This window comes from Puma concolor, chromosome A2 (genome assembly GCF_028749965.1).
Source record: "Puma concolor isolate L17-30 chromosome A2, mPumCon1.1.hap2, whole genome shotgun sequence".
In the NCBI taxonomy this organism is placed as follows: Eukaryota; Metazoa; Chordata; class Mammalia; order Carnivora; family Felidae; genus Puma; species Puma concolor.
The window spans coordinates 80,257,464-80,329,552 of NC_141668.1; the positions used below are offsets into that span (position 1 = coordinate 80,257,464).

The window sequence follows — 72,089 nt, forward strand, 5'->3', positions numbered from 1 at the left end:
GTCCAATATATCAAATTCTCTTCTATGGAATATGCTTTTGTTGCAATATCTAAGAAATATTTGCCTAACCAAGTGTCACAAAGATTTTCTCTTAAGATCTCTTGAGAAACTTTCATAATTTTAGGATTTTCATTTTTATATATGATCCAATTTGGATTAATTTTTGCATATAGCATAAAACATTTATCAAAGTATTTTAAATATAGGGATATGGTAATTTCAGTAACATCCATCAAAAAGATGATTCATTTTCTCCTGAGTATACTTTGCACATTTGCTAAAATCAGTTGTCAATATACATGTAAGTCGAATCCTGCAGTCTCTATTTTATTCTATAGATCATTTACCTTGACTTCACCTCCATACTTTTTGATAAGTATAGTTTTATAATGATCTTGAAAGTAGGTTGTGGTTATCATTGCTTTTCAGACTTTTGGTTAATCTAGTACTTTGCATTTCTATTTGATTTTTATACTCATTTGTTAATTTTAGAGGGGAAAAACACCTGTTTGATCTTTGATTGGGAATGCATTATATCTACACTTCGAGAAATTTTACATCTTACATATATTGATAGTCAACCCACAAAGTATATTCCTGATTTTATTGAGATCTTTAGTGACTTTCAACAATGTTTGTAATTTTTAGTGTACAAATCTGACCATTTTTGTCAGATTTTGTGTACTTTTGATGCTATTATAAATTGCTTTTATTGCTTCAATTTCTTGAGAGTATATAGAAATATAGCAAATTTTTGTCAGTTGTCTTCTAAAACCTTACTCACCACAATAATTCTAGCATGTTATTTTAGTTTTCATTACATTGTCTACATAGCCAATCATGTCAACATCTCATGTTAAACAAGAGTTTTATGTCTTTGTTACCAATCTGAATTCTATTTTTCTTTGTCTTATTGCACTGGCTATAATCTACTACAGTGTTGAAGTAAAAGTAGTAAGATATTCTTGTATTGTTCTGATAATGACCATTTAACATTAAGTATGATGTCAGCTGTAGGTTTTACATAAATGACCTTTATCAGGTTGAGAAAGTTTCTTTCAGTTCTTGGTTTGTTGAAAGTTTTTCTCAGGAATGAACACTGAATTTTGTAAAATACCTTTTCTATTGAGATAATCACAGGATTTGTCTTCTTATACCTGTTAAGATGGAAAATTATACTGATCCTTCTTGAAGTTAAACCAACATATATTGAATGATTTGTTCATAACAACAATAACAAAAATAATGTAGTTTCTTCACTGATAAGTATGATCTCCTCTGCATAAGATTGGGAGTTAGACAGGGTTTTAGCGTTAGAGAAGATTATAGGACCCAAAATGTCAATGCTCACTAACCTATGGTTTATTTTAGGAAAAAGATACAGGATAGGAACAGTGTTAAGAATAAGTATTTTGACCGATGATTATAACACATACTCAAGTTTTCATTTTTCTTGCTTTATAAGAGCTATGATGGTCATTGTGATTATTCTGACCTGATCAGAAACTGCCACGGTGGTCTTATAACACAGAGGAACCAGGAAGCTTAAATTAGAGTCTCAGCTGGGGGTTCTTATACCTTACTAGGAGTGTAGGCATATTTCTTGCTATGTAAAGAGCGCCACGGAAGAGTCCTCTGGGATTCTCAGAAGGTATAAATCATCAATCTAACTGATATTAATAATCACCACTGCCAAGCTTAAACAACCCATCCCCAAATTTGTATTAACTCTTTGTATTAACCAGTGCATTTCATAATTTAAGCAGGAGCCAGTGCCCTTTAGATACTTAAGTCGCTCAGGTCAATTCCAGGCCAACACAATTAACTCCTCATAAACCTCCCTACCCCTCAGAAAAATCCACAAAAGTTTCTCTGTTGTTAATACCCTTTTCTTTATTAGTCATCAAAATTAATGTGACTTATAATTAGACATTCATTTGCTGAACTGAAAGGATATTCTAATTTTTGTGATCCTCTAACAGCAGAACTTGAAACAAGGACTTGAGTGCAGATATATTGGGGGAGGATGAAGCCCAGAATGGAGATATAATAGAACAAAGTAAGCAATTCAGAGAATAAAGAAAATTCTGTATCAGGATGTATTATATATGTCACATTAGTAAAAAACAGATGCACAGTTCTACTAGCAGCCCTTGATAACTGTTTAAAAAGCCTGCTTGAATTGACTTCCTAACAGATGAAAGGCTAGAGCATTTATCTATCAGCTGCTTTCTTCTACTGGCAGAAGATGGACTCCAAGGTCTTCAACTCTATTCTGACCTTCTTTTGTTAAATTTTTTTTTCAACGTTTTTATTTATTTTTGGGACAGAGAGAGACAGAGCATGAACGGGGGAGGGGCGGAGAGAGAGGGAGACACAGAATCAGAAACAGGCTCCAGGCTCCGAGCCATCAGCCCAGAGCCCGACGCGGGGCTCGAACTCACGGACCGCGAGATCGTGACCTGGCTGAAGTCGGACGCTTAACCGACTGCGCCACCCAGGCGCCCCTCTATTCTGACCTTCTTAACAGCATGTGCTCAAAGGCCAAGATATAGTGGTATTGGAAAAGTCATTGGGGAACAAAAGTGGCAAGATGTAGGAATGGGGAGTGTCAGCACCAGGTAAGTCTGTTCTCACCAGAACTGTCTACTACAACTTATATTAGCTGAGGCTAATATCAGAGGCAAGGTAAGGAGATGCATCACAGAAGGCAAGAGATGTGTGTATATTTATTTGTTTATTGTCTTTTTTATCTGCTAGACAGCAAGCCATACATTCTGTGTGTGGCTAAGAGCTGTGACAATTTTATATACAATGCTGTATGATCTCTTAGCTTAGAGCCTAGTGTGTAATCAACACTTCATAGATATTTATCAGAAGGAAGGAAGAGAGGAAGAAAAGGAAAGAAGGTAAGTTGGCATAAGTCCAGTTTCCACGCAAAGATACACATGAGGAATACAGGGTGGCTGGTGTGGCACTAGGGGTTGCAAAGATTGCAGAGTTAGAAACTACAGTAGAATGAAAAAAAAAAAAGTGTACAATAATCCCCATTAAGATTCCCAAGTTGAAAAGTCATCTACTTTACAGTTTTGGTTCAAGTCTACTCTGGGTACTTAATTATTCTACTATCAATATCAATTAGCAGTATATTTCAAAATGAATCTATCATTTGTATTCACTCTTCTGGAACTTTCTAGAGCTGAGATCGCTTGAAAAAAGATCCACACAATTTGGTCTTTCCTTTTATTTTTAGGATGCTCACTGAAATCCTTTCTGACAACTAACTGTCAGATTTTCTACTGCTTTATGAAGGTGTGATAGGTAGCCTTACAGCCCTTGGGAATGTACATATCGAGTCAGAAATCAACTCTTATATTGACTCACAGTGTACAACATAAACAGATGATTCTATATTCCCAAAGAAGTGTTTTCATACATTTATTTATTTTGGTGTTTACACACACTTCATGACTGATAGATTAGTCACTGAAAGCTTCTTGGAAAACATTGGAATCACTCACAATGACTTGAATGAAAAGAAGATACTATGTTTACATTGGATCTGTTTTTGTTTGCTTGGGGGATAAATAGTACTATTTTTTTTCTTTTTTTTTTTCTTTTCCCTTCTTTTCTTTTTCTTTTTCTTTTTTTTTCTTTTTGCTTTCAATAGTCTCATTGTAGATTTTTGAGCTCACACTTAGAAATTTTTGGAAATGGTTACAATTAAATACCAAAAAAAAAAAAAAGCAAAGAAAGTATTACTTTTAGATGGTCCTACTGTTTCTCAGATTTCATTTTTATTTCCTGAGCATTTTATCAAAAATAAGAAAGGTAAATAATGGTAGGTTAATAATAAGTGATAAAGGTTAGTAGGTATTAAAATTAAATTAGTCACAAATAGCACTCAAGACAAGAATTAGATTTTAACAAACTAGTGTTAATGTGAATTTTCCAGGTAGTCCTTATTTAAAGAAAATTTATTTTATATTGCATGTAACATTTCATAGCATAGAAGAGTCCAAATGAGGACTTGTGTTTAAGATTATATTAAAGTTCCAGTTAAAAATATTTACACGTATGTTGCAAAACCTAAGTAATTCAGTGAAAATTGAATATTGGAACACCCTTAAGTGAATTAGTGAATGGATGGATGGATGGGAGAATAAATGTATGAATGAATAAAGAATGAATGAATATGTACCCAGCTAAATAAATACTGTTATGCTGCTTTCAAATATCTAAAATAATTACCCTCCCTCCCAAAAGACAGACACGATTGCCTCCAAAAGTCATACCTTTAAAAGTGGGTGAAATTCATTTTTTAAAACCGTTTTATTTTGAAATAAATTTAAACTAAAAGAACAGTTGCAAAAATAGTATACAGATTTCCCTTGTCCCCTCCACTCAGTTTGCCCTAATTTTAACATTTTACATACCTATTACTGAAACTAAGAAATTAGTTTTTAAACTATTTAAGTTACTCCTATTTCACCCCTATCTTTTTTTAATTCTGGCATCCAATTCAGTATTCACATTTCATTTATCATTCATTTTTTTCATTTTCCAACCTATGACAGATCTTGTCTTCCCTTGTTTTCTTGATGTTGACAATTTTGAAAAATACTGATTTAGAATTTTTTACATGCCCTCAATTTGTGGAGGATTTTTTTTTTAGTGTCTGATATCAAGGGGAATATTATATTTAAATGTATTAAAAAGGAAACAGATAACAACTCTGCAGTGTCTGCCATATTTCTTTTTTTTTTTTTTTTTTTTTAAATTTTTTTTTTTTTCAACGTTTATTTATTTTTGGGACAGAGAGAGACAGAGCATGAACGGGGGAGGGGCAGAGAGAGAGGGAGACACAGAATCGGAAACAGGCTCCAGGCTCTGAGCCATCAGCCCAGAGCCCGACGCGGGGCTCGAACTCCCGGACCGCGAGATCGTGACCTGGCTGAAGTCGGATGCTTAACCGACTGCGCCACCCAGGCGCCCCTGCCATATTTCTTCAATATAAATATTATCCTGTTTCCATTCTAATAAAAATACATTGAGGAAAACATCTTTTAAGTCTATGAAAACATTGTTTCTCCTTATACCTCTCACCCACAAGGATTAGTATGGTCTGTGAACCTAGCCTGCAGTGATTACCACCGTGTATTTTTCTATTTCATTATTTTTATATTTACTAATTGGGATTTCCTGCAAAGAAGTATTAGCTTCCCCTCTATTTTACCCATTGATTCAATCATTTATTTATACCAGTGTGTGTTCATGCATGTTTATTTTATTATTTAGGTTATAATCCAATATTGTCATTTACTTTCTGCCTAAATTGTTCCAACTTTGGCCAGTGGGAGTGTTTTCAGTCCCCGGCAATCAACATTCTATTTGGTGTTTCCGTGAATTTGACCTCTGTAGATATCTCATGTATGTTGGATTACACCATATTTGGTTTATCTCACTTAGCACAATGTCTTCAAGTTTCAACCATGTTGTAGCCTGTGTCAGAATGTGGCTCAGGAGTCATTTTTCATGTTTTATGTGATTAACATTCTTATAAAATTTTGTTTTCTTATGATATTGGGATATCACTTATTATTATAATGAGATGGTCTTATGTTTATATTAAAATATGTATTCTCTTGTACTCTTAATAGTATAAGAAATACTCTGATATTAATATTTATAAATATTGAAATTTATAATTTGCAAAGTGAGAGAACTATTTAAGAAAGCATGGCTTGAAACTTTTGCTTCCATCAGAACACATAAGTATGCGGGGCATTGTCACTCTAACACTAAATATGAGAACAATAAAGATAATTTACACATAGAAACATTTTAAGCCCAACTGAGATCTTAGGTTCCAAAGTGATATAATTACCCGAAATCCAAAATATGACAAATTCTTTCTGGCCAAGATGTAACACATAACTGTTTCAACTTTGGCAGTGCAGTGGATGGGGAGGGAAGTCACCATACATAGGAGAGAAAGAAGCAGATCAACATTAACAAGTCTTTCCAACTTTGAAGTACAGGGTTGAATTGCAATTTAGACTCTAGGAGTCCCAGACATGTGGTAAATCCGCATCCAATTGCTCTATTCCAAAGATCCTGTGCAGAATGCTCACGAGGGAGATTAGGAATTAGGTATAAAAACTCACAAACTGACTTCACTTCTATGAGGACTTTAAGAGACAAAACAGATGAACATAAGGGAAGGGAAACAAAAATAATATAAAAACAGGGAGGGGGACAAAACAAAAGAGACTCATAAATATGGAGAACAAACAGAGGGTTACTGGAGGGGGTGTGGGGGGGGGTGGGCTAAATGGGTAAGGGGCAGTAAGGAATCTACTCCTGAAATCATTGTTTCACTATATGCTAACTAATTTGGATGTAAATTTTTTAAAAAAATTAAAAAAAAATAAAGTTAAATTATAAAAAAAAAAACTCACAAACTGGGTTGGGCCCCTCTGACACACAGTCATATCAGTCATTCTGTATTCTGAGGGTGGAATAGAGAAATAAAGAATAAAGTAAATCCCTCCTGTACTACACATACTACAGTGAGTAAGAGGCAGTAAACGTCCACCCTTATGGGAAAGACAGTGTACCTAATATCATGACTGGAATACTGATCCACTTTTTTTTATTTTTTTTATTTTTTTTTTTCAACGTTTATTTATTTTTGGGACAGAGAGAGACAGAGCATGAATGGGGGAGGGGCAGAGAGAGAGGGAGACACAGAATCGGAAACAGGCTCCAGGCTCTGAGCCATCAGCCCAGAGCCTGACGCGAGGCTCGAACTCCCGGACCGCAAGATCATGACCTGGCTGAAGTCGGACGCTTAACCGACTGCGCCACCCAGGCGCCCCATGATCCACTTTTGATTGTAAGTTTCTTTTGAGATCTGATGTTGGAATACAATGCAAATGTCTTAATCTCAGCGTGCCTCTTGAAACCTCACTGATTTGGTACCGCTCTTGCTAAAAGATTCTACTTGGATTGGCTCATAAAATTATACAGGGATGTTCATTACAACTCCTCTCTCCTCTCCTCTCTTTGTGATCAGGTTTGGATCTGGCTCAGTACACTAGTAAATCCCCATCACATAGTGTCTCTGTAAAAAGAAAATTATCCATAAGCACAACACTGTTCTCGGGTGCACTGCACAAATGAGCATTTTTTCTGCTGTGTACCTCAGTTACGTGGGCATGAAATAAAGATGTAGCCCGATTGCTCTGCATAATAGTAGGAGAGGGAGAAGAGAGAAGGAAGCAACAAATATGAGTTTAATAAAGATGGCTTAGCCTTTTTGATGCATGATCTGACTCTATCCAAATGCCCCCCCCCCAAATATTGAGTAAATCTAAAAAGAAATGAATGTTTTGTGTGAATATGTTTTGATTGAGAGAACAAAAGAAATCCACTAAAACTCATGTGACTCTCAACACGGAGCAGAACAAAGGTGACGGTTAAAGAAGTTACCACCCAAGAAGGAGAGAAGGCCAGAAGAATGGAAGCACTGAAAAAATTAGCACAAATCTTCAGGGGAGATTTGGATTTTTCTAGGCCATGAAATTGGTTGGGGGATTCAAGATTTTCTCTGGATCTCATATGCAACTAGTCTCCTGGTGCCAGCTTGGTTCTGCTTGCCTGTACAATTTCCCTTGCTCGTGCTAACGAAGGTTGAGAATCCTGTGCTATCAGTAACCTAGCCACACTCCATCCACACAATATTCTATTCTGTCATACATGTTGGTTTAAATGTAAATATGTAATTTTGGGGTTAAGAAGATAAGCTCATGGTTAATGGATTTAGGCCAAATTTGATCATAAAATACCCCCCAATGCTAGAAATAAGTATAAGCGCAATGTGTGAGTGAAGGCCAAAATTTGAACACCTTATATTTAGTAGACTAGAGTGACAACAATAACTATGGAAATGTATGGATGACAAATACTTATGATTAAATATCTAGATGATTAGGTTTCAAAAGCTATTTATCTGACATGGAATTGGGGCTTGAATACCTTAAGAAGAAAAAATATATATATAGGCTTGAGATCACTAAAGTTAAGATTAAGGGGGAAATGCAGGAATAATACAGTTCTTAATAGTAATAATCTAAGCCAGGTCTGATCTGGACAGTAACACTGAATAGATGGCAACTTTCTTTTTCTTTACTTTTAATTGGTGAATACTTTGCAGCCTGACATATTTTTAGTGTGCATATCTCTTATGTATTGCAGAACAGATAACAAGGATTGACAAGTTAAACTGAGGATCCATTTCTTTTATATTTTGCACTACAGCCAACATATAATCATTTTACCATCTTAAATCAGCCTTTGCTTCTCTTGCAGACACACCTCCCCCAGGAGATCTTGAAAAACTTAAAAGCAAAATGATCAAATATGAAAACATATTATATATAGCCTACCTCAGCAATCACCTTTTGTGGCAAAAGAAACTAAGACAATGGAAAATTAAAATGATACGCTAGTTAGTGAAAAAACTAATGAGACCACAGTATATATTTGCCTGTTCCCAACGTATGTGGTCACTAATGCCACGCAAATAAACCCTAGCAAAAATATTTTAATATCCTCAAATTTTATACTGTTAAAACTCAAAAATAGTTTTCAATACTATATCGATATCAAGTTTTCTATGAATGGAATTAAGCAGCGTATCACTAAATGTAATTTGTAAACTTCCTATTGTGAGAGTACATCTGACGTATTGTGAGAATTATATTTTTGATTTCCATTTATGAAGAATTTGGGCACATTTATCCAATTTAATATTATAATAGCTTATTTACCACTATCCAAGGGTCAATTCATTAATTACTCAGGGAAAAAAGATTAAACTATTATTTTTTCTGCACCTCTTACCAGATAACTAGAAAAAAAGCTCTCAGGAAATCTTCTCTGCAGGTTTTGAATTTGGAACAATGCAATTGCCAATCTCCTTTTTATTTCCTTCTTCCCAACAAAACTCAAAACGAATAAACAAATACATATGGAGTAACACAAAGAAAAAGAAATACCTGATAGCCTACTTGTGTGTGTGTGTGTGTGTGTGTGTGTGTCCGCGTGTGTGTGTTTCTTCCTATTTTTACTTGCTATCTAGGTCTAGTCAGGCCAATAAATGGGGTAGGAGATGAGCTTCAATCTCTAAAGATAAGATTTCCATAATAAATTACTGATTTAACAAGGCAGAAGACATAAAGCGTGATCAAAAAAGAAGATCTGCACATTGACCCTTGTGATTACAGTGTAATTACAGTGATGTTTTGTTGGGAATACCTAATCTATCAACATGTCAACTTGCCACACCAAAAGGCATATCATTAGTTTCCAATTCTTCCAGATATTTCAGAGCTACCCTGGAATTTGAAGCAACATGCCTTGACAAGCTAAGTAATACTGCCTACATTAGTGATAACACATTTTTCCCTTGGGGTAAAGTTCTAGCTTACAAGAACTGATAAAAGGAAATTATGACCTTCAGCCCTAAAATATGTATCCATTCTTGAAAAATAAAATTACGCAAATATTGATATTACAGTATGACCCTAAACCCTTTAGATATTATGGGCTATAAATAGAAATGAATACAGTATTCTGAAAAATAATAATAAATGCAACAAAAGCAAAAATAGTAACAAAAATAAATTATAAAGTAATTCCACATTAACTCAATTTTAAAATAAAATCAAGAGCAAAGGAGTCTTATTTAGTTGTACCTGCATGAAAAACCTTATTGTATCATATATGCTCCATAAATGTTTATTAAATAAAATAAATCTGTTGTATGTCTCTATCACTAAGATTGATATGAGATAATATTTTCCTTCAAAAGAAACTTCTAGGGGTGCTTCTAGGTGGCTTAGTCAGTTAAGCGACCGACTTCTGCTCAGGTCATGATCTCGCGGTTCGTGGATTTGAGCCCTGCTTTGGGCTCTGTGCTGACAGCTCAGAGCCTGGAGCCTGTTTCAGATTCTGTGTCTCCTTCTCTCTGCCCCTCCCCCATTAACACTCTGTCTCTCTCTCGCTTCAAAAATAAATTAACATTAAAAAAACCATTAAATGGAATTTCTATTATTTGAGAGAAGCTCATTCCATGTTGTGATGTAAGAAAAAAAAAGCAAAGTACATCTGGATTATATGCTTACTGCTAAGAAACTAAAAATCTCTATGATAATTTTGAAAGGATAAAGAGTAAGCCAATAGGGCCTCCGACTGTTCAAATTGTTACAGTTTGGCATCCAACACTGAAAAATAATTATAACTTACTCAAATAAGTTGAGAATATAAAAAGTTGTAAGAACAAGTTGATAATCAAATAATGAAAAGAAACATAAAAATTCCCAAAAATAGTTTGAATTAAAATTTGACCATATTAAGACAGATTATGTTATAATGATATGTATATGCTATTACGCACAGGCATTTGGTTTCTTTTATTAATTATACATATAGTATATGTAACATGCAGTTGTATATATAGTATATATGCCATTTTTTCTAGCTAAGTAAAGAGATATGTAAAGGGTAAGAGACCCAACTTGTTGAATGGAAAGGGGAGGATGGGACATAAACTTGAGTTCAGGTTTGTGGGATAGAGCAAACTAGTGAATTAGCCAAATGTACCAAGTTGGAAATGAAATATACAAAGCTAGCTTCTTATATTCTGGGCTAAAAAACCTTTTGCACATTCTGATGCTAAGTAGACATACTGATATGATTAGTAAACTGGGGCCAAACACCCTCTATATGACTAAGTAAATGTGGTAAGAAGTAGACTAGAGTTCCAGGATGGAATAAATGCTCTGGGCTTGAGACATTTGAGTTCCAAATTACAAACAGTGACATTACAAAACAGAATTTCCCTGGCTATTTATTTAAGAATAACCATCAAACCCTAAATATAAACTAATATGGAAGGCTCAAACAATCCTTTATTTCCCGCAATAGAAATAAATTAAAATCATTCTAGACTTGCCAACTCAGAACCATTAAGTCAGTGTTCTATTTCTAAAAATAGGTATTTCTATATGTCAGTAAGATTTAAATGACTATACAGATAAAAAAGAAATAAATCAGTCTGCAATAATAGTAGTAGATACAACGTTAATCACACTTTCATATATATTTTTAGTGTTTTAGTACTTCAGAGAGCTTGGACATATAATATTTATGATTTTTGAGAGATTTATTTATGTTTTAAGTCAATGTTTGCTTAAAATTATTTATGAACTTTTACCCATAAAAGAAGTAGCCAAAGAAGAACAGATCCAAAGCTTATAGAAAAAAAAAAGGGAATAATAAATATTAGAGCAAAAGTAAATGAAATAGAAACTTAAAAAAAAAAGGAATAGAAAAGATCAATGAAGCCAGGAGCAGGTTCCTTGAAAATATAAACAACATTGACAAACCTTTAGCCAGATTCAACAAGAAAAAAAGGGAATACTCAAGTCAGAAATGGAGGAGATAACAAATGACACCACAGAATACAAAGGATTATAAGAGGATATTTTAAAAATTATATGCCAAAAATTGGACAAACTAGAAGAAATGAATAAATTCCTAGAAACATATAATCTTCTGAAACTAAATCAGGAAAACACAGAAAATTTGAACAGATCAATTACCAGTAATAAAACTTGAATCAACAATTAAAATAGAACAAAAAAACCTTCCAACAAACAGAAGAGCTAAGCCAAATGGCTTCATGGACGAATTCTACCAAACATGTAAAAAACAGTTCGTGCTTATTACTCTCAAATTATTCCAAGAAAGTAGAAGAGAAAGGTCAGCTTCCAAATTCATTATACAAAGCCCCATAACCCTGATATCAAAACCAGATGAAGACATGAAAAAAAAAAAAAAAGAAAGAAAGAAAAGAAAAGAAAACTACAGGCCAGTATCTTTGAGGAACACTGATGCAAAAAAATCTCAACAAAATATTAGCAAATTAAATTTAACAATACTTTAAAAAATCAGCATCATCAAGTCAGATTTACTCTAGGAATACAAGGGTGGTTCAGTATTTACAACTCCATCAACCTGATACATCACATTAAGAGAAGAGAGGATAAAAAACATATAACTATTTAAATAGACACACACACAAAAAGCATTCGACAAAATCCAAGACCTGTTCATGATAAAATTCTCCACAAAGTACAGTTAGAGGGAAGGTACTTCAACATAAAAAAAAAGGTCATATATGAAAAACTCACAGCTAAAATCATCCTTAATAGTGAGAAACTGGGGGCGCCTGGGTGGCTCAGTCGGTTGAGCATCTGACTTCAGCTCAGGTCATAAACTCATGGTTTGTGAGTTTGAGCCCCCCATCGGGCTCTGTGCTGCCAGCTCAGAGCCTGGAGCCTGCTTCGGATTCTGTGTCTCCCCGTCTCTGCCCCTCCCATGCTCATGCTCTTTCTCTGTCTCTCAATAATAAATAAACATTAAAAAAACTCTTTTAAATAGTGAAAAACTGAAACAAGACAAGGATGTCCACTCTCATCACTTTTATCTCACACAGTACTGGAAGTCCTAGCCATAGCGATCAGACAACAACAACAACAAAAAATAAAAGGCATTCAAAATGGTAAGGAAGGACTTAAACTCTATTTGCAATGACATGGTAGTATATATAGAAAACCCTAAAGACTCTGCCAAAAAATTATTGGAATATATGAATATGGTAAAGTTGCATGATACAAAATTAATATACTGAAATCCGTTATACTTCTACACACTAAAAACAAAGTAACGGAAAGGGAAAGCAAAACAACATTCGTTTATAATTGCACTTAAATAATAAAATACCTAGGAATAAATTTAACCAAGGAGGTAAAAGACTTGCACTCTAAAAACTATAAGACATCAATGAAACAAACTGAAAGTGATACTAACAAATGGAAAAGTATTCTTGCTCATGGACTGGAGGAGCAAATATTGTTAACATGTCCATACCACCCAAGCAATCTGCAGATTCAACGAATCACTAGCAAAATACCAACAACATTTTTTTGAGAGAGAGAGGCAGAGAGAGAGAGAGGGAGAGAGAGAGAGAGAAAATCTTAAGCAGACTCCATGATCAGTAGAGAGCCCAACACAGAGCTTGATCCCACAGTCCTGGGATCATGACCTGAGCTGAAATCAAGAATCAAACACTCAAATGACCGAGACAAGCAGGTGCCCCTAGCAACAACATTGTTAACAGAACTAGAATAAATAATCCTAAATTGTATGGAACCACAAAAGATCCTGAAGAGCGCAAGTAATCTTGAGAAAGAAGAACGAAGCAGGGAGTATCACAATTCCAGATTTCAAGATATACTATGGAGCTGTAGTCACCAAAATAATATGGTACTGACAGAAAAACAAGCACATGGATCAGTGGAGTAAGATAGAGAGCCCTGAAATAAACCCACAACTTTATGGCCAATTAATCTAGAACACGGGACACAAGAACATGAAATGAGAAAAAGACAGTCTTGTTTCCCAACAAATGGTATTGGGAAAACGGAGTAGCTACACGTGAAAGAATGAAACCGGTCCACTTTCTAACACTATGCATAAAAATAAACTCAAAATCGAAAAAAGACCTGAATGTGAGACCTGAAATCATAAAACTCCTGGAAGAAATCATAGGCAGTAATTTCTCTGACATCCACCTTAGCAACATTTTTTTAAGACATGTCTCCTTAGGCAAGGGGAAAAAAAGCAAAAACAAATGAGCGGGACTACACCCAAATTAAAAACTTTTGCACAGCAAAGGAAAACATTGCCAAAATGAAAACAACCTACTGAATGGGAGAAGATATTTTAAAATGATATATTCAATGTGGGGTTAATATCCAAAATATATAAAGAACTTACACAACTCAACCCTAGGAAAATCCTGTTAAAAAATGGGCAGAGGAGCTGAATAGACATTTTTCCAAAGAAGACATACAGATGGCCAACAGACCCATGAAAAGCTTCTCAACATCACTTATCATCAGGGAAACAGAAATCAAAACCAAATGAGATACTACTTTTCACCTGTCAGATAGCTAATATGAAAAAGACAAATAACAAATGTTAGCAAGGGTGTGGAGAAAAGGCAGCCCTTGTCCACTGTTGGCGGGAATGTAAACAGGTGCAGCCACTGTGAAAAATAGTACAGTGATTCCTCAAAAACTTGAAAACAGAAATACCATATGATCCAGTAATTTCCCTACTGGATATTGATGCAAAGAAAATAAAAACACTAATTTGAAAAGATTTATGTACCTTATGTTTACTGCAGCATTATTTATAATAGCCAAGACATGGAAGCAACCCAAGGGTCCATGGATAGATGAGTGAATAAAGAAAAAAGTGGCATATATATCGTGGTATTTGTGTGTATATACAATGTACACGCTACATTACTACCAAATTAGTAGTTTTAGCTTTTTCTCTCACTATTTATTTATACTACTTATTAAAAAGTCATTTTTTGTTGTTGTTGGCTTGGGTGTAAAACGAGATTCAGGTTTTCAGATTTGATTTATTTTCAGTGTCATGTTTCATTCTCACACGATGGTGTGATTGACACTTCATCCTCGACAAAGGAGTCTGAGATACAAAAGCCAATATGATATACAAGACTTGTGGCATCCATAATTTTGATATCATTCCCTCTGCTTCTTCTGAAAATTTCCAGAGAAAAAACTGTTAACATGACAGTGATAAATCAATAAATCATTTGGACCCACTTTATATTTTTGCCATTTTTGTGTACAGTTTTTTTAAAAAATTATTTTGTGAAATACAGATTTACTGGTAAAATAATTATTTATCAATCCTTTGACCGTATTTAAGGTTAATCATCTCTGGAGCTCACCAAGTCCTCAGTTTTAAACATTCAAACCAATTTTTGATATCTTTGTTTTTCTCTATGATTCTTTAAAATCTAACCATTATCTTTATTATACAAATAAAGACAATGAAACCTGTATTGAGTTAACAATCTGTAGGGGTGCCCTTGTGGCTCAGTTGTTTAAACATCTGACTCTTGATTTCGGCTTAGGTCATGAACTCCTGGTTTGTGAGTCTGGGCCCCACATTGGGCCCTGTGCTGACAGTGCGGAGGCTGCTTTGGATTCTCTTCTCTCCCTCTCCCTCTGCCCCTTCCCCACTCATGCTCTTTCTCAAAATATATAAATACACTTAAAAAAAAAATCCAATCTGTCTATATTCACTATAGCTACGGGTATTGGACTCTAGGTCATAACCCAAGTTGTCTGAGTTGCAGTGTTAATAATTTACACTAAGTAGGCCAAAACTATTTGGACTATTTTATTCAAAGCAATTTCTACAGTGAGATTCATGACTGTTTCAACTTTCTAACATTGTATTTATTTTCAGTCTCAGTAACATTAATGGAGTTCATTGCTTTTAATGATGTGAGGGAAATTAATTAAGCAATTTATGTTAGTCGGACATAGAAAATAACCTCATTAAGAAAATGCCACAGAGTAAATATGGCACAATATAAAGTGAAGACTATCTAAGGATAGAAATGTTGCTTAACACACTCTTGAAGACTGACTGTAAGCTACACAAGGCATCATTTCACCATAGCCAAGGAGGAATCAATATCATATTTTTCAAATTGTATTGAAGAAATACTACAGAGTTATACTAAGATGTATCTCTTTCGATATTTCAAATAATTTTTGGATCATCACAAAATCTATAGACTCATTCGAGAGTCTGCCAAGTTTCAGCTATGGCTAATGTTTAAAAGTTCTATAAAGATGGATAAGAAGAGATGTTTGTTAGTGGATAAGAAGAGATGTATGCCAATGGTTGTTAGCTTTTGATGTTGACAAATTTCTTGTTACTTTAGGATGGGAAGAAAAAAAGCTCAAAGATCCTCCTGGGTATTATCACCTCACAAAGTACAATAATAAAGACTAGATTACTATATTGGGTATTGTTTGACAATTTTAATACACTTGCTACTACATATTGTCTGTCTTACAGAATTATCTTACCACTTCTTACCCAGAGAAATTAAATATTTCATTTAATCTTATGTAACATGTTAAACGATACGCTTACCTGCTCTTCTCTCCCTTATAGTAAGCATGTCAATCCATTTATTTGACAGATACCTCAAAATATATTTAAAATGCTTCTTCAGGATATGATTAAGATGATGAAAATAATGATAATAATCTTACTCTCTTGAAATCTCATCCTACATGAGGATGAGTTCTACATTTGGTGTGATGGTTAAAACTTGTGAGCAGTTTAAATTATCCTTTTAATATATTTTAGTCAAGCAATTAAATGTGTTTTGTGTTAACCTTTATAGCAATATGATTATAATGACAACATACATCAATGCTTATTAAGTACTAGACTTTATCTTAAGAACTTTTTGTACACTTTATGCATATTACTTAACCCCCACTATAACTTAGTACTTTGCTGCTATTATGTGTATTCATATTTTATAAATCTAATTCTCTGGATATAAAGGAGAATGTAAATAACAGACAATAACTACATGTAACTCCATGTATAGTCACAAACGTTATATCATAAGTCTCATTCTTTATCTTAAGAGTAACTATTCTTTATCCCATGACTAACAAGAGCAATGAAGAGTTTCATCCTGGGTGGATGACAGAGGTCAACTTTTGGAAACGTTATGCCTGCCTCCTAAGGGAAGACACGTTTTGAGTAGCTCTTTGTCTGAATTGTCTTAGTGGTCCAGGGAGAGGTAGTGGTTATGGGGACTAGAGAGGAAACGAACACTGGTAAGTGAGGGATGCACAGTATGAGGATTCACTAAACGTGTGTGTCTGTGTACTTACACAAGCTTTGAGAATGATAGATGTCAAAAAATGATGCCACAATACCTGGCTATCTTAACTGAATGGATATGGGGAATATTTATTTAAACACACCACTCTGAAAGGATGCTAGGTTCAGCCTTAGATATGTTGATTCTCAATTACTTTTGAGATATCCAAAAGGGGACACAAAGCAGCTGTTGAATATAAGCCTGTGGGGTGGTGAGCAGATATATAATATTTTACACCAAAGAAATTAATTATATCCCTCAGAGAGAAAATGTGAAAGAGAGGGGGGCCCAAATTAGCTGTGTGGTGCATCAATACCTATAATAAATTGGTGTACTATGGTGAGTCAAAAAAGACACTTAGAAAGAAGAACTAATAGGAGGAAAACTTGAAATGCTTATTTTCATTAAAATCGAAGGACGACAGCGATTACAAAGGGAAGAAATGGTTACGCAGAGATAACTTGAAACGGAAAAGAAATGCTATTTCCTTGTGAAGAATAAGAACTGCTTGGCTGGAATAATGGGACCAGAAGCTAAACCTCCTTGGGTAGGTATGGGACAGGACAGGGTGAATGAAGAGACAGATGGTCACTACAGTGAGTGCCTTTTGTAGAAGTTTGGTTTGGAGGAGGAAAGACCTTTACCTTCAGTGGAATGGAGGGTTAGGTGTGAAAATTAGATTTTTTAAGATTAGTAAAAAACAAAGATGAAAATTGTGAATAATACAAGCGCCCCTGAAAATAGAGGGATTGAGGGGGAAAAAGGTATATCTCTACAACGGACTGTTCTGCACCTGTTACAAAAGTTTTTAAATCCGTTTTATACATATACATAAAGAAAATGCAAAATAAGATCTCATTTGATAATCTCATTAAATAGCTATATATGTATGGGGTGCCTGGGTGGCTCAGTTGGTTAAGTGTCTGACTTCAGCTCAGGTCATGATCTCAAGGTTTGTGAGTTCAAGGCCCACATCCAGCTCCGTCCTGACAGCTCAGAGCTTGCAGCCTGTTTTGAATCCTGTGTCTCCCTCTCTCTCTGCCCCTCCCATGCTTACACTCTGTCTCTCTCAAAGTAAACATTAAAAATTAAAAAAAAAAAAAGCTGTATACGTATGTACAGAGCTGAGGATTTTGTGGAGTGATATGCAGCATTGGGTGGAACCAGAAAGTAAAATGAGGTATTTTATTTCTTTAAATATTACGTTTCATTGAAATATAATATGTATTCAGAAAGTACCCAAATCATAAGCGCATACTTCAATATTTGTCTCAAAGTAAACATACCCTTTAATCACTAATCAGATCAAATTATTGAATATTACTAACAATTAAATTCTCTCATGCTTCTTTTAGTAACTACATATCAAAACTCAGGACCCTGACTATTATTACCACATAATCTCACCTTATTTCCCTCAACATTATGTCTGTAGATACTAATTAGTGCTGCATTAATGTAAATGTATTTCTCATTGTTATACAATACAGTAAAATGTATTTCTCATTGTTATATAGTATAATGTTGAAATAAATCAACATTAATTCCTATTTATTTAAAAGCCACTTAATTCTAATGAAATGTATCTTTTCCCCTACTTCAGATGCTTTTAGGATTCATTTAGGTTTTTAGCATTTTCAATTCTGATGTTGCTGTATTGAACTGGCATCTAAAAAGCAATCAGTTTAATGCTCTGGTTTCTCTTCAGATCGCATAAATCTTTCGCCTTTTTTAAAAAGCAATCAGTTTGTATTTTGAGAAAAAGTTGTCATTAAAAATATTCGGGAGAGCTGCTTTGCTGGAACAATAGGTCTGGATGCTAAACTGATGTTTACAGCAATTATTGCAACTGTGGCTAATGTCTTCCTTGACTTTGAACATTCAACCATTATTTTTTATTATTTTATTTTATGTTATTTTATGTTATTTTATGTTATTTTATTTTATTTTATTTTATTTTATTTTATTTTATTTTATTTTATTTTTAAACATTTTACTCATTTTTGAGAGCCAGAGTGTGAGCAGGGGAGGGGAAGAGAGAAGGAGACATAGAATCAGAAGCAGGCTCCAGGCTCTGAGCTGTCAGCATAGAGCCGGATGTGGGGCTTGAACTCACGAGCTCTGAGATCCTGACCTGAGCCAAAGTTGGACACTTAACTGACTGAGCCATCCAAGTGCCCCTCAACCATTATATTTTAAAGAACTGACTGCATTTTCCAAAATGCAAAAATGTTTTTTCAAAAATTTTAGTTGCAAGTATTTTCCAAAAAAACCCCAAAACCCTTTTAAATATTCCTTTTTTTTTCCATTTCTAGATTTCCACCTTACATATATATTAGACTTCTTCACAGAACCCAATCTAATTCATGGTTTTTGCTGTAATTGATCCTTTTAAATCTCTATACTGCTATCTGTGAATCTTTTACTGACTGCATTTTGCTTTTTTAACCCTCCTTCAGGTGGATGCAAGCTGCTGATAAACCCATTTATTGAATTCTTAGCATCAGCTATTATATTTCTCAGTTCTAGAATTTCAGCTTCATTCCTATGTGATTTTGTGCGTTCTGCTCAAATGATCTCTTTTATCATCTATTTCCTTGACAATACTATTTGAATGTCAGATGAACACCTGGATTATCCGTATGTTTGTTTCTATTATTTATTTGGTCTACTTTTTTTAAAATCTATTTTTCTATTCCTGTGATTTTTAATTGAATATCGAATATTTTGTGTGAAAATCTTCAAAGGCTTCAAACACCTACCAAGCAGTTATTTTGGAAGCCGATCTCCATCAATCAGGATTTGGGATGAAATGGGGTGAGATTTCAATTATTGATGCCTGATCCAAAGCTGATTCACAATTGTTCCTAGGATGTCTCTTTTATGATTCCAGCTAAGATCTTAAAGAGTTAAATTGGTCATCCTCGTGGTGGAATGTAATTCTATTCTGTTCGTTTTCACGCACCAGCGCTGAGATCGCTAAACGCTAAACACCATTTAGGTTCTCAGACTCTGGGTTGCTGCTTCTCATTGGCTTATGACCTTGAAAGAGAGCTTTAATCTTAGTAACCTGTTTCCTGTATTTTCCTTTTCACTTAGATCTTGACCCTTCCATCCCTAGGTGACTTGGTATCACAGAAATTCAATTTCTACCTCTTCAATCCTAGGAGACTGCTAAATCTTTGTTCACCAGTTGCTCAATGTAGACTGCTTACAAATTACAGCCTTGGAATATGAAGTTCCCCTTAATGACTACATTTTTTTCTACCTAGAATACTGACTCTTTAAAGCCTACCAACCTTGGCAGCTCTCTAATGCTTTTATATAGAATTTTTTTTGTCTTATTTAGATTAGCTACTCATTATTAGAGAAGTGTTGTTTGTATAAGATACACCATAATATGCAGGGGAATTGTTGTTCTGTTTGTTGTATATCCTTCTTGAATGTTTACACTGACCTTTTATAATTTTCCATTCAGGAAATAATTTTTAAAATTCTGGGGTATAGAATTAGAGTATCGGGGATGCGTACATGTGTCTATGTGTGTATGTGTATCTGTGTTTGCATGTTAATTCTGAAGTATAATAAATGTAAATATGTCTCCTATGGGAACATTGAGCAACAGCAACAAAAATTGTCTTTAATTATCTATCCATATATCTATGTCTGTATCTATATAATTAATTAGTTTCTAAAAGCTCAATAGTTGAGTTTTCTCTTTTTTATTTCTTCCTTCTATTACACCTATTGTTTTCATAGTTATATTAGAGCCAAAATAATTAAGATTTAAGCTTTATTTTATTTTACATAGAATTAAAATTACCTTCTTTTTACTAATTAGTCATATAATTCTTAAAATTCGAAAATAGTTTAGTGGTAAGTTAGTGATCATACCAATGATATAATTCAGAAACCATAAAAACCCACACGTTGTACTGTGACATTAATAAGGATTTTGTTATTGCTTTTAGGTAAGTTTGCAAGATCTACATGAAATCTGAAGTTAAGAAATGTACCATTTACCTAGTGTTCAAATTAAATGATAAAACAAAATATTTGAATAATTGAATGTATAAATATCATATAAATGCAAATATATGAAATCATACATAGTAAATATATAATAGGGAATAAAAAAACTTCGTTAAAAATTATAGCTACTGCTGCTGTAATATCTTGCAAATGATTACGTGATTTGATTTGAAACTGAGAAGAACAAGTGACAATATTCATAAAATAATTTGCTAGACCTAAAAACATTTTGAAGTATGAAAATCAAAATATTTCTAGCAGCATCTGTTTTTACAATGTAGTCCTTTTTTCTTAAGTTCTTTAAATACGTTATAAAAACAGATGCTGCTAATAAATCCATTATCATTAAGGTAAGTTAAATTTCTATATTTAAAACTATTTTTCCAAAAAATTAAATCGAATCCAAACACTGATCAAAATACAAAATTTCAATCATTAAGTATGTTGTTCAATTTTAATTTTTGAATTTTTGAGAGCCTATTGCTGCTATTTTCGGCATAAAAAATATTTGTCTTCACAGAGATTATGGCTTAGTGATTAGAGCTATAATCCAAGGGATACAAATTGTGAAACATATTTTTGGCTGTGTCTACAATCTGATGAATGCAACTTTACTAGCTTCATAATCCATGAGAAAATTCTTTTAGTCACCAAATTTATTTGATTTCAAACTCTGAATATGATATTGCCATTTGTTATATCCTGATCAAATGATAAATTTACATATGATAAAATATATTTAGGCTTTTTGTTTGTTATAGTCAACTATATGTCACACTTGTTAGCTCATTTACTAAATATCCATGACCACCCACGATATGTCATGTTAGGATGGTCTTAGGTAAGCATATGTCAGGTTTGGGATAGTCCCTAAATTTAAGAAGGTAGTGGAATACTGATGTGTGAATGAATATATTTAGGCCTAGGTTAAAGGTAAAATGACAAATGATTCAGGAAAAGTTGGCACACAATCAAAAATGGTCAATAGAAATGGTCATGAATGGGAATGGTCGACCAGGCAGCTCCAAGGTCATGTTCTTCAAACTGAGATATCAAGTGAAAATTGTCAGAACCAACTTTGTCAGAAATCTGAAAAAATAATAAAACATTTATGGCAAGAGAGTAAATGCTAAATGAAGAAAAAGCCTATTTTAAAACGGTTGGAAAGCTTTACAGCATTTTTATTTGTCCTAGCTCTACCATCTACCCTTACTTGATCGGAATCAAAGCAGCAGCGGCTCATGTTGCTAGTGGGGGCCCTTGGTCCTTGGTTCCAGATAGAACAGAGAAGATCATATTCTCAAAAAACTGTGTCTGTGTTTGTCTAGGGCCATACTGTTTTACCTACCTAGAACTTTCTTAGGAGAGAACAATGGTTATTCCTCATTCCTCAAAAACATGGTAACATAAATAAACAAATCACTGCAATCTGGGCAGAAGTTCACAGTTGAGGCAAACAATAACCGTGCCCAGAGTCTTAGAGGACAAAGTTGAGAGAGAGTTTCTTTAGGCAATTAGGATATTGAAGACATGATGTATACCAGAGAATTTGGAAATCATGCATACGTCCTGGGCAGAATACAGACACTCAGAGAGACCTGGGTTGTCCTCAAGCTTTCACCTTTGGTTGAACGTTAAGCTCAGTGAAAGCAATGGGCCTGAGGCCATTTTACGCGGCCTGGCTAAGCATTGAAGGAGTGCCCCATCTCAGAGCCACGTCGCAAATACTGAGAGACTGTTTTTCTCATTTTCCTTTTCTTTCTTTGTCTATCATTTTCTATTTTATTTTGGCTCCAGTTGTCAAAGGAAGTGCCTGTCAAAACACTAGCTGACCCTAAGCTACAGGAACAGAAACTTCAGAGACTATGCGATAAAGAGTGCAGCTATTCCAATGACAGCAACAAAAAAACCCAACCACCAAAAGTGTAAAAAGATCATTGTGAACCCAGCTAAAGGGAGGGAGTAGTCACATATAATAGATCCTTAAAAAGATGAACAGCAAATATTTCGGCAGAAATCACAGAGGCTACAGATAGCGGGAGAACATATTTGAAGTCTTGAAAGACTAAAAATTGTCAACCAAAATTCTATGTCTGGCAATATTCTATGTCAGAATCTTCTTTAAGAGACAAAGAAGAATAATATATAGTGATAAAAGGATCAATTCATTAAGAAGATAAAATAATTATAAACATATGTGTACTAAGTAACAGTCCCAAAACATATTAAGTAAAACTTGATACACTTAAGGGGCACCTGGGTGGCTCAGTCGGTTAAGCGTCAGACTTCGGCTCAGGTCATGATCTCGCAGTCCGTGAGTTCAAGCTCCTCGTCGGGCTCTGTGCTGACAGCTCAGAGCCTGGAGCCTGTTTCAGATTCTGTGTCTCCCTGTCTCTGACCCTCCCCCATTCATGCTCTGTCTCTCTCTGTCTCAAAAATAAATAAACGTTAAAAAAAATTGATACACTTAAAAGAAGAAATAGTTTGATGATAACAATTGGGTACTTCAGTATTCTCTAAGATAGACCATATGTCAGATCACAACACAATTCTCAATAAATATAAACAGACAGAAATCACGCAAATTATTTTGTCTCATTACCAGCATGTAACAAAACCAGAAATCACTGCCAGACAAAAACGTCACGAGAAAACCACAAATAATGCTAATAAATGTAATTATAAAAATCCTCAATAAAGTGCTAACAAACCAAAGTTACCGTCATCTTAAAATTATTATATATCTTGTCCTAGTGAGATTTTATCCCAAGAATGCCAGGGTGGTTCAACATACAAAAATCAACCAATGTAATACATCACATTAATAGAATAAAGGGGAAAAAAACAATAAAACATGCAACATGATTGTCTTAGTCAGATTTCTTTGGAAAACAGAAGCAAAAGAATATATATGAGATTAATTATAAGAACTGACTCACATAGTTATGGAGGCCAAGAAGTCCCACGATCTGCCGTCAAGCTGCAGAACCCAGGAAGGGAGTGGTATAATTAGTCGGAATCTGAAGGCCTGATAATTGGGGGGTGATATGGAGCCCATAATGCAAGCACTAGTCTGAATCTGAATACCCAAGAATTAGGAGTGCCAATGTCTGAGGACAGGACAAGAAGGATGTCTCAGCTCAAGAATGAGTGAATTCATCCTTCTCCTCACCTTTTTGTTCTATCAGGACCTCAACAGATTGAAAAATACCCACTTTTAGAAGGTGGTGATATTCTTTACTCAGTCCATTGATTCAAATGCTAATTTCTTCCAGAGACACACTGCCAGACACATCCAGGAATAATGTTTACCACCTATGTGGGCATTGTTTAGCTGAATCAAAGTAACACCAAAAATTAACCATCACAACAATTATATCAATTGATGCAGAAAAGTCGTTTGAAAAAATGCAAATGCATTCATAATATAAGCATTCAACAAACTTGGAATAGAAGGAAAATTCTTTCCTGACAGAGGGCATTTATGGAAAGCCTATATCTGCTATGTCTCTGTATTGAAAACTGAAAGATTTACTAAGATCAGGAAGAAGATAAGAACAACCCCTTTCACCACTGCTATTCACCATTGTAACTGCAGTTCTGGCCTGAGAAATTCAGCAGGAAAAAGAGATAAAAGGAATCAAAATTAGAAAGGAGAAAGTAAAATCAAATGCAGATAACATAACTTGATATGTATGAAATCCTAAGAATCCACAAAAAGAGCTAATAAGAAAGTTCAGTTAAGTATAAGACACATGATCATCACCCAAATATTAGTTGTTATTTCTGTACCCAAGCCAGAGACAATCCAAAAAAGGAAATTAATAAAATGATTCTATTCACAGTAACGTCTACAAAACTAAAATACTTAGGACTAAATTTACCCAGAGTAGTGAAGCATTCATACACTTAAAGGTACAAAATATTGCTGAAAGAAATTAAAGAAGATTTGAGTAAACAAAAGCCATGGATTGAAAGACTTAATACTGTTAAGGTAGCAACAGTACCCGGTACAAATCCCTATTAAAGTTTCAACAGCTTTTTTCTTTTCAGAAATGGAAAAGCTAATTCTCACACTTACATGGAATTGCAGGAGGCTTCTAAAACAAAACTATCTAGAAAAAGAAGAAAAAGTGGGAGGACTCATACTTTCAGATTTCAAAATTTACCACAAAGTTATAGTTATCAGAAGCATGTGTTACTGGCATAAAATAGGCATATAGACCGATGGAATAGAATTGGGAATCCATAAAAATATCCATACATTTATGGCCAATTCAGCAATGGTTCTACAACCATTCACTGAGTTAAAAATAGTCTCTCCAACAAATTGTGCTGGGACAATTGAATATCCACTGAATTGGACCCCTATCTCACAGCATATACCACATTTAACTCAAAATGGATCAAAGACCTAAATGTACCGGGTAAAATGGCAACATTCTTAGAAGAAACATAAGAGAAAATCTTCACAACCTTGGGTTTGGCAACAGATTCTGAGATTTGATACCAATTGTTCAAGCTTAACATGTACAAACCTTTTTTAAGGGATTGATGAAACTATTCTCAAAGTTGACATAAGGGATGACTGAAGAACATTGTGTATGTATTAAATGTCACTAATTTTACCCATTAAGATGGCTATACTTGTTTTCAATAAATTTTACCTCAATACCAATATATATGTATCTCATGACCCAGATTGGGTTGACTACATACATATATATATACATACACATACATATATGTGTATATATATATATACATACACATACATATATGTGTATATATATATACATACACACATATGTATATGTATATATACACATATATACATATATATGTATATATACATGTGTATATGTATATATATACATATATGTATATATATACACATGTGTATATGTATATACACATATATATGTGTATATATACATGTGTATATGTATATACACATATATACACATATATATGTGTATATATATATATATATAGTCAACCCAATCTGGATCATGAGAATAGAACAGGAAAATGCTTGATTTAGTAGACATGTCTTAGCTAAACCCTGAAAAATGAGATGTATAGTAAAATAAAGGAAAGAGGAAAGAAAGGAAGTACAAGTGGAAAAACGATAGTGTAAAAGATATCTGGTCAAGAGATCACCATGTGGTAATGCACAGAGGTCAGAAACAACATATAATATTAGAAAATGGCAAATCAGTCTTAGGGAAAAAAAACAATTGTGAAAAATCCAACATGTCTTCTGCACATGCAAAAGAGTCAGAATCTACCTTTAATATCTAGAAGTCACTGATCACTGGTATTGGTATAAAGAAAAACCATAGTGAAATTTGCCTTTCATTGAGGTTACTATGGAAACAGGGAGGCTAGGGTATTAGAAAGGAGCAATTTTGGAGTTAATGAGAATAATTTCATTAGTTTGTGTGAGAGACATAATGATAAAGGTCTAAACTATAGCAGGAACTGTGGAGATTTCCTCATTATTTGATCATGGGAGTCATCTGTCATCGATGAACGTGATGTTTTAGGACTTAGCTGGCAGGAGTATGAATTTGAAGCTAGAGGCAAAGAGAGACTATGATGGTGTTTTTGAGATGGGGATAAGAATTGGTGTGACGTAAATAAATAAGAAAAGGACAGATGTAAAGGATATTTCAAGGGGAGAAAAAAAACCCTGCTTGGTAATAGAGAATTTGAACAAGGAGGTAAATAAAAAGCCAGGGACTCCTTCAAAATTACTGGTTTGTAAAAGAAGAAAAATGATGATAAATTTAATGTGGGGTGGAAGTGAAATTTTAATTGTTTAAGCTAAGGAATATATTTTTTTCCCATTACCTATCTTCCAATTTTAAAATCAAACGCAATGCTGTGAAAAAAAAGATCATTTGTTTAGATCCTTAATGAGTGATCTTAAGGAAGTTGTTTATCCCTTGGACTTCTCTTTTCTACCTACAAAATAGATTCAAAATTAAAATTTCTGTCTTTCAGAGATGAGAGGATGAGGGGTCATGTCAGTAAGTTATATATAACAAATACAATAATAAGTGCTAGCTAAAATGAATGGCATTATTATTATTATTATTATTATTATTATTCCCAAAGGGCCATTATTTAAGATTTAGAAACAGGAATAATGCTGCAAAATATTTACAGCAGGAAAATTCCTCATATTTGTCTTTGAATCATTTAATTTTTTTTTTTACTCTTGGATACTTCCTCATCATAGCTTTTATCATTTTTAGAATTTTTTTCACTTCCTAAGTATTATGTTCTTAATGAAACTTTGCTAAGAATAGTTACAAAATTTATGTTAAGATTTATGATCAAGTTGTCATATATTTTAATTTTATCAATCTTATTCTAAATCCCTGTGTTGGATAAGACAATGAAATTTGAGGTGATATTCAACCACCATTGGTCATATGTAGGCTTTTAATAGTATGCAAATGCATTGTCCTCATTTATATTTAGAGCTTCATTGGTAGTAAAAATAGAATTTTACATGTTCATTGAAAGGACTATGACTAAACAGGGAAGAAGACTCCACATAATTTGACAAATCCTATTTTGAAATGACAGTATTAGTGTTTTCTTGCACTGTGAGTTGCATTTTAATTCACTAAAATTAAAAGTAATAATCAGTGAATATTATAGCAATTTAATATAAAGGCTAAGATATACATATTTCATATAGCCTTTTAGATGCTTAACAAAGACTTAATTACCATAATAAAATCCATTTCTTTCTCCCAGAGAAAAAGGTAAAAACTAGAAAGGGTAAGTAGTATGGTCAATTGCCAATTGACTTATGGTCACTTGCAAAGTACTACATTAAAATCAAATATTTGGCTCTGGCATATTAAGCTCCCTGGATACTGCTAGATGACCTTTAAGACAAATCCAAAAACTACTCAAAGATTTTGCTTTAAAATTCAAAACAGAACATTATTAATGTGCGACTGCTTCCAAATTTCACTGGTCATATATACTAGATGGAAAATATGGTATAGAATAAAAAGTTTCATCTTAATCTTTTCTATTTTGTGTAAAAAAGAAAATATAATAGTTAAGCTTAAATGTCATGTTTAAAGATAACACTTAGTATTTTGAGTGATAAAAATGGAATTGCAAACATACCCCCTGCCAGAGCATTTCTCTGGTAATAGAGAAGAATTACTGCCATGAGGGTCATATCCTTCTGAAGAAAATCTGATTCCTATATCGGGAGCAATTCATTTTCCCCAATCAAGTAAGAAAATTTTACATGTGTGGAGAATATATTACTAGCAACTGGTTTAAATCACGACTTACAATCCAATAAAACACATTTGATTTTTTGCATTTAATTCTTTAGGTTTCTTATTTATAATCCATAACTAGAAGGCAAAAATGATATTAACGAATTTCAGACCAATTCTGTTTGCTGGCATGTTTTATTATACCCTCCACAAGTTGATAAATGACACCCCTGTCAATTTAAAATGAAATTAAGTAGATATATGGTGGCCACCAAATTATTGTTATATATAATCTTCCTTTGATTTACATAAATTAGAGTGTTCGGGCTAATTGAAACTTATTTGTACCTAGCTGCTGCAAGATTACATTATTAATACACTGCTTTAATTTTTGTGTAACCATAATAGTCAAAACTAATTTTGAATATGCATTTTAGTTTTTCTGTAAGGTTGTGGAGATACACACACACACACACACACACACATACACATCTCCATCCATCCATCCATCCCAGATGACCTTGGAAAATGTCAGCTGCAGTTTAAGACTTAAAAATAACTATGATTTACATGTTAAGTGCTCTAGTGGAAAAGGTGGACTTTTCAAGGTCAGATAAGTAATTTCAATAAAGAAGAAAATGATAACAAATAACCAAGTGGGAATGCTAGAAAAAAATACAGAAAGAAGCAGGAAATCAATGAACTCAAAACAGTCTAATATATATAATTGAATAAATATAATTATATACACATAATTATATATAATATCTATAATTGAAATCTCAGAATAAGAGAAAGAAAAGGACAAAATGTTTGCAAAAATAGATGGCTTTTACAAAATTAATAGCAGACAGACTCACAAAACCAGAAGCTCAGATAACTGCAAACAGGATTAAAAAAACAAAACAAAATACATAAGCATATCTAGGCATATCATATGTAACCTCTCACAATCCAAGTAAAAGAGAAAATCTTTATGACACACATAGAAAAGAAACACATTACATACGGATGAATTGAAAGATTATAGTAGATTTTTCATTTACCTATGATACACGCAGGAATATGTTGCCAGCCGACTTGGACTACTGGAAATACTAGAGAAGGTTCTTAAGCAGTAAAAATTGTATAAGAGACAAACTTGGATCTGCGCAAAGAAATTACGAGTGTTAGAAGTGGAATGATGGGAAGTAACTACAAATTTCCTTTTTTTTTTTCTTCATTTTCAATACATGGAAAGACAATTCACTATCTAGAGTAAAATAGTCATGTTTTGGTGTGTATTTATAGCACAAGTATAATTAAAATGTGTATGAAGAATACTACAAATGTTGTAAAGAAAGAATTAAGATTATATGGTAAATGGCTTAAATTATAACGAAGTGGTGATATAAGGTCATATGATGGCAGACTGTGAGTAATAAAGAAGTAAATATCAAAGAAACCACTAAAAACTTTTAAAAAGAATAAGATGATGGGAATTAAAATAAAATGCTAACAGTTAAAAGTAGGTAATGAGGGGCGCCTGGGTGGCGCAGTCGGTTGAGCGTCCGACTTCAGCCAGGTCACGATCTCGCGGTCCGTGAGTTCGAGCCCCGCGTCAGGCTCTGGGCTGATGGCTCGTAGCCTGGAGCCTGTTTCCGATTCTGTGTCTCCCTCTCTCTCTGCCCCTCCCCCGTTCATGCTCTGTCTCTCTCTGTCCCAAAAATAAATAAATGTTGAAAAAAAAAATTAAAAAAAAAAAAAAAAGTAGGTAATGAAAACCTAACGATGAACTGATGGAACAGATAGAAAACAGCTGCAAGATGGTGGACTTTAATGCAACCACATCGGCATTAAAAAAAGTGTAATAGATTATGAAAACCTGTTAAAACACAAAAATCAGATTAGAAAATAAAGAAGCGAAGCCTAACTACGAGTGTCTATACACGCCCAACACAACACATACTTCAAATATAAAGGGGTTAGTGTAAAAAGTTGGAAAATTACATCCAAAGAAAACAGTGATCCAGAGAAAATGGAGATAGTTATACTAACATCAGATTAAATGGGCTTCAGCACAGAAATATTCCCAAAGATGAAGAACAGTAGATGATGATAAAGATATAAATTATTTAACAAACCATAACAACCCTAAATGTGTATGATTTAACAACAGAGCTTCAGATAACCTGCAATGATACAGAAAATATGAAAATTAGTATCAACCAACTTGATGTAATTGACATGTATAACGTTTATTTATTTTTGAGACAGAAAGAGACAGCATGAACGGAGGAGGGTCAGAGAGAGAGACACAGAATCCGAAACAGGCTCCAGGCTCTGAGCTGTCAGCACAGAGCCTGACATGGGGCTCAAACTCATGGACTGAGAGATCATGACCTGAGCCAAAGTCAGATGCCTGAGCCACCCAGGCACCCCAACGTAATTGACATTTAGAAAGCCCAGTAAGAGCACAGTAAATATTTCTTCAAGCGTATGTTTGTGTTCCCTAAGATAAGACTATATTCTCCTCTGTAAAACAAACCTTCACAAATTTAAGACTTGGAATTATTGAATGTATGTTCTAGGCTACTAATGGACTTAACTGAAAAATTAACAAAAAAGAGGTTAGATAAAAGTTACTCATAATATTCGGAAATTAAAAAAAAAAACAATGAATGACTCAATCAAAAAGGAAATCACAAGAAAATTTGAAAATATTTTAATTTAATAAGATAAAAATACATATGAAAATTTTGATAATACAGCTAAAGCAGTGTTTAGAGGAATATTTATGCCATTAAATATTTGTTTGAGCAAAAAATAAAGATAAAACATTGGTTTGGTTTAAGCTTCCCACTTAAGAAATTTAAAAATTAATAACAAATCTACACTTGATCTTAGCCAAAAGGCCGAGAAGCGATAAAATTAATAACAAATCTAAGACAAGTATAAGGAAGAAAATATTAAAGAGCAGAAATCAATAAAATTGACAACTGAAAAATATAAATGCAGCAAAATCTTTGTGTTTAAAAATATCAAAAACATTGATAAACCTGAGTACAAAAAGAAGGCACACATTGGAAGTATCAAAACAACAACAGCCAAAGCAGAACATTAAGACCCCAAGGATAAGGTTGCAATACAAATCCCATGACAAAAAACTGAGAGGAAATGGCCAACCTGATAAAACAGTCATAGCTAGCTCACTTAAAAATAAATTAAAAGGCTAAACTGTCCTCTATCTTGTAAAGAAATTGAATTTATATTTAAAGCCTTCCCAAGAAAGAAAAATCAGACCCCTATAACTGCTATCAAACATTTGAGGAAAAACAGTAACAATTCTACACAACCTGTCCAAAATTTGAAAGATCACAGAACACTCCTTAAGATACTGTATGAAGCTGATATTATTACTCTGACACCAAAAGTAGACAAAAATTTGACAGAAAAAGAATTCTACAGACTAAAATTCTCCAACATGTTAGCTAATTACATCCAGCAATATATAAATATAATACAAATTTTAATTTATCACAACCAAGTGGGTTTAACCTAAGTTAAATTATAGCCCTAGTCTATAATTTATCTATCTCTGTTGCACTGAAATATCCCCCTCAACTACAAGACATTACAGATGTTTCCCTATGACCAACTGACAAGACAAATTTTGGGATTGGTTTATAAATAGTTCAACATGATATGTTAATGCAATCCAAAAATTCACTACTGTCATGCTGAAGCTTCATTCAAGGAGGACTCTAGTAGTGAATGGTGAAAACTTCTTAGTCAAAAGAGTTTTGAGCAGTACTCTTGCATGTTTCCTTTCTGTGGAGAGAATATTGGCTTAAAATAAGGATATATATGGCTAGTCGATCCAGAGCCTGAAGGGTGGAATGAGGTAAGTTAGGGACTAAGCGGTGTGGGAAAGAAGCATACAAATGGAGTCATGTGAGTATTGACTATGTGTGAAACTCTTTGTCTTATGTATGTCAATACCCATGAGAGTATAGAGGAGGTACTAAGAAACTGAGCGGACAGGATGACATGAGCAATGGAAGCCAGAGAAATTCTGCCCACAGCCACCATAATGGAATAAATAACAGGGTAGCCATGGTGCTACAATCAAGACAACCGAGGTTGGGACCAAAAATGTCTGATCTTTCAGTAATGGAAACCGAGCTGGGTCCTTCATCCCAGATGAAGACCATTTAAGCCACTTGATGTCATGTTTAATAGGCTGCAAGTTTTTCACCCAGGGGAGGAAAACCATTCATATTTATGTGAAATTGCCATCAGTTATCATTCATTTGCCTCCCCTACTCACTATGCTTCAGGTAGCATCACTGCCCAATAGTTGTCAGGGCATCTGAGGTATAAACATGGAATTTGGAATCTAGCATTTTACGTAATGGAGGTGTGACATTTGGAACCACTGGTCCTATAATATCCCTCACTGCCTTAGAATAGCTTCATAAAACATTAAAGTTAGCTATTAATGGATCAAGTAAGAAGCCAGCCATGGAACAGACACTGTAATTTGAGGGCTCTGACTTTGAACAGCTAATGTAAATTGTTGTGGCCCAAAGAGCTACAGATGGATCTAGAAATTGAGGGTAGAAATAGGAGTGACCTCCTTTACTATAATTCCAGTGACTCACAAGTTTCGTGTTTACTGTCCCCACAATCTCAGTGTATTCAGTATAAATAGACGTTTTTTGTGCCTCATCATGTGTCTTTTCAACCTATGCGTGATTCAGCCATTACTGAAAACAGTAAGGAGGCTCCTCAAAAAATTAAAATTAGAAATACTATACAACACAGTTTTTCTACTTCTGAAGATTTACCTGAAGAAAACAAAAACACTAATTTTCAAATTATATATGTATATCTATATAATTTTCAAATTATATATGTGTGTGTGTGTGTGTGTATGTATCCCTATGTTTGTGGCAGCATTATTTACAAAAGTCAAGATATAGAAACAAGAACAAACAATCTTCCGTACAAGATAAGGAAAGATATGTCCATGGTAGATAAACGGACAAAAAAGTTACAGTATGATTTCTCTCATATGTGGAATTTAAGAAAACAAACAAACGGAGGGAAAAAAAGGAGAGATGGACCTAGAGAATAAACAAAATAGAAATAGACTCATAAATACAGAGAACAAATTGATGGTTTCTAGAGGGAAGGGGGATGGAAGGGTGAGCTGAATAGGTAAAAGGGATTACACGTACAAAATTCCCATTATAAAATAAGTCATAGAAATGAGAACATAGGGAAATATAGCCAATAACACTGTAAAAACTTTGTATGGTGGCAGACAGCAACTGTGTAATTGTCAAATCACTATATTGTACACCTGAAACTAATATTTTATACCTCAACTATACTTCAATAAAAACTTAAAAAATAAGAATAAAAAGAATATGGGGTCCTGGGTGGCTCAGTTGGCTAGGTGTCTTTGGTTCAGGTTATGATCTCACAGTTAGTGGGTTCAAGTTTTGCATCTGGCTCTACGCTGACAGTTCAGAACCTGGAGCCTGCATTGGATTCTGTGACTCCTTCTCTCTCTGTCCCAACTCCACTTGTGCTCTACCTCCTCTCTCTCTCTTAAAAGTAAACATTAATTTTTTTAAATGAGTAAAAAAATATTAAAACCACTGTGTAACAACAAAACAAAAAGTCTAAACACTAGAAATCTATAATCCCCAAATTTCCCTTGTGTCTTTCTTTTTTTTTTCTTTTCTTTTATTTATTTATTTTTTTTTTTTAGGTAAGAACAACTTAACATTAGATTTGCTCTCCTAACAAAAAACAAAAACAAAAACAAAAACAAACTATAACTATAGGCACATTAACTATAGGCACATTAAACTACAAATCTCTAGGAAATTACTCATCTAGCATAATTGAAATTTTATACCCATTAAATAACTCTTTTGGAGATATGTCAGATCATGTCCTTTACCCATGTTTTAATTGGGTTACTCATTTTATTTATTTATTTTTTTGTTATTGATCTGTTGGAGTAACCCAATTAAAAATAATACACATGTATAATGTTAACTCCTTATCAGATAAACAGCTTGCAAATATTTTCTCCCATAGATCATTCTGTCACTTGTTTCCTTTGCTTTGTGGAAGCATTTTTACTTGTCTATTTTTGCTTTTACTGCCTGTGCCTTTGGTGTCATGTCTAAGAAATCATTGTCAAGACCTCTCTTTTAGGTTGTTTTCTACAGGTTTTACAGTTTTAGGTCTTACATTCAAGTCTTTAATCCATTTTGATTTGATATTTGTGTATGGTGTAAAGTAGGGATCCAATTTCTTTTCCTTTTCTCTTTCTTTCTATCTCTCTCTCTCCCTGCCACCCTCTCTCTCTCTCCCTCCCTTTCTTTTTCTTTCTTTTTTTATTTTCCTTCCTCCCTCCCTCCCTATCTCCCTCCCTCCCTCCCTTCCTTCCTTCCTTCCTTCCTTCCTTCCTTCCTTCCTTCCTTCCACGTGGACTTCTAGTTTTCCCAGCACTCTTTGTAAAAGAAACAATCCTTTCTCTGTTGCATATTCTTGGCATCCTTATCAAAGATCACTTGGCTGTATACATGTTGGTTGATTTATGAACTATTTTGTTCCTTTCGCCTATATATCTGTCTCTTTGACAGTATCATACTGTTTTAATTTCTGTAGCTTTGTAATATGTTTTGAAATCAGGAAGTATAATGCCACCAGCTTTGTTCTTTCTTAAGATCTCTTGAGTATTCTCAGTGTTATGTAGTTCCATATAAATTTTAGATTTTTTTTCTATTTCTGCAAAAAAAAATGCCATTGGGATTTTGATGGAGATAGCATTGAATCTATAGGTCACTTTGAACTGTATGGATATTTTCAGAATAAGTGTTCCAATATATAAACAAAAAAACAAAACAACAACAAAGGGACATGATGAAACTTTGGGAGGTATTATATATTTATTTCTTGATTGTAGTAATGGTATCTCAGGTTATTTGCATATGTCCAGAGTCATCAAATAGGAAAGTATTTTAAAATACATGTAACATATTAAAATGCATTAAATATGTGCATTTCTTTGTAAGTCAAATAAAAAAAATACCACAGAAAGTCAAAAAGTGTAGTTAAAAAATAGAAAGATATGCATTGTTATTATATAGGAAAACAACATTTTGAGTACTGGGTGTTATATGTTAGTGATAAATCATGGAAATCTACTCCCACAGCTGAGAGAACAATGTATACACTGGATGTTAGCTAAATTGCCAATAAATTATATTAAAAAGAAAAAAAGAAAAAGCTTCAAACAAACAAACAAACAAGTAAAAAAATGCATACCACAAATGTGTTAAGAATGTGACGTGGCTAAATTCCTATAGAAACTTTTGCTAACAGGGGCGCCTGGGTGGCTCAGTCGGTTGAGCATCCGACTTCAGCTCGGGTCATGATCTCACAGTTCTTGAACTGGAGCCCCACATCAGGCTCTGTGCTGACAGCTCAGAGCCTGGAGCCTGCTTCGGATTCTGTGTCTCCGTCTCTGCCCCTTCCCCACTCATATTCTGTCCTTCTCTGTCTCTCAAGAATGAATAAACGTTTAAAAAAATTTTTTTTAAATTAAAAAAAGAGAAACTTTAGCTAAGATTTCCAAGAAAGTATGATACTTGTATTTCATACAACTTTCCAAAAGGGCATCAACATTTTCTTTTTTTTAATTATTAAATGTATTTTTATTAATTTTTTTATGTTTTTATTATTTTTGAGAGACACAGAGACAAAGTGCAGGTGGGGGGTGGGCGGGCAGAGAGGGAGGGAATCACAGAAAATGAAGCAGGCTCGGGGCTCTGAGCTGCCAGCACAGAACCTGATGCAGCACGAACCCATGAACCGTGAGATCCATGAACCATGACCTGAGCCAAAGTGAATGAGCCACCCCGTGCTGGCAAATTTTCTTTAATGTGGAATAACTTGACTCTGAACAACTTCAATAAACAGCAAGTGGTAAAATTTAAAAGACAATAATAAATGTGAATTCTAACTAAGTTAATACATAAATTGAGTAGGATATTGATAAATACCTCAGTAGTACACAGGAAGTATTTTAAGTATACAATGCTTAAAGCAGAGCACTGCTGTAGCAGCTAGGTGATTTACTGCTGGAGATGCTTGGCTTCAGTGATAGCTTCCCAGAGCATAATCAAAATCTGCTTTTTTATTTTTTTTAATGTTTTTTAACATTTATTTATTTTTGAGACAGAGAGCAACAGAGCATGAATGGGGGAGGGTCAGAGAGAGGGAGACACAGAATCTGAAGCAGTCTCCAGGCTCTGAGCTGTCAGCACAGAGCCTGACATGGGGCTCTAACTCAGTTGGTTAAGCTTCCTACTTTAGCTCAGGTCATGATCTCATGGTTCTGGAGTCTGAGCCCCACATAGGACTCTGGGATGATAGGACAAAGCCTGCTTGGGATTTTCTCTCCTTCCTCTATCTCTGCACCTCCCCTGCTCTCTCTCTCTCAAAAATAAATAAATAAACAAAAAATTAAATGTTAAATCACATTTGTTGCTAATTTATATTCTTAGAGAAATCCTACTTTTATATGCCTGTGTTTATAGAGTGCTACAATTACCTATGCTAACAATAATATCTTGTTGCATCAAGCATTATTAATGGGTGATAATTAACAGTGTTCTTGTACAATAACAAGATATGATATTGTCCAGTTTGCTTTGATACGATGTGATTATATCATTAAAATTACCATAAATTTTTAAAATGGAATTTCTTTTCAGGAGAAAGTAAAATTATACGTAAATATTTTGTTTTTTGAAACACCAGTAAGTAAAATGTTTTTGTTGACATAGCTATTAATAGAAAAGTCAGCTTTAATTTTACTACAGATTTAATATTATTTAAAAATAGTGTCAAAGGAAATAGTATTTTTAAATAACCATTTAAGTTCTCAAAAAAACTGAAATAGTCCAGTAAGAGATAAAATTCTAATAGAGCTTAATGAAAAATAACTACTATCTGCTCTTTTCATGAATTATTGTGAAACATGTAACATAAAACAATGTTTGAATGTTCAGTTTCTATATTTTTTAAAACTCTCTCTATATTTTTAATGTAATGCATGAAGAGAAGCATATTATTTTGGCCATTGATTTACCTTTAACAACCTAAGCTACATTTTACATTTAAAGTTCATTCTTTTCTCTGGTAAGGGAAATATGTATTTTTCTTTAATTTTTATCTTGAAAATAGCATCTCCTGCTGGCAGAAAGTAATAAACATTTATAGCTCTCCATAATCTGATTACTTGGAGTAGATAAAATTCTGTATATTTCCTTGCATCTTTGAAATTAACACTTAGAGAAAGTACCCAAAAAAAGTATATGCTTAAGATATTTTCATTTATCCTAGCCTTTCTCAAGAAGAGGTAAAGAGTTTCTGTTATTTTATTTTTAACTTCTCAGGCATGAAATTGTAAGGAGATGATCTATTTGCAAATGAACTCTTTTTACATGCAAAGTGTAGTATTATTTTGTTATTCAGTGGCATTCTTCAAATCTTTAATGACATCTGTTTTTACCAAGCAGGAAGGAGAGGCCATCACTCAGTAGGTGAATGGCCTAAGCTTCTGTTAACAACTGGCTGGGAATTAAAATCCTTGTTACACAAAACTATTTTCAATACACTTAATCTTTGCCCCTTTCTGTGTTAGAGGTCCATGACTTTTACTTTGAAGCAATCCGCTGAGTTTCCGGACAGATTTGCATATTATTGTTTTATTATATCTTGCCAGTTATGGGAATAAAAAGCTATTTGAAAAATAAAAATAGTACTTCTATGATAATTTGATGCATATTAAATGACTTTGCTATAATTCATAAAATTTGCTTTTCCTACATACAGAGGCATTTCATCCCATGAGACAATTAAATTTAAGGACATCACAGTCTCATTAATGCAAATAGTAACAAAAAATGTAGCACAATGACATTCTGAATTAGAAAGATTTCTTAATTAAATGTTTTATATTTTTGTTTCATTTTTGAATTTTGATATATAAAGTCAATTTAGTATTTCATCTCTTCCTCAAATGTTTTCTTTTTTCTACAAGAAATTTACCTATGTTTCTGCATGTATCATAGATATAGACAGATATTTAGGTATCTTTCCATATATATTTTGTTGAAAGAATTTCAGAAAACAGAAAGTATGAGCCTATATGTCTATCGCCCAGTATCTTGTATCCTATTGTTATAAAGAGATACAATGGGGCAAGGGTAACATATGTCTGAAATGTAACTTTTTTTTATTGACTTTAAAAACAATAAAACAATTACGTACTTCTGTACATATAAGCACTTTCCCACGAAGATATTAAAAGTAGAAAAGCCCTAGTATGTAACTAGTCTTTTTAAAATTATTTTTTAATATGAAATTTATTGTCAAATTGGTTTCCATACAACACCCAGTGCTCATCCCAACAGGTGCCCTCCTCAATGCCTCCCTCCCACCCACCCTCCCTCCTGCCCTCCATCAACCATCAGTTTATTCTCAGTTTTTAAGAGTTTCTTATGGTTTGCCTCCCTTCCTAAGTTTTTTTTTTCCCCCTTCTCCTTCCCCATGGTCCAGCAATAAAACTGGTAGGAATTTACCCAAGGGATACAGGAGTGCTGATGCATAGGGGCACTTGTACCCCAATGTTTATAGCAGCACTTTCAACAATAGCCAAATTATGCAAAGAGCCTAAACTGATGAATGGATAAAGAAATTGTGGTTTATATACACAATGGAATACTACTTGGCATTGAGAAAGAATGAAATATGGCGTTTTGTAGCAACGTGGATGGAAATGGAGAGTGTTATGCTAAGTGAAATAATTCATACAGAGAAAGACAGATACAATATGTTTTCACTCTTATGTGGATCCTGAGAAACTTAATAGTATATTGTCTTTAAGATAGTTAGCTTGGGGGCTCCTGGGTGGCTCAGTAGTTTGAGCCTCAGACTTTGGCTCAGGTTATAATCTCATGGCTCGAGGGTTCAAGCTCCACATTGGGCTCTGTGCTGACAGCGTGGAGCCTGGTGCCTGCTCCAGAGTCTGTGTCTCTTCTCTGCATTCCTCCCCCATTCGAGCTCTGTCTCTCTCTCTCTTAAAAAATAAATAAACATTGGGGCGCCTGGGTGGCTCAGTCGGTTAAGCGTCTGACTTCGGCTGAGGTCACGATCTCGCAGTCTGTGAGTTCAAGCCCCACGTCGGGCTCTGGGCTGATGGCTCAGAGCCTGGAGCCTGCTTCCAATTCTGTGTCTCCCTCTCTCTCTGCCCCTCCCCCGTTCATGCTCTGTCTCTCTCTGTCTCAAAAATAAAAAAAATAAACATTAAAATAAATAAATAAATAAATAAATAAATAAATAAATAAATAAATAAACAAACATTAAAAAAAAAAGATAGCTTAGTTACCTTAACCAGCAAATTTTCAATAAACGAAAAGTTAATTTTTTTTTATTTTTTTCCTAACACTTATACTAAGATATAGAAATCTCACTCTGAAAATTCATCATTTAAGAATTGCCTTTAAAAGTTTTGGCTGCCTGAATTCATACTGCATATTATAAAAACAAATGGGATAAAATTTTAATTTAAAGCATTCTTGGATATTAGCAGCAAGAGTTATCTATGTGAAGCAAATTCATATCCTTACTATAGGAAGATACATTAAACTAGACCAGAAAATATTACAATATTTAAAAAATCTAATGACTGAGAGCACAATTAAATAAAACAAAATCAAAGAAAAATAACTTAGCAAGGGTGAATCCCAGAAGAAACAAAGCAAGAGAATCAGATCCACACCACCTTCGGATGTTGGATTCTTCAAAGGGAGGATAAATATAAGCATTTAAAGAAATAAAACATAAAAGGACAACATTAATAAATAGGAAAACACTATGAAAATTGATCAAAGCATATGCGAAAAAGAAACAAATATGCTATTAAGAAAATGAAAAACTAAAAGTAAAAATTACATATTCAGTAGATTGGGCATGTAGGTCTAGAACTGGCCGATCACTCTAGCACTTTTATAATTCCACAGTTTTGGGCAAGTCACTTCCTGATATAAACCCAGATATATCTTCCATGAATATAAATTTCCATCAATAATATGTTATATATATATTTCTCTATTGTATCACGCTTTACGTTTCAAATCTATCATTATTCATTTTTAAAATGTACTTTTTATAAAATTAATATATTTCAAATACTCTCTTGTTACCACCTATATGCCAAGTACACTTTGACAAATCTTTGCGGGGACAAAAGCTAAAAATGTTGGAGAAAATATGTAATATAAAATGTTAAATCCATCAATGAGGTAAGATAAAGAAACATTTTTAAGCTAAAAATTAAACAAAAATATGAACAGTCAATTGTTATTTAAAGTGATTTCCACTGATGGTATTGTAAAAACAGGCAAAGGTAATATTAATTGCCATGCACATGTAGAGTGTGGCACCAGAAGACAAAACTCAGATTTAATAGCTGGGTAATAAAACTGGAGCAAACTCAGGATACATACGGATGTCTTTCTTGTTTCAGGTATATTCTACCATAAAGACAAACAAGCTTAAAAAAGCAGCCAAATATTTAAATGATACATAAACTGACTAGTTGAGGCACTTCATACCTTTCGGGATGCCAAGGATTTAAAGCAAAGGGAATACCAAGCGGTGATCTCAACATTTGGTACAGGTCTTCCCTTTTGGTATTTGCCAATTCCAAAGCAGTTAGTGATGGCCTGACAAAGAGAAATCGTAAGAGGTAGTACGGAACAGAAGATGGGACTTCAGACTCTTCCAAGGAAGAGAGTTTCTGGAAAAATCCGCAGGTTGAAATACCTAACAGTTCTCACTATATGAGTAAGGATAGACTGGAAATAGATCAGTGTCTACAGACAAACTGATCTTCAAATCATCTGAACCCTTGGTTCCACTTAGAAGAGAAGATATACACCTATTGCTACTGCAACCCAAAATGATGAGTAAATTCTCTATGAATTCTTAAAAAGAAGAAAGCCTTTGATTATATCTAAAAAGTCCAACATTTGGGGCACCTGGGTGTCTTAGTCACTTAAGCGTCTGACTCTTGATTTCAGCTCAGGTCGTAATCTAATGGTCATGAGATCAAGCCCCATGTCAGGCTCTGTGCTCAGTGTGGAGCCTGCTTAGCATTCTGTCTCTCCTTCTGCTCCTCCCCCCATCTCAGAAACTAAATAAATAAAAATAAATAGAAAATAAAAATCTATAAAGTCCACATTCAACAAAAATTGCCAGTCCTATCAATAGATAAAAGCAAATGAGGAATAACCAGGAGAATACAGACAAAAGAAACAGATTAACAAGAAAAAAAATTATCAGATAAAGACTTTAAAATACCTATGATTAGTATTCATGAAATAAAATACGTAATAGAATTTTAGTAGATAAATGTGAAATGTAAAAGGAAGGAAGGAAAGGAAAAAGGAAGCAAAATAAAGAAGAGAATAAAAACATACTTTACGATTTTCTGAAGGAAAATTAAAAGTAAGGATTCAGTAGATAGGTTCACTAATTAGATATGGAAATAATTAATAAACTAGAAATTTAGTTCTACTTTAGTCATTTTGTTCTGCTATAACAAAAATATCAGACTAGGTAGCTTAAACAATATACCTTTATTACTCATAGTCTTGGAGTCTAGGAATTTCAAGATCAAGGTGCTGGAAGATTTATTCCAGGTGAAGGCCTTCATGGCTTACATATAACCACCATGTTGCTATATCCTACATGGCAAAGAGAGAGATTATCTCTTATGTCTCTTTCTGTAGGAGTACTAATCCCCTTCATAGGGGTTTCACCCTCATGACCTAATGATGTCCCTAAAGCTCCTCACTAAATACCATCACGTTGGAAAGAAGGGCTTGAAGCTGTCACTTTTGGGGAGCACAAACATTTGCTCCATGGCAAGACCCGAGGAAATAACCAAACTGAAGCATGGAGAAAAGAAAAAAAAAAAAAAAAAAAAATCAAAAAATATATTGGACAGAGGGTAACTTTTTACCATATGTGTGAAACAGAAGTCTTGAGAAATACTGGAAGAAAATGTAGAAAATAAATATTTTAAGAGATAACAGACTAGATTTTTCCAAAAGTAATAAAAGACATCAGGCTAAATATACAAGAAGAATCGAGAGGGTCGAATCAGATAAATATAAATAATACCAATCCTGATACCTCTAAGTCTAGTGAACATCAAGACCAGAAGATAATATGAAAAACCACGAGGTAAACAAAATACAGTACAACTCTCTCAAAGGAACAGCAATAAAAAAAAAGGAACAGCAATAAGACTATTTGTCTTCTCAAAAGAAACAATAGGTAAGACAAGAAACTGTTATTTGAAAGGAGACATCATACCCCAAGTTACATTGCTACCAAAAGTATTCTTCAAGAATCTATGCAAACTAAGGACACTTTTAGACAAAGAGTAAATAAGATTATTCATTAGCAGTAGGCACATATTAAAGACAATACTAAAAGGTAATCTTCAGGCAAAACAAACAAACAAATAAAATGAATCGTTGGGTAAAACCAAAGTTATGCAGTAAGGAATGATTATTAACAAAAAGCATACATAGGTGGGTAAATATGTAAGTATTGACTTTTCAAACAACAAAACATACCTACAGCTTCGAAATATGCCTATCATTAAATACATAACATTAAGAATATGGTAGCAGAGGTTAACTGAAGTTAAAATGCCATGAATAGTTTTTACACTGTAAAAGGTTGAGAGTGCTCATTTGTTTCATAATCTAATAAATCACTAGTGAATGTGATGAACGCTAGGGTGACCACAAAAACAAGACTAAAAGAATGTATAAAGAATGAGCTAAATGAGAAATTGGAATAGCAAAAACAAAACAATGCAAAAAAACATCACAATACTGGGGCACCTGAGTGGCTCAGTCTGTTAAGCGTCCAACATCAGCCCAGGTCATGATCTGGTGTTTCATGGTTTCCAGCTCGGGTCAGGCTCTGTGCTGACAGTTCAGAGCCTGGAGCTGGCTTCGATTTCTCTGTCTCCCTCTCTCTCTGTCCCTCCCTCGTATGCGCCCTGTCTCTCTCTCATAAATAAATAAACATTTAAAAAAATTAAAGTGTAGAAAGATAGATTGAAATAAGGTATTCAATTATTTAATATATATGTGAACTACTAGATTGGTTTTAAAATTCATGCTACTTACAAGATACTTATAACAGACACATCTTAATTACAAAAACCCAGAATGTTTAAAAACAAAACAATAACATATAATGAGATACTATAAAAATAAAATTGTTTTAGCTATACAAATGTCAAAGTAGACCTTAAGAAGCCCTACCGAGGTAATTCCGTGAAACATTTAATAATAATCAAATGTGAAACTATCAAGAAGATACACTAATAGTAGATTTAATGCTTGTATATAAATTTAAAATAGAGAAAGCAAAAATCGGCTTAACAAGAAGGAGAAATAAAAAAGATTATCAGGGCATCTGGGTGACTGAGTCAGTTAAGCATCTGACTTATTTTGGCACAGGTCAAGATCGCGTGGTTCCTGATATTGAGCCCCATGTAGGGCTCTGTGCTGGTGATTCGCTTTCTCCCATGGGATTCGCTCTCTCCCTTCTCTCAGCTTTTCCTCTGCTCACGTGCAGGCATGTGTGTTCTCTCAAAATAAATTACAAAAATGTGTATCATAGTGGAAGTTTTTTATATAACTCATTTATAGAAGTCAATAAATTTATAGAAGACTTGAAAAACAATATTAAAAACTTGACCTCATAACCATAAAGAAATACTCAACAGCTAACAACAGTGGAGTGCACTTCATGTCCAAGTGGGATATTGGACAACATACTGTAATAGAACGTGCTATGAGAGAAAATAAATCTCACCAAATTTCAAATGCAATACATGGTATATCTTCTGCACATTATTTAAGTAAGCTACACATCAGCAATCAAATCATAATTACAAAATTTCCAAATTTGAGTAAAGTATGTCCTAACCTTCAAAACAACCCATATAGCACAGAAGAAACCACACTGGAAATTAGAAAATAATTTTAAGTTAAAAATGACAACGAAGTAAAATATTTCAAATCATGCTGGATATAGCCAAAACTATTCATAGATGAGAATGGTAGCCTGAATAATGTTATATTGTAAAAGAACCTATCACCGAAAAATAAAAACAAAACAAAACTCTCCTACAAAGAAAACCCCTGCTTTAAGTCCTATAGGCTAAAGTCTACATAAGAAAAGAAAGGTTAACAATCAATGAGTTAAGGTGTCCACTCCAGGAAATTAGGAAAAAGCGACAACACCTTAAAAAAAGTAGAAGGACAGAAATAATACAAATGGGAGTAGAAATAGAAAATACAAAAAATATATACAGCTAGGATCAAGAGACCTGCAAGATGGTGTTTTGAGTAGATTTATGAAATTGATAAACTGTTATTAGACCTGATCAATGAAAAAGAATAAACCATATAATTAATAAAACATAAGATACTGTTATTGACTCTAGACGTTAAAAATTGGGGGTCTATTTTGAATAACTGTATGTCATCTAAATTGCATATAGATAAAATTTACAAATATGCAGTAAAATAAAATATGTTCAAACTTAGAATAAATTTAAAAATCCAAAAAAAAATGTTATAATTACAAAGGAACTGAAACCTATAATTAAAAAGTAATTTTAAAAACCAGATTTTGTACCAAGGAAACACTTGATGCAGATCATTTCCTTGGTAAATTATTCAAAACATTAGAAAATAAATTAACATCTACCTTACATTATTTCTTCCAGATAATGGAGAGAGAGGAAAAAAACCCTATTTTATGAAGCCAGCATAACCTTGATAACAAAGACTAGCGTCCAATCTCATTGGTAAAAATAATTGAAAAACTCTGGAAGAAAATACCAGTAAACAAATGTACAGGAAAATAGGTCATGTTTATATTGATTTAATTTTAGAAATCTAAAATACCTATAGGGGATTAGTGATAGAAATACAAGTAGAAATACAAGTAGAAAAATACCTATAGGGGATTAGTGATAGAAATACAGTAAAGGGCAATTTTGTGATCAATAAGGGGATAGACAAAAGAATATGTGCTAAAATGTGACACTAATTTATGATAAAACTCTCTGGAAGAAGTATGGGAAATCTCTGCACCTAACTTTCAATTTTTCTGTAAACCTAAAGCTTCTCTAAAAAAAAGTTCTTTAAAAAATATATTTATAGGGTGCCTGGCTGGCTTAATCAGAAGAGTATGGGACCCTTGAATATGGACTGGTGATTGGAGGCCACATTAGGTATAGAGATTACTTACATAAATAAACAAGCAAACAACGGAACTTTAAAAAATTAAAAAAAATAAAAATAAACCTTGTAATCCAGAGATAGAAGGGATTGTTTTTTGTTTAATAAGAGCTATTTATAAAACACCCAAAGCAAAATCTCATCCCTAAAGGTGAAATGTTTAAAGCTTTTCTTCTGATACCAAGAAGGAGATATGGAGCTATTTACATTTCTATGCAACATTGTATTAATGGTGTTAGGCAATCTGTAATACAAAAGTAATTCATACAATGTATTGGGATTCTAAAGAGGAATAAAACTAACATTGATCACAGAAAACATGATTGTATATAATACATAAAATAATCTACAGATAAATTACTTGAATTTAATCAGTTTAACAAGTTTATTAAATAGAGATAACTCCAGAAATCAATTATACTTCTATATATTAATAGAAATGAACTTACAATTTTATATTATGTAAATTTCTATTAAATTAATGCTAAAAAGCATTAGGTTCCTAGGAAATATTTTTAAAAAATTCAAGAACCCTACAGAAATATATAAAAGTATATAGAAAAGCTTTTTAAGGACCTAAATGAAGAAAGAATATTCAAAGTCCATGAAGGCGAATATATAATTTTGTAAAGACTTCAGTTCTCCCCTTAATGATCTATTAGTGCAGTGCAATTTCAAACAATCCTAAAATCTCAACACATTTGTATGTGCATGGATGTTTGTATCCTACATTTTTAATCTAAAGTTAATATGGGAGTCTCTTTTAATATAAACAAGACAGTTTATTATCTATAACTTTAGTCAACACATTCATGAACTGGAAAAAGTGGGGTTTGCTTTATCAAATTCTGAGTCATTATATAGCTGCCAAAATTAATACAGTGTCCTTTGACAGGGAAAAGGCAATTCGATAACGGAAAACAATTACTAAGCACTAAAACACCTTAAAGTAAATAATGTCCTATATCAAAAGTACCATAAAGAGAATGGAAAAAATGCAAAATTGACAAAGGCTAAATACCCAGATAATATTTTAAATGATTGGCATCATAAAAAAAAAAAAAAAAAAGATGGGGTGCCTGGGTGGCTCAGTCAGTTAAGTGTCTTGATTTTGGCTCAGGTCAGGATCTCAACTTTCATGAGTTCGAGCCCTGCAAATTGACAGTGAAGCACCTGCTTGGGATTCTTTCTCCCTCTGACCCTCCTCTGTTTGCGCGCGCTCTCTCTCTCTCTCTCAAAATAAGCAAATAAACATTTAATTTTTTTTATTAAAAATTTAAGAAAATAAAGAAAACCATGGACAGGCTCTTCACAGAGAATGAAATCAGAATTTTTAAACTGTGGTACCGAGCAATCAGGGATTGCAGAGTTAAAGCAGATGAGAGAATTTCCACACTCAGCAAGGTGGTAGTTTACGAATTACTAGAAACAACATCAAGTATTGGCAAAGATGAAGAGCAAGGTGGTCAGTTACATTCCATTTGTGGGAATGCAAATCAGCTCAACTATCTTGGAAAACAATTTGGCATTATTTCAAAACGCTGAACTTGAGCATATCCTATGATCCAGAAATCCAATTGCTAGGTATATGACCTACTTAAACTCTCGCCCATGGTCACCAGAGAATATAGAAGAATGTCCATATTACAGCTGTCTTATCTACCTGTGATAATATATCTGTATCTATCACAAATGTCCATTAACAACATAAACAAAAACTAGATTGAAGTATACTCATACAGTGAAATACAGTACTATAGACGTAGATTACAGAGGAAATGTGAGAAAGGTACGGAAGTTTCTGCTTACTGACTTTAATATTTACTGTATCATAGAGGCTTAGTTACATTCTAAAAAGATAGAGAAGGAAATTGGACAGTGAATTTGAAGGGAGTGGTAAAAATTTAAACATAATTACCAAGCTTCTCTGAGGCCCCAGCTGAGGTTGGCAATCATAAATCAGTAATGGTTCCCATCAGCAATGTCAACCACTTATCTCTAACAACACTTGGCAGGAACTATTAGCTCGCTGATAAATCCATTCCCTTCTGACTCATTCATTTTCCAAAATATTTATGAAAAGCAACAATGCCAGGCAATATTGAATTCTGGCTTTCTAAGAAGAAAGAACTGTGTAATGTGGTGGGCCATTTGGCAAATAAGCTGACTTAAGGACAATTTTGTCAGCGAAAGGAGTTAAATAAATATATGTAATTCTACATTGAAATATATAAATGTTATGAAAATGGTAAGATAAAATGTCAGAGAAATTCAGAGGTTAGAAAGTATAAAGTTTTTCTAAAAGTAAATGTAAAAGCGCCATTAACTTTCTATTTTTTAGCATATTTTTTGTCGTTCAGGTGACTGTGACCTGTTGTTTTTTTCTTGTATTTTAGGTCTCTTCTGCCTGCTGTTTTCTGATTTTAAATTTTCTCTAATTTTTATGAAAAGAAAAAAAAAACTAGTTTTTACCTACATTCTTTTTTTTTTACATTTCAAACACAGGGAAATACAAGTGTATAATTCTAATTGTCAAAAAAGGGTTCATTGGAGGGCAAGATAAAGAAATATTAACTAGGAACAAGAACACTGAGGTATAGCTTATTACACATGCCGGTAACTGTCTTAGTGGCCTTGGACAAATAACTTCACCTCACTAAACCCATTCTGGGGATTTTGAGCTCTAAGAGGCATCTAAGTTTTTATTTATATTAAAGTAATTTACAAAAAATTAAAGGCACCTTTACATTAATTTATTTTATCACACAAACACACAGACACACATAGTGCTAACTTTCGAAAATATGCTCACAATATAAAAATAAATGTAAATATGATTATTCAGAATAATAAATAATATGTGGCAAAAATAGCAAGTGACAGCATCATTAAAAACAAAACAAAACAAAAAAGGGATAAGAGCAGGGGGTAAAATATGAATTAAAGTTCCAGACTCCATTGTTTCTTTATATTACCTATGATGAAGTTTTGGAGTGATGGGGGTTCACGTGGTCTGGAAACGACCATCAAGAAATAATTCTTAGAGACGTCTTTGGTGCAAAAAGGTGATTTTATTAAAGCACAGGGACAGGACTCGAGGACAGGACGAGGTGCACTGAGGTTGTGGGGGTGACCCTTTTATGGAGTCAGGGGACATAAAGTCAAGAGGGGGTTTTACTAAAGACTTATGGGAGGCCTATCTAGTGTCACTAAGGTTGTTTTTCCCTCTAGCAAAGCATTAACATCAACACAGTAAGGAGTTCCTGGACTTTAGGCCATTGATGGGATTGCCTTTTTCCTGTAGTTTTTTTGTCTTACAAATTTGGTTTTGTTATTTTGTTGTTGTTTTTTTTGTTTTTGTTTTTTTTGTCCTTTCCTGTTTTGGGGTAGCCAGGAATGTCCAAGGAATATCACACATGTCCCACCTTGGTGGGGTTGGGGGCTGTTAGCCTGCACTTTTCCCTCAGTTTGCCCCACACTCCGTCATCACCTATATTATGAAATTTTATAAATTAAGTAAATTACTTACATTCTATCAACCGCCCTTACTTTATCTGTAAATAAAGGAAAATAATATTACCATCCTAGAAAGCCCTATTGTGAGAACCACTCAGGTAAGAATGTTGGCTATTGTCATGGGCTTTACCTCCACCCTGGTAGACAGCACTGTTCCCTAGGGAGGGATGTGTAAAAGATGTGTGTAAAAAAAAAAAAAAAAAAAAAAGGATGTTTTTTGGATGTGTAAAAGAAAAATGTTATTTTTTATTTTTTAATTTTTTTATTGGGCACTGAGCAAGTGCTATGTGAAATGAAAACAATTCAATGGTTGAAATTACCTAATGCTTTATCGAAACACCCCAAAACATGGTATTAAAAAATAATCACTGTTTTCTTCTATCTCCTTTGTTTGGAATTCAGTATGAAACTTGATAAGCAAAGAGAGACCAGTTGTATAAAACCATGGGTACATTGAAAGGGCAGACCTACGCCAGCCGACTCCATCTTGTTCTGTGTCCTCCACCTTGAGTGACTATGTCCCCAACTTGCCCCCTTTCTGGGAAAATCGCAGAAAACTCAGACCACGCCTCCTCCCCTTGAGTAACCTCCCGCTCACCCATTCAAACTTCCTAATCAAAACACACCCTGCAACCTGCGTAACTGGACTCAGACCCTTCCCCAGCCAATTGGCCGAGGCCACAGCCATTACCTCACCAACTGCCCCTAGACCCCTATAAAACCTTTGTGCTTTTGAAACTCGCTCTCTCTCCCCAGCATCTCACCGCTGTGTCGGTGCAGATAGGGGATTGAGCTCAAGCTAGCTCGAATAAAGGCTCTTTGTTTTTGCATCAGACTCGGCTCCCTGGTGGTCTTTGGGGATCACGAATTCTGGGCATAACAACATAAGTAATAAACCATATAAAAGAATCAGAGTAGAAATTATGCATTATGAATGGTGAAGTGAAACAATCAGAACATGCTATAATAAGGAGTATGGAGGAAGAATATGTCTCATAGTGAGAAGGCAAGCTGGCAAGAGCAGATAAAAAAAGGCCAGCCAGATGTCTGAGGTCAGTTACACCCCTTTGCATGCTTTTAGCTTCTGTAACCTTGCTTGCCTCTTGCAACTGGATCACCCGGCAGAAGAACCAAGCCGCACTTGGAGATCTTGGAAGGCAGGAGGTCTATTTTTCATTGGTGGGCTCAGAGGAGATCATTCTCCAGAAGTCTGAGCCCAGAGCATCAACAGAGGGGACAATTTATAGTCTGTTACTTCCGCATTCCTCATTGTAGTAATTCACTGACAGCAGCAAGCAGGTAGGAAGCAAATCCCAGAAAGGGAGTCTTCTGGCAGCCAACGGAATTCCCTTATCAGTCCTGTCGGCCATCTTAAAACAGATTTTTCCCTATCACAACAGCCACCTGCCCATGTAGCACAACCGATAGTGCTCTCCCCCTTTTTTTTTTTGCCTTGAGCTCCTGCAATCTCTCCCACCTGTGCAACTCAGAAGCTAGCCAGGCATAAAAGAAGGCCAGTGCCAGGGCTCAGGGCTCAGCCTTTGGTGGTGACTCTGCTGGGCCGGCACCAGTATGAAATAAACAGTCTTTTCTGATTCCCCCAGGGCGTGTCACTTGTCTCTTCCTAGGTGCCAAGTATTTGCTGTAATATTGTGGTGCACTGCCAGGAAGCCAACAGCAGCACTAGCCCCTTGAACCATCATTGTTGGAGGCCAGCCGAGAGACTACTCACTGTGGTCCCCTGTGATGGAAACGAAGGCACACCGCTGGTGATTTCACTGGACCCCGACCCTTGCCAGCCCGACAATAGTCGGCCACACCTTGTTCCAAAGGACTTCAGAGGTAATCAGAAAATTCTGCCAGGATGGGACATCGTATGGGGTAAGTGTCCCTGGGAACCCAGGACACCGTTCAGACCTGCCATAGAGGCAGAAGAGGAGTTTTATCAACTCCCAGGCGACACAGTCGCTGCATAAAACAGGGAAGCCCTGGGTGGAAGTGGAATCTGCAATCTGTCTGTGTGTGTGTGAGGGCCCATGCTCCATGGTTTCGGGTACAGAGCCTGGGTGGGTCCTACCCTGTGATTCTGTGATGACCTCAGAGGCCTGATCCGAGTCAGGGGTTTATACTGACCTGCCAATGCTAAGAAGCATCTAATGCCTGGGAGGGGAGCAGCCAGGCAGATGAAACTACGTCTTCCCTTGTATTTGTCCTGTGACACTGTACATTGGGAGGGACCTATCTAGGATACCAGGATGGGGGGAAATTTCTCAAAACAAACTGTTTTGGAATGTATGATTAAGAATTTTAAAAAGGGATTTTCAGGTGACTATGGGGTCAAATTCACCCCCCGGGAAATTATACACTCTCTGTGAAATAGAATGGTCTACATTTGGTATAGGCTGGTCCCCTGAGGGCACCCTAGATGTCCACACAGTCCAAGTTGTTTAGAAAGTAATTACTGGGGGTCCCTGGCCACCCAGATTAATCCCCATGTGTTGACCAATGGCTGGAAATAGCCCAAGTCAAGACCCCTTGGGTCCAGTTCTGCATTAATAGTAAGGGACAATGTAGGATCTTAGTGGTGCAGGCCGAGAGGAATACCTCATAGCAGAAAAAAATATCCCCCATTCTCCAAGAAAATTCAGAAGTAGTCCTTCCATTTCTGCCACCACATGCCCCCGGCACTCCATCAATCAAGAGAGGGGGACCTCACCTGCCTGACAGTCCACCCCCATCAGTCTCGCCTCTGCCAGCAGCCAGTCCACCCCAACAAGGGACACCTGAACTGGGAGAAAGATGCCTTAGATCCATGGCTCAAAGTCCAAGGCCACCAAGAGCAATACAGATGTCACTGCAGGAGACTAGGGATCCCCAGAGAATAGGCCCCAACAGGACCCTACAAGAGGGGGGGGGATTGTTTTTCTACTACCAACCGTTTTCCACTACTGACCTTCTCAACTGGAAACACAACATGCTGCCCTACTTTGAGAAGCCCCAGGTGATGATAGATCTCGAATCCATATTCCAAACTCACCACCCTGCCTGGGTCGACTGTAAGAAGATTCTGCTCACTCTTTTTAACATAGAAGAGTGCCAGTGAATCAATATTGAAGCCAGAAAATGGCTCCAGACTCAGACACCAGATGGACAACTAGACATTGAAGCTTGGGCATGGGAGGCCATGCCCAAAGAGGAGCCCTGTTGGGACCACAACACAGATGTGGGAAGAGATAGATTAGAAAGGTACTGACTTGCCTTCCTTCAAGGGGTAAATGCAGGGACCAAAAAGCCCACCAAGCCCACCAGAAATCTGAGGGCCTACAAAAGCCAGGAGAGAGTTCTGCTGATTTCTATGAAAGATTATGTGAAGTCTTCAGAGTTTACACTCTATTCAATGCAGAAGCCCCCCAGAACCAGTGCATGGTCAATGCTGCCTTGGTGGGACAGGACCAAAGTGACATTAGAAGCTTCAAAAATTAGAAGGATTCCCTAGAAAGAACACCACCAAACTACTGGCAGTCGCCAATAAGTTTTTTGTAAATCGAGATCCAGTTGCCAGAAAGGAGGCAGACCGAAGAATGAACCAAAAGGCAGCTCTCCTGACCATAGCCTTGCGGCTACCACCCTCTCTGGAAGGACCCCCATGGAAACCATGAAGGATTCAAGAACAAAAATGAAGGGCACCACTGCAACAGGATCAATGTGCCTACTGCAAAGAATTTAGACACTGGGAAAATGAATGCCCCAACTGCCAAAAGGGAAAACCAAAATTTCCATTCCACCTACCCACTGCCAACCAGAGCCACCTGAGGCTGACTTAATTGGACTGGCAGTAGTGGATTCTGATTAGGAAAGAATGGACTCTATCCAACTGGTCCCCCATGAGCCCATGGGCAAAATGAAGGTATGGGGCCAGACCATAGACTTCATGGTTGACACCGAGGCAGAACACTCAGTGGTGGCACACAAGGTGTCACCTCTGTTGGGTTAATAAGTCACCATCATAGGAGCCACTGGGAGGCAAAAACTGAAGGCCATTTTGCGGTCCCCAACAATGCCGGCTAGGGGTGGGCGTCAGCAAATAGTTCATGAATTCCTACATCCACCTGACTCCCTGGTCTTACTGTTAGGTGGAGACCTCCTAGCCAAGGTGGGCACAGAAATAGCCTTCACTTTGGATGGACAGATGTAGTTGTGCCTAAACAAAAAGGCCCAACCCATGATTTTGTCCCTGATGATACTACGAAAAGAACGGAGGTTATATCCTTCCCCTCCTGATGAGCTGTGGCCCCCGAGCTAGAAGCTGAATTCCCTTCAGTTTGGGCAGAAGAGAACCCCCATGGTCTGGCAAAAAAACACTGCTCAATGTTAATTGACCAAAGCCTGGGGCCCGACCTGTCAAAATACACCACATATAGTTCCACAGGAAGCACGCCTAGGGATCCAGACACACTTGAATAGGCTACTCAAATGGGGACTTCTAAAACAATGCCAGTCCCCATGGAATATTCCCCTGCTTCCCATGAAAAATCCTGGGACAAATGGTTACCTCCCTGGACAGGACCTAAGAGCCATGAATGAAGCCGTCATCATGCCGCATTCAGTGTTGCCTAACCCATACACTCTACTAGGACTCATATCCTCTGAGGCAGGATGGTTCACATGTCTAGATTTAAAGGACAACTTCTGTCTCCAGCTAGTGCCTAATAGTCAACACCTATTTGACTAACTCCAGCTAGCGCCTTTGGATGGGAAAACCCTACCACAGGGACAAAGGAACAATTCACTTGGACTAGACAGCCACAAGGATTCAAAAATTCACCAGCCTTGTTCAGTGGGGCACTGGGATCTGATTTAGCCAGGTTTCCTGGATGGGACCCAGGATATGTCCTCCTCCAATATGTGGATGATCTCCTGCTAGCCAGTCCCATGTGGACCCAATGCTGGGAGGGAACCAGGGCCCTACTCAGGCTACTAGTAGAGGTGGGAAAAAGGCACAGAATTTGCCAACAGGAAGTTAAATATTTGGTCTTCAAAATTACCCAAGGCAAACAGATGCTGGGAGCTGAAAGGAAACAGGCAGGCTGTGTCATTCTGGTTCCCACTATCCACCGGCAGGTCTGAGAGTTTCTGGGACTATCAGGATTCTGTCAAATATTGATCCCAGGGTTCCTGGAGTTGGCCAGACCACTATATGAGGCACTGAAGGGGGAAAGAAAAGGCACCCCTTTCCTGGCGCCCTAATTAAGAAAAGGCGTTCAAAACCATAAAAACAAAACTCACAGAGGCACCGGCCTTGGGACTCCCAGATATATCAGGAGATTTCAACCTGTTCATACATGAAAACAATGGGGTGGCCCTGGGGGTTCTCACACAGTAATTTGCACCTTGGCAGAGACCAGTGTTGCAAAGCAGACTGACTCAGTTGCAGCAGGATGGCCACCCTGTCCGAGGGCCCTTGAAACCACCACACTTTTAATCAAGGAAGGAGACAAACTCACGTTTGTCTAAATGTTAAGGTTCCCCATATTGTTATTACCTCGATGGATGCCAAAGGGCAATATTGGCTAACGCATGCTCGGATGATATGATATCAGGGACTGCTATGTGAGAACCCATTTATAAGATTGGAAGCCATAAGAACGCTAAACCCTGCCACTTTCTTGACTGCAGCAGCAAGGCTCCCAGGGCATAAGTGTCTAGAGGTACTCAACGAAGTCCATTCTAGCTGACCCGACCTATCAGACAGGCCCTTACAAAATCCTGACCTCATCCTTTACACCAAAGGCAGCAGCTTCATGAACGAAGCCAAGAGATATGCCAGTTATGCTGTAATCTCTGAATGTAAGGTCATAGAAGCAAAGGCCAGTCCACAAGAATGGTCAGCCTGGAGAGCAGACCTATGGGCCCTAACTAGCCACTAGAACTCAGTAAAGACAAACAGGCCAACATATATACACTGACTCGTGCTATGCCTTCGCCACTATACACGTACTTGGGGTTCTATGGAAGGAGAGAGGACTTATGACCGCAGGGGGGAAAGAAATAAAAAATCGGGAAGAAATCCTAAAACTATGAAGGGCAGTCTGGGAACTGAGGAAGGTAGCAGTCATCCACTGTGAGAGACACCAGACTCAGTGTCAGAAGGTAAATGATGGGTTGACACCTCAGTTAAACAAGCAGCAGAAGAACAAACAACATCCACAAAAATCATGCTGGTCCCCGAGCTTCCAGCTTCCCCAAGGTACGCAATCCAAGAAACAAAATGGGCACAATAGGAAAAAGGAAGCCAGACAAAAGATTCCAGACCAAAGAATCTGTATACTGGAGCAGCTAGCCCACCAGGTGGTCCTCCAAGAACATGAGCTCACCCACCTAGGAAAAACCACCTTTGAAAACTTATTAAGCTGTTATTATGTAATTGCTCAGCTCCCATCCCTCTGTGCCTCGATCTCTTAATGCTCCCTCCTCTGAGCTCAAAATAATGCCAAACAAGGCCCTACTGGGCCCATGGGTATCCAACGCTGTGGTCAGGTACCCTTTGAAGATTTGGAGGTAGACTTTACCGAAATAAGACCCAGTAGAGGATACAAATATCTTTTGGTATTATTCATCTGCATGTTTTCAGGTTGGGTTGAGGCCTACCCACATGCACTGAAAACACAAGTAACGAAGGCCTTGCTAATGGATATCATTCCCAGACATGAAATTCTGTTAACCATAGGCTCAGACAGTAGCCCGGCTTTCATGGCTGAGGTGGTGAGCCAAAACCCTATGTATCCAATGGAATTTACACACAATCTACCAGCCCCAGAGTTCAGGGAAACTGGAACGTATGAACAGATTAGCTATGGCAAAACTCTGTCAAGAAACTAGTCTACCCTGGACTGAAATACTACCTGCTGAAAGTGTGATGCACTCCCTGGGCCTAAGTAGAATTATCCCCCTTTGAAATATTGTACTGGAGACCACCCCCCTTGATTAAACTCCAAGGGGGCATCAAGGAATGATGAAACTTAGAGGTCCATAAACAATTACAAGGAATAGGAAAAACTGTCCTTGAGGTACACAGGTGTCCTTTGTATGTTTGTATGTCATGGATAGGGTACCCTTTTCCCTGGGAATAACTGTATACCCTCACAAACCTGGGGATCAAGTTTGGATAAAAGATTGGAAAAGGGAAGCATTCAAATAAACTTGGCAGGGACCCTATTTAGTTGTGCTAACCACGCCCACAGCCCTCAAGGCTGCAGGACTAGCCACCTGGACCCTCTGTTCTCAAGTAACGCCAGCCCATCTGTCACCTGACAACCCCTTGGAATGGAAAGTAACTGCTAGCCAGAATAATCCTCTACAGATCCCCCTTCAGAAGATAGAGGATGATAAGTGGCCTGCAGCTAACACCTGAGAACTATCTATAACCAGAAGCTTCTTAAATGAAGCGCCTTAAATGAACTAGAGCAAATTGTTCTCTCTCATATTTCATTGTCATCCCCTAAATATTTCTCTTTTTGTACCTGTTGTTATACTCTTTGCTGTATGGTTTACCTAAGTTACTTCCACAGATTGGTGCTTCAGTCACGAACTCTTGGTAGCCTCCCTCTACCTGCTAGTGTCAGGATACCTTATTCTCCTTAGATGAATATGATCTGAGTTGTGATTGATGTCCTTCCCTGCATGTTGTTCTCTGCCTTTTGAACTGTCTCCTACCCGAGGATGGAATCATTCCCTCTGACGCTGAATCAGCCTTGTCTCCTACCCCTGTTGTGCATATCCCTGTTCCTAACATGCTCAAAAAGGATCCTCTCCTCTTACCAGCCATGTAGTTGTTCCACTTGCCACTGCCCCTCTTGGAACCTTCCTTCTTGACTGGAGGGTTGTGTCAAAGGATCTTCTGCTGTCTTTTGCCTCCATGAGGGACAGCCCTGTTACAGGCCCATGTTACCCTGTTACCCTGCTATCCCTCCCTCTGCTTGTATTCCCTCCCTTGTTCTTATCCCTCCCCCTGCTCCTACTCATTCCCCTGTTCCCTCTCCTTCCCTTGCTCCTCTGGCCCTAATGGATCAGATAATACTACCACCACGCCCCTATGCCACCATTTACCCCTGCATGCTGGACAGATGTTATAATGCCACGAGGCCTGTAACAGGAATGGGAGAACTTACTGGACAGGATTGATTAAATAAATAAATAAATAAATAAATAAATAAATAAACAACTGATAAATAAATAAATAAATAAATAAATAAATAAATAAATAAGATGCGATTGTGGTTGCCTGATCCAATCTGCCCTGATGTTCTCCATGCCTGTTGGGCCACCTTGGCCCCTGCCTAGACTTGAATTGGACAGACCACTTGCTTTATAACCCCATCTGGACCAGATGTTGAGTACAACTCATCACCTCCTCAATACCAATCACAAGCTGGCCAAAAACTACTGTCTCTGCTTGTCCACAGGGCTCTCCCCTCCCACTTTATGCAGCTACTCTGATAACTCAGGCAACTGTAAATGTTACCCTGTTAACTAAAGACCCAGACCCCCACATGGTAATACCTGTACTAACTGGAGCCTAACTGTCCCAAATAGCTCCCAGGTGCCTGACAAATAAAATGGGAATGGAGCCAGTCACCAATCTGACCATCAGCCAATGCAACCCAACTCTTGACAGTCAAGAACTCAGTCATCTTCCTATAACCCAACCCTGGTGTCATCCCTTCCGAGGGATTTTCTTTGTATGTGGGACGGATGCCTACCTGTGTCTACTGGCTGAATGGATGGCCATCTGTACACTGGCCTTCCTCACTCCTCAGATAAACATTATTCCCAACAATCAGTTTCCTACAGCACCCTTGACAGCATATACGCAACCAAAAAGAGCCATTCAAGTCATACCCCTGCTGATTGCTTTAGGGATAGCAGCAGGGTGGGCACTGGAATAGAATAGTCTCTTCAACCACTTATTATAAATTATCGCAGGTCTTAATGGATGACATAGAACGAGTTGCCAAATCTCTGGTGGTTTCACAGGATCAAGTAGACTTCTTAGCAGTGTTAGTCTTGCAAAACAGGAGAGGGCTAGACTTGCTAACTGCCAAAAATGGATGACCATGACTCTTCCTAAATGAGGAATGCTTCTTCTATGTTAACATATCAGGGATAGTTAGAGCTATGACCCAACAACTAAGGGAGCAGATCATCAAACGGAGGCGAGAATTAGCAGATTCATGGAACTCCTGGAGCACCAAATGGAATTGGGCATCCTGGCTCCTCCCTTTAGCTGGTCCTCTCCTAATGCTTTTCATAGCCTTCCTGTTTGGTCCTTGTATTCTTAATATGCTAACCAGGTTTGTTTCCTCTCGCCTAGAAACTATAGAAGTCCAGCTGATGCTCCAGTTGGACCATTCTAACTGTTGCTACTCTCCTTTGAGTAGCGAAGAACCTAAGCTGTCACATTCCTCCCTTCAAAATCCCTGTGAACAGAAAGAAGCCAGAATGGTCTTTGCCTCTCCTCCCGTGGCAGCAAGGGATTCCCGGCACCCCACAAACTGATTTTCTCTAAGGCTGCTACAGCAACTTGAAAATCAAGAAGGGGGAGTGAGAAGCTGGCAAGAGCAGATTAAAAAAAAAAAGTCCAGCCAGATGTCCAAGGCTGGATACCCCCCTTGCATGCTTTTGGCTTCTATAATCTTGCTTGCTTCTTGCATCAGTCAATTGACCACATAGCACAAGTGATAGTACCCTCTCCCTTTTTTCCTTGAGCCCCTGAACTCCCCCCGGCCTTTGTAGCTGAAAGAAAGTTTCCAAGTACCCAGAAGCTAGGTAGGTATAAAAGAAGGCCAGCTCCAGGGCTCAGGGCTCAGCCTTTGGAGGTGACTGTGCTGGGCCAGCACCAATGCAAAATAAGCAGTCTTTTCTGATTCCCCGAGTGTGTGTCCCTGGTTTCTTCCTAGTCACTGAGTATTTGCTGTAACAATAGGGCAAAGTTAAGTAAAGGTACAAAAATTTTTAGTATTTGGGTTAATTAGTGGAAGACAGATGAAGAGTAGTGGCATCGCCTTCCCAGTCACAGGTACAGGCTTTGGTTAGAGGAAAGAGGCTCTAGACGGCAAACCAAAACAATAAGTAACATTTCTCATTTTCTACCTTGGGGATAGTTTATTTAAACTTGTCTTTGTTCCCATAAATTGACATATCTAATGGAGGAGGATTGTAATAAAATCAACAGTGAAGATCTCATTTCTGAAATTATGGAAAATAGTGCACATCAGAGATGTCGTATTACTAGGGAAATCACTTCCCAGTAGAATCCTGGTGAAGCGGTGGGCAGTTCAACACAACCATTCACCATGGCTATTTCATCATCAGTTGCCACATGGCTTCCTTAGTAGCTTAATATTGATTTTGAAACTTCATAAATAGAATCATGTTGATGAGTATGGAAAGCATAGAAAACATGTGTTGCAGTTAGGGAGTATGACACAATTATCCAATAGAGAATGAAAAATATTACCTACTTTCCCTTTGAATGCATTCTTCTAGAGACAAGTATCTAATCCTGAAAATAAGAATATTGCTTACAATTTGTTGGGTATGTATTGCTCAAGGCACAACAGTAAACATGCTGTACGTATTTAGCATTCCAATTCACTAAATAGGATATGGTATTACTTTATTTTTTTTTTAGAGGCTGAGAATTACTAGCCGGTGGTGATGTCTACTGCCTTAATAGCAGCTGAAATCCAACAGTGCGTGAAATTATGTTATTTATAAAGTTGGGAAAATGTTCTTGGAATTCTTCAATATGAAAGCTTTCATATAAACACAAAATCTAATTTTATATGGAGAGTTTTATCTTTGTATTCAATGGCAAAATATTTTATAGAATTTTTAAATCTAATATATAAAAGAAGAAATTTAAGAGGTCAAGCATGAGTCTACCAGAAGTTTAGCAAATGTTTCTATAAAATGCAAATAGACCATCACTGACCTAGGGTATATTATTTCCTCTGAAATTACAGGATAGGTTCCTTTTCTCCTTTATTCTATCCCTGACCAAAAAAGAAAAAAAAAAAAAAACTGGTAAAAGAAGTGTGATGAGAGATGTTGAATTCATACATGACACTTCACACTCCCTCAATTTGATTGTTTTGAATTTTTTGAAAAGTAATCTTAGTTCTACGTCAACATCTTTGATCAAAGGCTTTCAAAATCTGTGCTTAATCAACAAGCATAGCAAAGACTCTAATTATTTCATAAACATAAACATCTACTCTTTGAGTCTTTCATGTGAAATACTTCATCCTTTCTTCCCTCTTATTTTACAAGCAGTCTTTTAATTATTAGTCAGTTAGCTGGGGCATTTATTTAGTCTTAGTTCCATCATCATTCTTTTTTCACATTGGATAAAACACTGTAGTCTTACCTCTCTTTCAGTTTGTTCTTAGGTAAAATGAAGATCTAAAAAAAAAATCAATGATTTTTATGTTATATCTGATAGTCACAGATTTATACAGAAGGATGACAGGAATTAATGTTGGACAACTCCAGGGCATAGTGGTCTTCCTCCGGGCTGTGTCTGCATTCACTCCTTTGACAACCACTCTCATAGCATTGAATACTGTGTCACTCTATATACCTCTCATATTTATATCACCAACCCACACCTTTGTGTGAGTCCTATATGTAGATTTGTGCTCCAGATTCCCATATCTAGCCACCTCTCCACTTTGATGCATATTACGATCTCTCAAACTCAACTCAATCTCCCCTACAACCTGCTCCATCTTAATATTCCTTAATAAACTACTTTATTTCAGAATTTTAATGGCTCAGACCAAGAATTTTGAAGTTATCTTGAGCTTTCTACTTTCTACTTTTTACACCCCACTACTATGAATTCCTACTGTGGATAATTTAGGTATTTTTGATAGCCTCTGTAGGATAAGTCCTGACAGTGGGTTTTCTTTTTTTTATAATGTAAGCGCTTGACTTAAATTTGATTGATGAGGCATTGCTTCAAAGAGGCATTCACTTCAAAGATGGCTATCTAGAGTAAACACACTGCCAGCTATGCTATTAGATAAAGAGTCAGGCAAAACTCAGCTCCCCCTCTCAACTTGTTCCCACCCCCAGGCTACTCTATTTTAGCGATCTTGGTTGGTTTCCATAATTCACCACTTGGGCCAATTGTTTTTGTTCTTCCTACACTTTAAAGTCCTGCTCTTATGTTTAAATTCAACAAAAAGTGAGCACACAAAACCGTAGGTCCCACCTTGGATTCCAACAAAAGCTGGACCCCTCTCTTTCTCCATTTGTTATTTTTCTGTCTGATGAGGAAGCCAAAGACAAGCTAAGAGAGAAGCACAAGATAACACCACCTCACCCACCTCACCCCCCCCCCCCCCCCGCCAGGGTATGTGCGACATTCTTCAGGCACTCTTGGCTGCCCAAGAACAAAGGGAATGGAAAAACAAATGGTTAACTGATAGAGATCACAGTCATGTAGAATATGAATCTCCATCAGTTTGCAAAGGTCTTAGTAAATTACAAGAAAAAGGAAATCTTATTAATAGCCTAACATCTAGAAACCCATACACTCAGTTTCCTGGAGTCCTAACATCACCCTCCCCTCCATAGTGATGTGGGGATAAAGGCAGAAGGAAATGGTAGATAAAATTAAATTTCCTTATAACCTGCAGTCTATTGACAAATGCTTGAGGGAAATATAGAGTTATAACATTCCTCCAGGAATTCCCTACTGTCTTAATGTTAATGCCTTACTAGAGGGGAAAATAACTTTAGCTCACAATAGCAAGACCTCTAGTATCTTCCTGGGTTGCCTGAGTGGCTCCGTTGGTTAAGTGTCTGACTCTTCTTGGTTTCAGCTCAGGTCATGATCTCATGGTTTGTGAATTCTAGCCCTACATCTGGCTCTGTGCTGACTGGAGCCTGCTTAGGATTCATTCTCTCTCTCTCTCTTTCTCTCTCTCTCTCTCTCTGATCTTCCCCTGCTCTCTTTCCAAATAAATAAATAAAAACATTAAAAAACTTGACCGAGTACCCAGCAGTTTAAAAATCAAAGATTAGGGGTCCCTGGGTGGCTCAGTTGGTTCAGCGTCCGACTTCAGCTCAGGTCATGATCTCAGGGTTCATGAGCTCGAGCCTTGTGTTGGGCTCTGTGCTGACAGTTCAGAGCCTGGAGCCTGCTTCTGATTCTGTATCTCTCTCTCTCTCTGCCTGCACCCACCCCCTGCTCGCACTCTGTCTCTCTCAAAAATGAATATATGTCAAAAGAAAAAAAAAAGAGTAAAATCCAGATATTCTGGATTTCTTTTTGATTCTTACCTAGAACGTTTTTAAATATTATGCTTTGCTTTTGCAGTGCACTAGGTATGTTCAGTGTTGTTCCCAGAATGTTCTCAGGTGTTGAAAGGGCGGACCTACGCTGGCCGACTCCATCTTGTTCTGTGTCCTTCACCTTGACCACACTTCCTCCCCTTGAGTAACCGCCCCCCTCACCTGCCTAACAGGACTCGGACCCCTCCCCAGGCAATCGGCTGAGGCCATAGCCATTACCTCACCAACTACCCCTAGGCCCCAATAAAACCTTTGTCCTTTTGAAACTCGCTCTCTCTCCCCGGTATCTCACCACTGCGTTGGTGCAGGTAGGGGATTGAGCTCAAGCTAGCTCGAATAAAGGCTCTTTTGCTTTTACATCAGACTCGGCTCCCTGGCGGTCTTTGGGGATCACGAATTCTGGGCATAACAGTGTCTCCAAATTTTCACTAGGTCTGGTAATGCTCAGAGCATTTCATCCGTCAGGATTCAAAAATAGGCCCTACCAGCCTAAATACCTAAACTTCTACCGTGTTATTTTTGAAAAGTTTTAATCTTTGAAGAAGCAATGACAATAGGATCCCACTCCACACCTATTAGGACAGCCCAAATCCAAAACACGCACAATATCCATGCTGGCAAGGATGTGGAACAACAGCAACTCTAATAGATCGGTGGTGGCATTGCACAAGCTCAGGGCATGTGGGAAGACAGTAACGGTTTCTTACAAAACTAAGCATACTCTTACCCTATGATCCAAACACTCATGCCTTTGGCATTTACCCAAAAGAAATGAAAGCTTCTGTCTACATGAAAACCTGAACACAGATATTTTTGGTGGCTTTATTTACACTTGCCAAAACTTGGAAGCAACCAAGATGTGCTTCAGCAGGCGAATGGATAAATGAACTGTGCCAGACCGTGGAGTATTCAGCACTGAAAAGAAATAAGCTAACAAACCATAAATAAAACACAGAGGAAACTGAAATACATATTGCCAAACGAAAGAAGGCACTCTGAAATGGCTACATACCATGGTTTCAACATGTGGCGTTCTACAAAAGGTAAAGCTATGGAGACCGCTAAGATTATCTTATAGAGGGGGGAGGGAGAAATGAACAGGCAGAACAGAGAGGATTTATAGGACAGTGAAAATAATCTGTATAATATGGTAAGATATGGTAGAAAATGTCCAGACATTTGTCCGAATCCACGAAACGTACAACACCAAGAATAAGCCCAAAGTTATGCTATGGAATTTGGGTTACTATGATATGTCCCTGCAGGTTCATCCTTGGAAAAAAAAAAAAAAAAGTACCATTCTAGTGAGTGATGCTGACTATGAAGAGGCTGTGCATGTATGAGGGCAAAAAGTATATGGGAAATCTTTGTACTTTTTAAATCAATTTTGTTGGAAGCCTATAACTTGTCTAAAAAAAAATAATTCCTAAAAAGTAGAAACGTAGGACGAAAGTTTTTAATGGGAGCGATAAGCATCTCTGGGTCACAAAACAGCAGTCAGTCAGTATACACTATCAGGTAGAGGGAAGCGAGACAAGGTTTATGGCTAGCATAAAACTCAGTGTTCAGGGGAATAAAGTCTCCTCCATATATATAATACAATTTGTTGGCAATGAAATAGGAAATCTCTTCTGGTACTCGTATATCATTTTCTTCAAGTCCTGGTTTATAATGCCATTAGAATATTTTAGAATATTTTAAGGTGTAGATGACATGGTCAGAAGATGCTAAGAGGAGACGATGGCTGATAATCTAGTTCAGTTTTAGATGTAACTTCTTTTGCAACTACGTTGTATCTTAAATAATCTATGTAACAGTAGGTACACATAATCACAAAAGACAAAGATGAGGCTCACCCATGTGTTTTTTTTTTTTTAAAAAAGGATATTGATCAAAGGCATGTTTGCAGAAGCAAAAGCCTAAAATGACTTAGTCTTTACATTGTGATGGCAGTTGTGCATATGCATCAATGGTTGAATTTCATTAGTTTAACTTTTAAAAATATTTTATTTAAACTACATCCAAAATACAATCTTTCCTTACCCTTCCTTGTGTAGAAAAGGAAAACAATGTAATAGCTAGTATTTGAGTTCCAAAGGCAAGAAGGAGTTCTCTTGGATCTTCTGAAATTACATACAAGGCAGATATAGGAAATACCTAGATTCTGATGTTTGCATTTTGACAGCACACTTCAGGGAAATCAGACTTTGTGATGTGAATATCGTTTTGAAAGTTTGTATTTGGAATTGCATTTTAGGAGTTATAAGCACAGCTTCCTGCTTTAGGGCTCTAGGCTTTTTCTTTCTCCAAACAGAAAGAGAAAGAGAATGAATCAGAGTTAAAATGATTAATTGCAACAGAAATCCTCCTATTGGAAAGGAGCGTACTGTTTCTCTTTTGATGATAAATGAGTAAATCTTACAATATTCAGTAAATATGGTAATCTTGCTAAGGAGTATACTAGAATTCATGTTAAATCTCATTTAAAAAAAAAAGTTACTTATGCTTTTTTTAATGTTGGTAGTGTTCCAAAACAATAAGCCGTCAATGTCCATACTCTTGGAAGGGAAATAAACCATAAAAGAGCGATTTCAGTACTTAGCACGGAGGGTAAAAACTGCTGGCATTGTAACTGTACTTTGCTGATATATCTTTTCAGAGGCACACTTTTGCTGTTTCGAAAGATTCTGTTCTACGTGCTGAGCATTCTACCTTGTAGGTAAAAGCAGAGCCAGCATTCATATAAATGACAGTCTTCTGGGTATTATATACTAAGTGCCAACACAGGGCTCACAGCCCAGGTGTATCAATTATTAGCTGGTTAGTGATATTTGTAACTTAGTCACAGAATACACACTTTTCATAGTTTTTTTTTTTTTTTTTTTTTTTTTTTAGAAATGCAGCAAAAAATAAATAGTACAATGACATATAACATAATTTTACATGAACCCTCAGCATAAATGAAAATTTCTGGCCTGGGAATTTGGAAGAAGTACAGATGATAAGGAAGCAAAGAGAGAATCATCCAAAATGGCAAAAAAATAGTGGGGATGGGGACTGGAAGCGAGGCATTCTAGCTCCAAGTAATCAGATATGATTAAGAGTAATAGAGTCCGTTAAAGGAATAGACGTTTATCGTAAAGGAATTAACTACTTAATCTTCTTACTTACAGGTCGTGAAGCTTTGTTTCCTTCGTTCATTATTACCATCTTGGGAAAATGGTGTAGGGTTGAATGCAGAACCATCTTATAAAGCACTGAACTCACTGCCACGGTGATTCTGAGCAAAACCTTCTATGTAACATTTGTGTTTCATCCTTCCCTTGCAAAATACACTCCAACTCATGCACCCCATGCTCTCAAGTGTATTGTTTTATTAATGCTATTCCCCACTCTCATCCTTGCTCCTCCCAAATTTACTACTACCTCTTGCACATATTTATTTCTTTGTATTGGCCAATTACTGAATCAGAGAAAGTGTATATTCAAAACTAACCTGAATTTGTGTTAATTATGGGCGCTATTATAGAGGAACACATGGAAGAGAATTAGGGAAGGAAACTTCCCTTAATTTTATCCTTAAAACAGACAGGGAAATCTTCTAATATGAACAGAACGGTAGGAGACAGAGTATCCTTCCTATCTAGCGTGCTGTGAAAAAGTAAAATGACCAATATGTGGCTAAGTCCATTTTCAGTTAATCTAAGAGAAAAGAAAATTAACAGAGTTTTTAAAATGGTATATAAATTGCCCAAAGCAGCTAATCTCAGGGCAGAGACGGCTCGGGGTGAAATACAGCAGAGTAGTGTGGAGATGAGGTGATTAGTCAAAATGGTAAACCAGCCCATTGGCACGAGACATCAGAAAATGCCAGAAAAGATTTGCTTATAAATTTGAACTTTCGGATAACAAATATACCTTATTAGAGCTTACCAGAAGAAGGGATAGAAAATCTGCCCTAATATCTCTTGAAGAAATTGAATCCATTATTAAAAATTTCATCAAAGAAAACCCGAGCTTCAGTTGTCTCACTGATTAATTCTTCCAAAATTTAAGGAGGAAATAAAAGGGTTGCCATATATTAATTGCTCTGATAATTAAAAGGAATTCTTTCAACTCCTTTTATGAGGAAGCTGATATGAAAAGAACATTCTGATTGCTAAGGAGTTCAGAATCAGGTGGCCATATTCACAGTGTCTTTTAAACTGTCATCTTCAATTTCACCAGCAAATGAGGCCCAAATTTAACCCTGATTTCCCATGAATGAAGTTTAGAATTAATTATCATATTTCTATTTGGTTTGTAACTGACAACCTTCCTTCCATCAATGCCACCGAAACCCAACAAACTAAGATTTCTTAGGTATCTCAGAAAAAATAATGAATGCCAGATTAGGAATACTAATATTACTATATATTTTGAAATGTGGAATATTTTAAGAATCTCTATTTTGACTTTATAACGTTACTGGGAATACTAAACCAAAAGGGAAAAAAAAATATGAAATAGAGAATGTACAAAACTGATCCAGCGAACTGTGCGATGAAATTATTTTCATTTCACGTGTCTAGTGTTAAGCAACAGTACGTATGGGGAAATTAGCAAGAATATTAGAGATGAAGATTAGCGACTGTGAGAGCATCAAATACAGTTTCATGCATTAACAAACTTATTGAAACATAACGAGAGTGAATTACTTCTTTGGGAAGAAGCCCTAGATTTCTGAGCGGAATATACGGTAGGACTCAATCCAACCCCCTCACCACCTCCCTGGCTATTGATTTAAGCGCTTTGTAGAAAATGTTATGGACTTGGCTCTCTAATTAGATTGACAACTGCTAGTTACAAAAGACAAATAATTTTGATGCAGTGTGTGGATGTGTGTCTGTGTGTGAGCGCGCGTGTAGGTATAGATGGATGGATTTTAAATACGCATCTAGACATTTAAGTGAATTTCCAAAAGTAAACAAGCTGAGGTGACCAGAATCCGAGTCTAGTAGAGATCATTATTTCAGAAGCTTCCTTCATTTTCTCTTCTGTTAATACTCTCTCCACAACTTAACTGTTGTTTTGCCTGTTGACACCATATGACTTTCGCCTATTTTTGAGAACTGTATAAAAGGAATCACACAGTACAGTCTCTTGTGCCTGGCTTTTCTTTTCAATAGTATGTCTTTAAAGTATATTCAAGTTGTTACTGTTGTTTTCTCGCTTCAATCACTTGTATTGCTTTGAGCTTAAAGTGGTATATGGCATGTAAAAGGAGAGGGAGAAAAAGAAAGAGAGAAAATCAGGGTTGGGGATAGAGAAAGAAGGGGAAGACAAGAGATGTAAAGGCTTTAAAGAAGGAGGAGAAACACAGCAATAACCTGACTGAACTCAGATCAAAGAGGAGACAGTATTATATAAGTCTCAGCAGAAACCAGGTACTGATTGTAGTGCCCATTCCCCTGATGCCTTTGACTTAATTTTTAATAATCTAAAAATATAGATTTAATCCCAAGGAGAAGGAGCAAGTCACTTAGTTGGCTGATACTAGGCCTTCACTACCTTTGTGGGGTACAGGTTAAATTTTTTAGAAATAATAGATAAAATTACATTGTACACACATAAATATTAATATAACGTATAGTTATGAATATCATATGTCACCTTCCAAATGGGAAAACCATCCATATTTGCATACATTTATCACTGAGATCTGTGGCATTTTTCTCATTAGAAATTATATATCATAGATGGAACGCACTGTTGCCCCCAAGAAATTCAGTGATGAAGGTTTTAGAGAAACGTTTTCCTTAAGAAACAACGCTCAGTGATGAAACGTGAAGAAACAACGTTCAGTTCAGTGATGAACGTTTTAGAGAAGGTTTTGTTTAAGAAACAAAACGACCAAGTTGGAGGGATTCTGTATATCTCAATGATGAGTTTGATTTGAGACTCAGAAAGCTTCCAGCTTTGGGATATGCCTTTAAGCTGTGACAGAGTTTCCTTCTGTCCAAAAGACTTTGGAACGGAAATAAGTTTGCATAATTTAACGTAAAACCAAAGTGAATGGCTAAAATGTGCATGCTTCGTCAGCCACACAAGAAGATTCATACTTTAGGCCAGTGATAGGTTAAGTTTTAGTTAATACTGACTGCTTCTCCCCTTCCTCCTCCCCCACACCCCCCCACAAGAAAAAAAACCCACCACCTTTCTAATATGATACCACATACCTCTAATACCCCAGTGAAACTAGTTTAGGAGAAACCAGCTTTAGAGCTTAAAAACCACTGTTTCACCCTGTTAATTTGACAAGCAAAAGAAAGTGCCAATAAAAGTGTTCCTTTTTAAATGTGCATAAAGAGGAAGATGCTTTAAAACAGGAATGGGGGATAACATTATGCAATTTCAAATATATAAATGTATATTATTTATATCCTAACTAAAGTTTCATTTTGGCCAAAAGGGAACTCTATGTATTCTGGATGGCTGGCTCAGCTGCCACCATGGACAGCTCCCTACTGAAAAACAGCTTCTTCCGGAAGGAAAGTAACTTTGCTCCTCTACTGCTCCAAGGGGTAGGGGAACAGGCCTACATTTAATATGTTGGCAACAGAGTTACAGAAAAGGTAGAAATACTGGAATTTCATCATGATACCACAGATCTATGACTGAAAGCCAAATAACAAAGACATGTGAATCAGAAATAAAAGCAAATGATTCATTGAGTTGATGTGTAAGGTTTATGCTGATTTTTTTTTAAGGTACAGCATCTCATACTATGTCCTTCTTTAGTAAAGACAGTCACTATACAGCAAACATAAATAGAGGAACATACACTCATGAATTTAGGGAATGCATCATAGTATACAAAAAGTCACATTTGCTCATTCTGCAAAATTCAGGAAACAAAAAGAGAAACAAAACAATTACCTTCACCCCAAGATGTCGGTCTTTCTTATCTATCATAGAAGTCTATATCAGATTTCTTTAATGTTCTCAAGATGTTTTTAAAATTCTTAGAAATAAGAAAATAGAGTTTTTTTTTAACTCAGAATAATGAAGTTGAAAGAGGACATCAGAGAGAAAATACATAATATTGAGATCATTTTAGTCAGTTATTAAGATATTTGGCAGGGTGCCCAGGTGGCTCATTTGGTTAAGTGACTGGCTCTTGATTTTGGCTCAGGTCATAATCTCCAGATTCTGGGATTGAGGCTGCCTCGGGCTCTGTGCTGCAGATGGAACCTGCTTGAGATTCTCTCCCTCCCTTTGCCCTTCCCCCAGTGTGCACACGTGCTCACTCTAAAAAAAAAAAAAAAAAAAAAAAAAAAAAAAGAAAGAAAGAAAGAAGAAATTTGGCAAAAAGTTTTTAAATGAAGTGAATGAGAACACTCTAAGTTATAACTCATTTGGGCTAAAAACTGAAGATCTAAGATGTTGCTGACAAGGATCGTTCAAGACAAGTCCATAATTATAACAATTTGACAATGTGATTTGATGCTATTTATATGAAAGCAATGGAAATGACAGTGACCACCAGAAAGTGTAATTAAAGAGACAGAAGAGAATATCAAAAATCAAAACTCTAAGGCTAAATAAAATAGAGTGAAAAGGAAATGGTTATGCATTTGTCTTACACTCTTTATTCTCAATATATGACATTCTTAAAAGAATATTGAGGGTGTATAAGTATTTAGGAAGTCAGTCTATCTGTAGCAGCTTATCTTATGATATTTTGGATCATTTAATTTCAAAATACTATTTTTAGGTGGTAGAAAGTATGACCTCTCTCCATTTTTCTCAATTGTTATGAAAGGAAAACAGTAATATAAACACTATAAAATCTGAGTGACCTTCCAAATACGAAGAACTCATACAGCTGCCTTTGTTCCCTATACTGATCATCCAACAAAATGGAGCACATCTCTCAAGCTACATCAGCATGTGATTGTCGACTCTAATTTCTAGAACTCATTATTGACAATAATAAATTATGTTAGATTATTACTGACTGTAAATACCTTGAGAATACCAAGAATATTAGCAGTGCTTGGTTTACATATTGACAATATTATTTAAAAGGACAAAAAAGAACACTCAGAGATGGTTAGGCTGGGATTTAAAGTGAGTTTTTCATTATTAAGCTCATGATGACTTAGAGTAAATTTGATTATTCTAATCTCTTGTCAGTGGCCAATTATTTTTCTCACCACTATTTGGTGTCAGTTATGCAAAAACAGACATATTTATCCTATAATTCTCAGATTTTAGGGGTTTTATACATTGCTAGTTTCGTTGAAATGAAAAACATATTCTTATGGAAAACTTCCCAGGGAAAATTTTATTTAATATGCCTAATTTTATTATAAGAGCTTGGAAGATCATATAATAAATCTTGGGGACACTTGTAAACCTTATGTGGTATTACTCCAACACTAAAGGACAATTTGATAATAAATATTCAAGGTAAAAATAATTTGCATAATTTTGAAAATTAGATAAATCAGAATTTTCCAGCGTTCAGTAAGTCTCCATTAAATAATGTGCTGCTGTTTTACTTTATACAATAGCAAAGCATCTATGAGTCATTTGATATAATCTGAGAACTGCATTATTTGTTTTTAGTTTGCATCTAACAACACAGACACACTATGATTAATGATTTTTAACATAATATTAACTAGAAACAACACTTATAATAGATTCATCCATTTTAAAAGTGAAAATGCCAGAGGGGCGCCTGGGTGGCTCAGTCAGTTAAGCATCCGACTTCAGCTCAGGTCATATTCTCATGGTTGGTTAGTTCAAGCCCCACATCAGGCTCTGCGCTGACAGCTCAGAGCCTGGAGCCTGCTTTGGATTCTGTGTCTCCCTCTCTCTCTGCTCCTCCCCCACTCATGCTGTCTCTTTCTCTCTCTCAAAAATAATAAACACTTTTTAAAAACTTTTTAAAAAGGTGAAAATGCCAGAGAACGAATACATTTATTATATTATTAATACTTTTATTATTTATAATTATTTTGTAGTAATTGATTTTTATCATTTAATTAACTATTATTTAATAATAATTATTAATGATTGAATTTATTAATTTAATAATATCACATTTAGAATCAATGACGGCAATACAGAAAACTATGAAGTTGGTATGAAAAAAATTGGGGAATGATTTATCTTTTCTATGTATGTCCTTAACACAAAAGTCATGTTGAAGTTTAACTGAAGTTGGAAATTCTAGCCTCTGACAAAGGCACTTGTTTTACTTATTATAATGATAATGAAATAAAATTTTCATTTATGGAATAAAAAGCTCCGGCATGTCTAGATAAAGGAGGGATTATTAAAATTATCTTTCCTTAGTTTTGGTCTTGTAACCATTCAATCAATGTAATTTTTAAAGTTATTAAACAGCTCCATTGTAAAACAGTAACCAGCTTTTGCAAAATCCTTTTTATTTTCTGAAATGCAGTTTTGGAAGGAAAAGGACAGATAGTGACTAAGGTTTTGAAGTCAGAGCTTATCTTTTCTGTTCCTAAAATAGTTTGGGGAATTGGAATAAAATTAGTTTTATAAAGTAATTTAACTATTTGAGATATTTAGTTCAAAGTACACATAGGAATCTAACCTAATTTCAATACCAAT

At 35.9% G+C, this 72,089-nt stretch overlaps 1 pseudogene; it reads right to left on the reverse strand.

Annotated features, from left to right (window-relative positions):
• Window positions 1-30,952: 30,952 nt before the first annotated feature.
• Window positions 30,953-31,070, reverse strand: LOC112867113 (U2 spliceosomal RNA; annotated as a pseudogene).
• Between the last annotated feature and the right edge of the window lie 41,019 nt (window positions 31,071-72,089).